Source organism: Dipodomys merriami, unplaced genomic scaffold (assembly GCF_024711535.1).
Source record: "Dipodomys merriami isolate MVZ:Mamm:240054 unplaced genomic scaffold, mDipMer1.0.p SCAF_2, whole genome shotgun sequence".
Taxonomy (NCBI): Eukaryota; Metazoa; Chordata; class Mammalia; order Rodentia; family Heteromyidae; genus Dipodomys; species Dipodomys merriami.
The window spans coordinates 32,513,814-32,582,558 of record NW_027203381.1 but is presented as its reverse complement, the minus strand read 5'-3'; the positions used below and the strand labels follow the sequence as shown (position 1 = coordinate 32,582,558).

At 42.4% G+C, this 68,745-nt stretch overlaps 2 protein-coding genes and 1 long non-coding RNA gene across 3 annotated transcripts; all 3 read left to right on the top strand.

The window, feature by feature from the left end:
* The first annotated feature begins 15,254 nt into the window (after window positions 1–15,254).
* Window positions 15,255–17,360, top strand: LOC138831818 (nuclear envelope pore membrane protein POM 121-like). Its single transcript, XM_070028846.1, has one exon. The coding sequence runs from the start codon at window positions 15,255–15,257 to the stop codon at window positions 17,358–17,360; it is 2,106 nt and encodes a 701-aa protein (XP_069884947.1).
* A 760-nt stretch (window positions 17,361–18,120) lies between these two features.
* LOC138831587 (uncharacterized) lies at window positions 18,121–20,217 on the top strand. Its single transcript, XR_011373392.1, has 3 exons — window positions 18,121–18,340; window positions 19,220–19,374; window positions 19,712–20,217. It is a non-coding gene; the product is annotated as an uncharacterized lncRNA (long non-coding RNA).
* Window positions 20,218–36,538: 16,321 nt separating this feature from the next.
* LOC138831817 (nuclear envelope pore membrane protein POM 121-like) lies at window positions 36,539–38,719 on the top strand. The gene has a single exon (XM_070028845.1). It carries the CDS (start codon window positions 36,539–36,541, stop codon window positions 38,717–38,719), a length of 2,181 nt encoding a protein of 726 aa, XP_069884946.1.
* The last annotated feature ends 30,026 nt before the right edge of the window (window positions 38,720–68,745 follow it).

Genomic DNA, 68,745 nt, shown 5'->3' with positions numbered 1-68,745 from the left:
TCTATATGCTTGTGACCGTAAATTTTGGCATTGGCTATACTTTATAATTTGAATACTGTTCTATAATAACAAGCAAATCCAATGGTTTTGCTATTACAGTAACCCTCAATAATGTCAATGTCACAAAACACTTTGGAATGGTAACCACATATACAGTAGGTATTACTAGTAGAATGGCATGGAGCCTCCCTGGGAATAGAATGCCATCTATATCACGATATAGTTTACTCGGGCTCCATAACGCTACTGTTTCTGGGCCTTCTGTAAACTTGCCACTGATTTTAATTTTAAAATCATAAAATAGGAAATACACAGGGATTTCTGTGTTCATTAAATTGTCTTTTCCCTTCTTTAGGACAAACGTTATCCTCTCTAGGTGGATGTTATGAAATTTCCCTAGTTTAGGAGAAATCTTTTCTTTTCACTTTTTTCTTTTTATTTCTTTGATATTTTGTGACTGAGGAGGATGGAGATCCTGGGACTGAAACTCAGAGCTTGGGTGGTATCCCTGAGTTTTATTGTTCTAATATATCACTTTACTTTTGTGATACTAATACCACTTCCAGCTTTCGAAGGGCTATTTTGAAATTAGGACTTTCCTGCCTGGGCTGGCTTTTTCCTGACTTCTCAGCCTGAGTAGCTATGATAACATGCATGAGCCAGTACTGATGGGCTTTTCCTCTTTGGATGCTAGTACATTTAGGTATAGAAGTCTAGCTTGCCATCTGTAGGGGAAGCCAGGCACTAGTGGTTCATATCTGTAATTTTAGTTATTCAAGAGACTGAGATCTGAGGATGGCAGTTTAAAGCCAGACACAGCAGAAAAGGCTTTGACACATCTCCAATTAACACTTCAAAGCCAAGGGTAGAGGTATGAGCATTGAGGTAGAAAGCTAACAGACAGTGTCCAAGTCTTGAGTTCATACCCCAATGCAAGCACAAAAAGAAAGAAATTTAGAAAGCAAACAGATACAAAATCTCTACAGAGGGAAAGGGAATAAGAAGTGTGTGAAGGAAAAGGAAGAGAATGGGAGAGGATAATTCAGCTGCCCCATGGAATCCAAATAGATTCTTTCTTATGATTGCTTTGCCCCTTGTTTGACTTATTTAATGAGGCAGCAGGGATAATCATCAACACTTTGTGGCTTACAATAATGTCCATTTTACAAATCACACAAGACCGGAACGAGCAAGGCCCCTCCACCAAACACACAAGCATAGCAGGTTGACAAGGAGGATGGTGAATTACATATAACCTTCAAAAAAGGATGGAGCCGAAGACATCTGGGAGAAAGGAGAAGGGGCAAGCTCTGGAATATGGGGGAAAGAAGTTCCCTGGAAACATGGGTTGTTTTATGACATTTCAATTGAGGATTTATATGGTAAAACATTTAAATTCTGGTTTTTCTTGCTTTGTATAATTTTCATTTCCTGGGCAAAATGCAGATGACAGTAAATATCCTAAACATATAGTAATGTAGTCCCATCAGACACAATTTGGTTTCAGAAATCTACATATTCTCTGATATCACACAATGCTATGCATTTCCCTTATAAGGATAATTTTATGTACTTTTTCTAGTTAACTAATCTCATTCAAAACTAATTAACACTAATTTTTGTTTTACGATTTGTACATTGAAACATTTATATAACCAAAAAGTTCCCTTTTGTTTATACAATGGATGCTTATGCCTCCTAAACTCTGCTGTTGAATGCCTCTAGTAAGTGTTATTTTTCAGTTCCTATCTCTACATATACAATGTTTCATTCTACTTCATCATGTTTCTCTTCATACTGAAATCCTCACTGGCTGAAATGTCTGCTTCTTAATTTCTTGGTCTACATTTGGGGGTTCCTGGTATTTGTCATGTTACTGAGCATATTTGAAATAGGTGATTGGCTGTCTTTGATTAATAAACACAATGTGTGGGCTTTCTGAGGATCACTTTCAGCAAGACTCTGATGTCTGTGAAGAAGCCTTTCTCTTTTTCCATCTTCATAATTGTTGAGAACTGAATCTTGAGTATTACAATGTGGTCAGTCTGTAAACCAGACTGTTCTTCCTTCGGAATTCATTGATTCCCTGCTTGAAGGCTCTCTTTGCATGGAGATATATGCAAAACCTTTTTGTCACACCTACCTGGATTCCTCATTGAGTGTACTCACCAAAATTTCTGTTCCATTGTCCCTTGTCAGTACCAAACAACAAACAATGCCTTCAATCTGTAATCTTAGAAGCAGTGTCTCTCCCAAGGAAGCACTCTCCTGGTGCCCAAGTCTGGTCTTCTAGAGGCTAGAAGGTGTAATAGCTAGAGCAGTTGGATGATGGCTCTTTGCCTGGAAAGACAAGACCTACTTTGACATTTGAATTGCAATTTATCTTTCAATGATATCTTCAACTTCTGATCCCCGGAATTTGGGAGCTATGTTAGGGCAGTGTCCTGACATAGGTGAAACTGAAATGAACACTTGCTCTGTGCTGCCATGGACAGACGCTCTCTTCATCAGGGTTTAGAAGTGGCAGCATTTCCTACTTCTACCAAAGTCCACCATCACCTTGTAAAGTTCCTATTTCACATCAAGTGGGAGAGTCTTATAAACACCAAAATGAAAGAATAAACCCACAATGACCACACAACAGTAGAATCAGAATTTTAATATCATATCAATATTCAAGAAGGATAGTTTTCCCTTCCAACTCTCTTCTTTCCAATCACTACATATTTTACTTTCTGCTATTCATTCATATAAACAGATCAAGAATACACACTTCCACAAATCTAAATCCTGGGCAGCATGGTCTCCAATGCCCAGGATGATGTCTCTGCATGAAGACACAAGGGAATGCCATGCTGTCCAACCTACCATGATGTTTTCGTGCAGGCTTTATGTCCTGTGTCCTTCAGCAGGCTCACCCCAATGACACAGGAGTCTCTTGCCTGCTTGCTATTCAGAGGCACAGAGGAGCAATCAATGCTCATCCTGAAGCACAGCTCTGGCTGCTGCCTGTGGGGTGATCTCAAGTACTAGGGGAAGGTTTGACTGGTGGAGTCTAAGGTGTTCCTAGAAGCGCCTGGAGATGGCTGGGAGGCTGCTCTCCTCACCTTTGGAATGGACACAACACTAAAGGGTGCCCCTGCCTGGGAGCCAGCTTTAGGGGCTTCCAGAAACTTTATGTAAGAGCTAGGCTTTTCTGGGCCAATTGTATGAACCACAGGTAGAAAGAGGATCTTGGTCAGTCACCCTTTCCCTATTCCCTTGCCAGGTCTGAGTGAGGAATCACAAGACACATGAAAGGTAACACAAAATGCTGAGGTCTCCCAGCCCAGGAATGGAGCTGCTCAGCACAAAGATCACAGCATTAGACCCCCATATCCTGAATGGGAGCCTAGTAACTTCCCTGGCTCCTGCCCACCCAGACTAAGTTAGTTCAACACATTCACAACCCACATCTACGCTGAGCCTCTCCAGGCTCCTGAACCAGGCAATACAATTCTCTTCTACTATTATATTGTCTTAACTCACCTTAACTTAGCTCACCTGTAGCTGCTTCAACCACTCAATGCTATCATATTCCTGGCACAAGGTAGTCACAGCTCTGGGCTGTGATGGCCTGGGAGGGACCAGCTTCCCAGGCTTTGTTCTGGATCCATCCACTCAGTACAGCCAGGCTGCTCTGTGTTCACACAGCTGTGTGCACACAATGGTTCAAAGGAAGCTCTCCTGATCCCACTTCATACCTAAACCTGCCTTCTGGAAAGACCTTCTCATTATACCTAAAGTCTACATAAATAAAGGGGAGCAGGCAGGACAGAATGGATGGCCTGTAAGTCCCGGCCCATCCTGTCCAGGCAGCTGCCACTCACCTTTATCCACTTCATGTAATGTGCTCCTTCCTGGAAGGAATATAACAATATAGTCAGAAAGAGGCCCGTACTCCCTTCTGACCTCCAGGCCAGGGTGTACTCTACCCCAGAGGACCATATATGCCTACAGAGGACTGGGACCTTCTTTTAGATGAGCACCCAGGCTGAGGTTCAAAGATGCCTTGTTTAGCACTTCTGAGGATACAAGATTGAGGCTTCAGGGAAAAGCCAATGCTTGGACACTGTGTTGCTTGTCTCATGAAAGCCTGGCTGAAAATTTCCCCCTCTGTCCACCCTTGAGAGATTTGCAGTCCAGGCTAGGCAATCTGTCTACAGCTTAGTGGCCAGGCATCCCTGGGTGTCACCTGGTAAGATGGGTGAAGTGAATAGCTCAGAGGATGGTCTTAAGATTTCTCAGGAGTGTTAGAGCACAGGGCCTACACGGGTCTTTCCCCTCTAGCCTCCGACCTGTGCATGGGCTCTGGCTCCTCACATCCAGGGGGTCTTGATAGGCTGGTGTCAAACCAAACATCATAAAGATCCCTTCTTAGAAGAGGACAAATACTCATATACCTGTAGCTCACACCTATAATCCTACCTACTCAGGAGGCTGAGATGTAGATGATCATTGTTCCAGGACAACCAAGACAGAATGGTCTTTGGGACTCAATCTCTAATTCAACAGCAGAAAGCAGGTCTGAGGTATGGCTTAAGTGGTAGAGTGCCAACTGAACAAGCATGCAAGCCAAGGAAGATCAAGGCCCTGAGTTCAAAACTCACTACCAGATATTCCCCCGTAAATAATTGGGCAGAATAAACTGTTTTCCACACTTACAAAGAAGAAAAGAAAACTTTCAAGCAGTCATCAAAAAAAAAAAAAAAAAACAAGTGAATACTTTTGTTCTAATTCATATCAATGTATGGGATGTATTTCATGTTACCCTGAAGAGCCAAGCAAAAATGGTCCAATCACAGACATTTAAATAAAGAGCAATAATAGAATAAATCCTCAATAAAATTTAAGTAATCCCTAAGTAATAGGATGTAGGTCAGGAAAGGAAAATATTTGTACGTAAATGCTCATGGCCACATTAATTTTATTTAAAAATTGTGAATGACCCAAATGCATAGTATTAGAATAGTTAAGTAAGTGCACCTAAAGAACAGAATACTGCACATATGTTTATGAAAACAAAAAAGAATAATTAGAACATGAGATATGTACAAGCACAGTGTACAAATAATCATTTGATGGAAGGCAGCCATTTCATTTTAATTTAGAAACGAATACATTCCCACTTAATGGAGACTACAATCAACTTAAGAGCTCCCTAAGCTTGTGCCTTGTACTTACAGATGGGGAATCAGTGTCTTCCCCACCCCTGTGTCTCAAGGTCTCTGATTCAAGGCTTTTTATACTCCATAATCACTGGGACATTGACCACCAGATTTTTGTTTGGGCAGTTTTATTTTGACTGTCACCATTTATTGAATTATGTGGAAAATATTATTGTACTCTGTCTTCATTTAAATAACGGAACTTGGATGATGAGACTACTAGCCCAAAAACTGTGAAAAGCCAGAATTTTATGTATTTATCTATCTATCTATCTATCTATCTATCTATTTTTATAGTTTACTTTTCTTTTTTTAAATTGTGAAAATACAGTACAGAGGGTTACAATTACATGGGCAAGGTAATGATTACATTTCTTATCTAGCATTGTTGCCTCCTCCTTTGTTTCCACTTACCATCCCTTCCCATCTCCCGCCCTCCCCACCTTCCGCCAAAGTTTTAAAGTTCATTGTTCTACATAGTGTCTCATACATCTTGTTGCAATGGGTCCACCTGTATCCCTATTTAAACAATTTGTTTTTTCCCTTCACCTCCACAAATTATACCAACATCAAATACAGTGAAAACAGGGGTAAGTGAAGTAAGCCAGGCCCAAAGAAACATAAGTCCCCTGGTTTCCCTTATTTGCAATAATTAGTATATGTCTGAGACAGCAGAAATGGTCAGATAAGTTAATGACAGGCAAAATGAACCCCAAGATAAGGACTCAAATGTTTTTTTCTTTCTTGGGATAGTTTCTAACATATTTAAAAGATGATTTCTTTGATGCATTGTATGTCCCTTCCCCACAGAATAGCCAGAAATTTTTCTTGTTAAAAATCTTGGCTCTTTAAAAAAAAATAAGTGGCTAGAACTGATTTCTTCTTTTGGTGAGAACTTATCTCCTTCCCAATCTTCCTACCATACCTTTGTGCCACATCTTCTGTTGGAATGCCATTGTAGAGAGGTTGCCAAAGGCTTCACCCTGATCCTGGAATTGCAGCAGTTAAGTTAATAACACATTGCTTGAATTTTATTTTTGTTTGATCTTGTTTATGGAAGTTTTGAATAAGAAATCTAAAACATGGATTTTGTTTCCTAACTTGCCTCAGGGGAAATAGCTCATCCCTCCTTAAGCTCAGATCCTCCCCTACTGTACAGACCCTCCATTCTTCAGTTCTCTTTTTTTATAGTGAAAATACTGTACAGAAGGATCAAAATTACATGGGCAAGATATCGAGTACATTTCTTATCAAGCATTGTTGCCTCCTCCTTTGTTCTGTGTTTAACTGTGTTCATTCACAGGTGATGCCAGCCTACTGGCCATGGATCACAGGGAGAACACAGCAGTAAGAAATGGGGTCAGAGGCACACTCACCAAGTAGACCATCATGAAAGGAAGCAGCTCTGCTTCTTTTACCAAAGGGCAGCATGAGTTGCTGATTTGGATGGATGATGGGAAGAACACTGAAGCCTCCTGACTGCTGCAGCAACCCAAGTCACTGTGAGTACAGAAGCCTTAATGGGCCATGAAACTCTGAGGTCCTCAGGAGCCACAGGGCCTCCAGGGACAGGGCTGGAGCTCAGGCAACTGCTGGTGCAGTAAATGAGGAAATCTTAAGGAATCAATTCACTGATATAAGAATAGCTGTTTATACATTGGGGTATGGGGATATATTTTCCTTGCCCACTCGAATCCTGGCCTAGTAAAACTTGGTTATACAGATATTGCTAACTTTTGATTGGAAAATAATTCAAACTTCTCAGAAAAGTGCATATCAAATTTCATTACCACCCAGAAAGAATTTGTCAGAAAACATGCAAGGATAGAAATTTTGAACTCCTGAATAATCTACCCAGTATCACCTGATTTTTAGTATTTCTCTACATCTGCCATTTAGTCTTCCATTCTCTTACACATACCACATACACACATGTGTGTATGTGTAAAAAAACACACATAATAAGTATATCGCATGCACACTATATACATTCATGCAGATGCATATGTGCTTACATGTCATATGCATGCACACATTCACATCTGTACATGCATTCACACAATAATCTATAGTACCATACAGTACCATCAAAAATTGAGAAATTTAAATGAATACAATCTATATTTGAAATTTGCCTTTATAGAATTGCATTTCTATCCAGGATCTTGTCAAGATGCTTCTTTAGATTTACTTGTCATGATCATTTATTTTCCTTCAATATAAAAGCCCCTTCTTCCTTTGTGTGTTTTTATTAGCTTCTATTCAGTATAGAAATAATAGATTTCATTGTGACACATGTATGTATACAGGTACTTTGATTATACACCCACTTTTGTGGGGGATTTTCAGGTGCACTTGCCAGGCAAGTGTTCTGCTACTTCAGCCATGCCTCCAGCTCTTTTTCACTATTTACATTTGCTTTGAGTTGCTTGGACCAAGAACCACCTGCCAATTACACATAGCCCAGATGACTTGTTGTGAAGGGATCTTACTGACCTTTTGCCCAGGCCAGCCTCAAATTTTGATTCTCCTGATTTCCATCTCCCAAGTAGCTGGGCTTATAGTCATAAACCATCCCACTTGCCCCATGATATTAACATATATATATATATATATATATATATATATATATATAGTTTTTAAATATACATTTGCTAAAATGTAGGCTGTCTCTCAGTTGATCTTTTCCTTATGCTTCCTTGTAATTATTATTCCTCGGTATCACATTTATATTAGGAAATTTTTATTTATATATGTATTTTTGTCAGTCATGGGGGTTGAACTCAGGGCCTGGGTATTGTCACTGAGCTCTTTAGTGCTATACCATTTTGAGCCTGGCTGGCTTTCAACTGCAATCCTCAGATCTCAGCCTTCTGAGTAGTTAGGATTATAGGCATGAGCCACCAGCACCCAGCTTAAATAGGCTTATTTTATTTATTTTTGGATTTTGTTTCTTTTTTCTTTTTCTTTTTAATAAGTTTTTATTGTGAATATACTGTACAGAGGTGGTACAGTTACATGAGCAAGGTAATGAGTACCTTTCATAGCAAACATTGTTGCCTCCTCCTATGTTTTTCCCCTACCATCCATTTCTTCCCACCTCCACAACTTAACTCAATCTCCAGCCTCTCCAGCCCACCTCAGGCCTAAATTGTAAAGTTTATTTTCCACATAGTGACTTGTACATCTCATTGTTACAATGCGTGAACCTGTATCCCTATTATAAATATTTTGTTTTTTCCCTTCTGCTCCCCAAATTATAGCACCATCAAATACAGTGAAAACAGGGTTTTTACCATGGGGGAGGAACATATAAAGCAACAAAAAACTCACATGGTACCTTATAAATATGTTAGAAACAATAGCAAGAGAGATAAAAACCATTTTTGCCAATATCTTCGGTTCATTTCGCTGATATAACCAGATAAGATGAAGTTAAGCAGAATAATTTTTAAAATCCTGATTTTAAGGGTTTGTTGTTACTGTATATGTATGTTTTTTCTGACCATTGTAACAACTAGATGTGCAAGCAAGACACTATGTTGAACACAAACTTTACACCTTCTGAGGGAGGGGAGGGAAGGAGGAATTGGGGCAGTGGGGTGGGAAGGGACGTTAGGGGAAAAACAAAGGAGGAGGTAAAAGTGCTCCATAGGAAATGTACTCATTACCTTACTCATGTAACTGTAACCCCTCTCTACACTATTTTTACATAAAAAATTATTTAAATTGTTTATTTTTTGTCTTTTCTTTTTTGAGACTGGAAAATGAACACAAGGCATTGTATGTGCTTGGGAAGTATTTTGGCACTGAGCTACATCCCTGTCCAACTGTCTTATTTTTAAGAGAATTTGTATCATTAATTATTTGTCTCTCTTTGTATTTTCATTTTAGAAAGCAGCCTCCTACACTGACAATGATGAAAGTCACATGGCCAAAGATTGCCTACTGGTTGATTCGCAGGAAGACACGGATTCTCTACGGGCCTCCATTGGCTGTAGAAGTTTTATTGAGGGAGACCTAGAGAACCACTTCATATATGGCTTGAGACTTAAATTCAAAACACTGCTTGAAGTGGAAATGGAGCAAAGGTAGAACCTCATTAAAGAAACAAACAGGAGCACAGAATCGCTGGCACAGCATGAGCAAACCGTGGTAAATTCAGGCAATACCTACTTCTCTAAAAGGAGCTTTCAAGTCCCAAAACCCATGCATGGAGCACACACAGAAAAAGTAACTCAGGAGACAGTCACTGAAACATCTGTATCTTCCAGGCAGAGTCTAAAGATAGCGCTACCTCTTCCTGACCCAGGGCTTCTGGGAATATCATAATGGCAGGATCTTCCTATGCCACAAGCTCTACTCTGCCACCAGGCACCGTGATCCTGGGTCCAGAACAACTTCAGAGCCTTATTGTGACAGAGAGGCCCAGCCTCCACCATGGTAGATCACCATTATACTAATTGAGGGAATGTTGTAGTTACAGAAAGAGTGATCCAACCCAATGCAGGTGTCCAGAACCAGGATTAAGATGCCACCAGCATCTTAAAGATGCACACTGTTATGATAAGGGAGAGAGAGAGAGCATCCCTGCTCCCGCTTCAGGAGTAGACCCACTGTAACCACACCAAACAGGTGGAATGTGATGGTGTGATGGTGACAGGAAGAGTGATAACCTCTGCTGCCATGCTGCACTCCAGTTATCAGATGCCCATGGAAACCTTGATAAAAGTTAGAAACACTGTGGTTTCTAGAACTGGAGTCCCCAGTACTTCTGCTTTTGCAGAATCTGGTCATTATAACTCTACCATGACCACAGCTAATGCCAGAGTCACCAAGCACAGCACTGTGCAACACTCTTACTCCTAAATAGCATTCAGTCACAGACTCACCAAGAATGGAACTAGCAGTGACTGGCTGAATGTTGTGCATGTTCCTGGACTTTCAGGAGACCTGCAGATCTGCAGACAAGAGATAATTGAACTTGAACCTCTTCTCAGTCACTGATCTGCACAGAGCCACACTGTCTCTGCTCCCATTGGTATGTTTTAGAAAGGCTTCTTGATACCCTGAAGACAGAGAGATGATGTTATTTATTAAGGGCCTGTTTTTAGCAACTTGTGCAGACAATAAACACAAAACACAGGGACATCTGGCTTCTGGGAATATGGTAAATTGACATGTACTATCCAGTTCCTTTGTGAACCCAGATAACTGAATTTTCCCTCATACCCTGTTAACATTTAACGTAGAGTCTCAACATTCCTGCCACAAGCAAATACATAACTCATTTATCCAAAGTCACTTCTACCCTCTGGTCTCCCACTGTCTTTGTATGTTTCCTTTAAGAGATATGTTAAATTTTGAAGCATTAAAATAGTAAGAATAAACACTGTATGTGTATGCATGAGATATTTGAGCATATGTTGGCCATAAAGTGAGTCATGTCTTACTTATTATAGTAATAATCACTCATTGCTTGAAAATCTCAGGATATTCTCTACCTTCCTCCTTGAATACTAGGGCTTGCACTCAAGGCCTTGTGACCTTGCTTAGTTGATTTACTCAAAGCTGGCACTTTACAACTTGAACTACAACTCAACTTCCAGCTCTAAGATGGTTAATTGGAGATAAGAAATCCATGGACTTTACTCCTCTGGCCAGTTTCAAATCTCAATCCTTAGACCTCAGGCCTGCTGAGTTGCTAAGGCAAGATATACTATTTTCTGAACAGCCACAATTTGGTGGAGGCAAATTTACTAATTCCATTCCCTACTATTTTAGGGATGGTGTCTTATCAATATTCTAACACTGCCATAGGATGCACACCACCTAACATGATGCCAAATAATTATTGATAGAAGCAAAGTCAATTTTCAAACAATTCTTTTTCAGGTAAATTGCCAAAAAAAATCATAGGGTGTTATGTGTCTTCCGTTACAAAGTTTGAAATTATGCTTTTATTCTGGTATCTCCGATGTATTCACTGGCTTTTCATGACTTAGTATATGGGTAATAGATGCTATATTGTAAAATCCTCAAATAGTGACCTGACTATGCACAACATCCTTGCCTTGTTTTTTTTGTAACAAAGTTACCAGAGTTATGTGAATCCAAAGTAGATTGCTTTTCTCTCAGAAAGCGCTATACTTCAAAATATACGTGCAGATCAGGAAGAGTAGACATAAATACTCCCTGCCACAAAATTTTGTAATTTTTACAGACTACCTAAATTTTTGACTTCTATATTGTTAAGGAAATGAAACATGAAGATGATACTTTTGTGGGCTAAGGAGATTGTTTAGTTGAATTGTGCTGAGAAAAGATTTATACACGACTCCAATATCTGTGTAAGGACAGAGATTGAAACATTATAAGTTGTGGCTGAGATGAAAGTCTCTCTTGCATGATCTGGAATTGTTTACACTCTACTTAGTAGGTTTTGTTATTTGTGTTGTTTTGGTTTTCCTTTTTCACTACGATGTATTTTATTTTGTCAATAGGAATATCATTGCTGTGAGAAAATGTTCATATGATTCATGTACCAGAAAAACAAAACTTGATCTTCCACTCCCTCCTTGGGCAGCCTTGAAAACCTAACCTGGCCCTGTGTTCTCAAGTGTTCTCACATGTTCTCAGTGCTCTCTGTATTCTAGAAGGCAATATTTATTCCTTTTTAGATATTTGTATGTATATCATAATAAATATTTAATAAAAAGACAATGTTCACAATGCCCCATTCTCTACTGCTTCTGAGTGACTTCTCATATGGTACCAGGAAGATTGCTGAGTTACAAGAGTCCTCTTTGGTCTGTCTTCATTCCTGAGCTCTGCTTGAATGAGAAGAGCCGATGTTTTTAGAAGAGTATTGTTTGTCTTTCCAGGAAAGAAAGGAAAAAGGAAAACCCAGTTAAACTTGAATTTCAGATCAACAATGAAGAAATTCTACTTCAAAAAAATAAGTAGAGAGGTTGTTCTACTTGTAATGTAGTTACAGCCCAATAAACTGGTTATCAATGAAAACCTAGATCAAATGAGCACTTAGCACTCCTAGCCAACTGAACAAAGTGGTCTAATTTAAAATTAAGGTAGATCACATTGGTGCCAAGGAACATTTAAAGCATGATAAGTCAGAAACTATCGATGTCTGTTATTTATTCACATTTTACTGGTGAAACAATTATATTTCTGGTTGCCAAATGTGGCAATCATCTTCCTAAGGAAAAGCAGGACACTTCTCCACAAAGTAGCTCACTAAGAACCTATGGATTTGTCAAGGAGAGGCCTTATACAATTGACACTGAAAAAAATCCTTCTCTGTTTGAGGGGTATTCTTAGTTGCTCATAGTAATTCACAAGGGAAAAGATCAGAGTCACAGCACTAGAGGAAGAATGAAAGTCTCCTGTCTTGCTGGGTTCTCAGTTGGAATCCAGGTTAGTGGGAAGAAAATATATATGAGTCTGTTCACATCCCTAGTTCATGGGAGAAACTCAGGTGAGAGCAACTCAAACAGATGTTCAATTGAGTTCATATTGCTCAGAGCAAAGTTACTAATAATTGAGCAAGGCACAGTTCACACAATTGGACAGACCTCCAACCAGAAGAGGTTCAGAGAACTCAGACATGCAGCAATGGAAAACAGGGTTTAGAAAGAAGGAAATGGAAGTGGGGCCTAAGCGTAGTTTGATAGGTTACAGCTCGGTATTTGGCATATTTGCACAAAGTCAAATAAGAAGTCGTGTGAGACCAGAGGAAATTTGGCATCTGTGATTGGTTGAGACTTACCTTCTTGTTATAGAAGGAAAATCTCAAGTGTAATCCTCTCTTCATTTAACTCCTGGGCTAAGTGGCAGTCATTATGGAGGGACTCAAGTTAGGAGGCAGCCTAAGCACGGGTTAACTTTAACCATAAATCAACTTGCACTAAAATAAAGAGGGTTTGGGCTCTGGGGCAAGGAAGGCAAACTCTGGGAGAGTTTCTTGGAAAAGGATGACAAGCAGGGCTAAGGGTTGATAGAAGTCAATACCTCTGCCATTTACAGGAATCCCTTATGAGCTTTGAGTCATCCTACTTTTCTTGGTACAGAGACACCATTATAACTGGACATTTCCTTCACAGATAGGAAGTTCCCTCACAAAAAAGCTAAACTTACATTCTGTCTTCAGAACTGTGTTTTTAGTTTCTCAAAATAATCAGGCTAAAGTAATTGCTATGGTAAAGTAGTATAGAGAGGAGAAGCACATTGTGCTCTCCTCCACTCATAATACTACTGAAAATAAACTGATGATGATCACTTCAAAGCACCAGTGCATCAAGACTGCTCTATTTCTGGGTCCGGGAAGTCTACCCCAAGTGTCACATTAGAGCAGCATTTGGCTGATCTCTGCAGAGTGTTTGCTAAACACCACTCCATCAGGTGTACACATACCTGGAAATGACATGATTCACAAAGCAAAGGTCAAGGGAATGAAATGGAGACTTCTGGAAAGGAAAAAGGAGGACCATGAAGGAGGGAGGAGGAGGGATAAAATAATAGAGGGGTAAATGTAATCCAAGTGCCGTATATGTGTGTGTGTGTGTGTGTGTGTGTGTGTGTGTGTGTGTGTGTGTGTTTGAGAAAATGCAAGGAAAAAATCCTTCCAGTGTATGACAAAATACATGAATAAAAATAAATAAGATGACATGCTGCAAGCAATAGTCTTCAAAACACTAAATGTTATGTCTTTAACACATCAAAAATCTTATTTTTTCTATTTTACTGCCATTCAAATCTTCTAGTATTACTGAATTTTGAATGTATTTCTTAATCTATTAGATGCTGAAAATGAACTATTTCATTTTCCTACTCAGGATTTTTCTTATATGTTTAATTTTTTCTAGTTTAGCTTCTGAATAATGAAACTTCACATACGTGCTGTTGTGTGTACCTTCAAAATGAACTTTTAAGCTATATGAAATGTCTCAATCTCTAGGAATCATGTAATATGCTTTATCTGAAAATAAAATAAATAATGTTTTCTTTTTTCCTTTTCTGTTTATATTTTTAGCCACTTCTTCTACTTCTATTTTTATCATTTTTTATGATTTTTCCTCAGCTAGCATCTCACACTTTTCCCAATCTGGTCTTGAACCATCTTCCTCCTACCTCTACCTCCTACCTACCTAGTACTAAGCATGCACTGTAAAGCCCAGACTTAGCATTCTTAGGTTTAGTATTTCTACAGTTTATCTTTGTTTTTCTGTTTTCTACTTGTTTGTGTCTCTGTCATACATTGCTGGTGAATAGGACATAGGTAGGTCTTACATCCTTGTCCATTTGAGGAGTGCTGAACTTTTATGTGTAGACGCTGAAACCTTCAGCTTGGTGTCCACTGATGCTATTCCATCTGCCTTTCCACTCTTTCCTCCTTTAAGGCCTTCTGTGGTGGGAAGTGTGTTTAGACTACCACCACGTGTTTATGTCCTTGTGTGTAATTAAACACAAGCTCTGTCAGACTAGAAAACATTTCCATGAGGCTACAAGAAAAAGCAAATACTTCAATAAATAAATAAAAACCAAGCCATGTTGTTAAATGTATCCCTGATGACAAATAAAGAAATGGCAAAGACAGGAAAAGTCTCCTATTTACTTACAGGTATCAACAGAATAAAGGATGAATGTAAGTAAACCTTGAATAAGTCTAGTCCTCCGCTTGTACTTGCCTGTATGCTTGACACTGCTCAACCTGTTATTCATCATTATTTCTGCTAAATCTAGTGCTGTTCATGGTGCTGTACCTACTGCTCACTTCTAGCACCAACTTACTGGGTGTACTACGGGTTGGCGGAGGCTGGAAGCCGCTGGGTCTGCTGGGAGAGGCCCGAGCCCCAAGGGCCGCGCCCTGTCCACGCTCCAGCGCTCACACACGTGGACGTCATTGGTGGCTCGCGGCATTGGTGAACGTTGCTCATTCGATTCGCCTCCGACTCACCGAGTTGGCGGGAAAAAGAAATCCCAGAGCCAAGGACTCTGATCACAGAGCTCCAACGCCTCTGAACGGGCGCCATGGGCGCCTATCTGGACAAGACTGGCCTGTCCCTGCCCGCGGACAGCCCTGCCCAGGACGGCACTGAGCGTCACGCACCTGCTGGGCCTCAGGAGCCCTCGGCCTCCAAGAGCATCCCCCTGCTGTCCTCCTGGGCGCCCATGTCTCTTCTGAGAGCCGGCAAGAGGCCATCCCGCGGGCATCCTGCCGCTGGGCCCAGGCGTGTGCTCAGCTCGCCTCGGAGACGCTATCTGCTGCAGCAGGCCCGCCGTGCCCTGCTGGGGCCGCTGGCTGCTGTGTGCTGGAACCAGCCTCCCCTGCAGACGCTCAGCAGGAGACTGTGCAGCGCGCTGACCCCGAGGATGCCCGCTCAGCACAGCGCACCTGCGCCTCCCCCAGCGCAGGCGCACACCACCGACTCCTGCGAACAGTCTGCGCCCTCCAGCAGCCACCCGCACTCGGGGGACCCCCACACACTCACCGAGGTGCTCCAAGACAGGAAGACCAAGACCATGGCTGCAGACCACCAGGACTCCGACTCTGATCCACAGCGCAAGAGACCGCGCCAGGACGGCGCCGGGGATGGAGAAATATCGCCCAAGCCCCCGAAGCTGTCTCAGGTACTGAGCTCTGAGTCCTTCCAGGGGGGCCTCGCTGCCCAGGGCTCCCGTCAGCCCTCACAAGAGCAATGGCACCCCTCTTCTGGGAGGCCCATGGCAAGCGGGCGGGCTGCTGGCAAGCCTGGCTCTGGCCAGAAAGGCCGCTCCTGTCGCTTTGCTTCCACGCGGGCCGGGGCCCAGCTTGGCAAGAGGTCAGGTCTTGCCTCCCTCTTCCTGCCTGGAGGGAGGCTGGCCAAGAAAGCCTGGGAGGAGCGGCTGCCTCCTCATTCCAGGACTCCAGCCGCTGCCATGGCCCCCGTAGCCCAGTCCCCCCCAGTCCAGGCCCCTGACGCCCACTTTCCCACTGTGTCCAACCTGCAGGTCTCTAACAAAATCCAAGCAAGCAAGGCCACCTTCCCTGGCACTAAACGAAGAGTCAGGTTTAAGATAAAGCACAGCCAGTCTGCCTGCGCTGCCCCTGCTGAGACTGCCAACTCTGCCAGGCCAGGCCCCGCTTCTCCAGCTCTACCCAAAGGGCATCGCCACAGCTCATTGGCATCTAGCGCCTCACACAGCAGCACCACCCCCTCCATCTCCACCCAGGCTACAGCCACCAAGCCTGTGGAAGGCAGCGTGGGGGCCCCACCCTCAGGGCCGCTCTGCACAGAGCCAGCTGCTGCTGACACCAACACGCACCAGGTCAGTGGCCCTGACACTGCCACCCCCACTGTGGCCTCGGGCAAGTCAGATTCACACTCAGACTCAGAGCCAGCTCAGGGCCAGGCCTGTGCCACTACTTTGAATATTCCTCGGGGCATTATTTGGGCTCTGCTGTACTCTACTCCCAGATCCCCTGTGTCTCTGCCCTCCCATGGCCATTTCTCCAAGCGTCAGGGCTCTCCCAGCTCGGTAGCACCCACCTGCTCTAACTCCACGGGCTGCCCCAGCCCGCGCAGCCCCTCGTCTGACTCTACCACCAGCGAGGGCAGCTTGAGCTTCAACCGCACAGCCAGGCCTGCCTTCCAATTTCCCTCTACCTCCCGCGTCATGCCGACTCTCCGCATCCACACCAAAGGCCGCACCAAGCTCCCCTGCGGGGACAACAAGCCAGTCCCTGGCTGCTCATGGATGCCAAGAGTGGATGAGGCCGCAGACACAACTGCGCAGCCAGGGCCGGCCACAGCACAGGCCCACGTGGCTTTGGGCTCCTCAGTCCTGTCTGCTTTGGGCTGTCAGAAAGGCCCAGCCTCCACCTTCTGGGCCCCTGCCAGCATGCAGCCCTCCCAGACCCCTCTCACCACCATTGGCTGTCGGGTCACTTCTCAGCCCACCACCACCCCCACCATTAGCAGCAGGATTGCCAGCTGCTCTCAGGCCGCCTTTCCATCTGGCAGCTTGGCTGCCTCAGCTGGCCATCGGGTGTCTGGACTCACTGGGACCACCCCAGGCCCTAGCTCCCCTTCTGGAGCATTCTTCTTCCCAGCCTCCATCTGTGTAAGCCATGGACAGCAGCAGCCTCTGTGTTGAAGCCACCCCAAACCCACCCATGGCTTCAGGTACTTGGGCCTTGGGGTTCAGCAGTCCCATGCCTTGCCATAGGTATGGCTTCAACGCCATGGCATTATACTATCAAAAAATAATCCCTGTCCCCCTCCCATTCCCTTCCCCCAAACAACCACCCTTGTCTGAATCTGGACCCCAAAACCTGCTAGGGAGAGGCTCTCACCCTCAGCAGTTGCACAAAGCAAACTCAGCCTGGATCTTTGGCTTCAAATGGCCCACTTGGAAGTTAGCAGCCTGTGCCTGGTCACTTCTGGAGGAAGTGGGCAACTCCAGAATGGGCAGGAGGTCACAGGATAGAAGCAAGAAGCCAGATACCTGACTTCATCAGTCACCCAGGTGAGGCTGGGGAACTGAAGTAATGTGAATATTCTGTTCAGTGGATCTTCTGAGTCTCTGTGTAGTGCAGAACATGCTCAGTGGCTCTTCCATCTTCCTGTGATCTAGAACGTGGGGAAGCTTTGCTGCAGGTTGGGTTTCTTATGTGATATCATATGGTGGGACAGATGGAGCATTCCTAATTTTATCTGCTCATATTGTCTTCCTCTGTCTCTTGTGGGGATCAAATTTCCCCTATCTTCTTGCTGTTTTACCCTAATCCATCCCCAATTGTGTCTTCCTCTTTTAATGACCCTATAATCATGCTTTGTCCCAATAGGTGCACATCCATTTTCTCCTTCACAGCAGTCTGAGTGATCAATCTTAGCCCTCTCTACCCATGCAGAACTGGTGGCCCAAGACATCCTGGCCAAGCAATGGAGAGACCCTCTCTGAAGGTCAGAAGCTTGTGGAGCAGGCACAATCCCACGAACTTCCTCTGTCTTACTCAGCCACCTGCTACCACCAAGACAGCAACATGTGCCTCTCTTGGTTTGGATGGTCCAAGCCTGGTCCTGTGGCACTGTGGGATGCTCCAGTGTGCTGCTCTTGTGGAGAAGAACTGAATGGTATGTGTAGTCTTGTTGGCAGAGCTAGATCTGTCTCCTGAATCCTAGGCATGGTTCATTAACGTGCAAAGTGGTGCCAAGAGAACACCACAATGCTGGCTCCTACATAATGGGATGATATTTTAAGGAGTTTGGCCTGGTAGCCCAGATATGATGTTTCAGGGGAAGCATAGTCCTCCCTTTCACTTTCTTGCTTCACAAACCCAGGTATAGACAAGCACTTCCGGTGTGTATCAGGAGACCTGAACTGACCACCTTTGGATGTCAGACCTCAGTTTTCTTGTCCCCTTGACTCTCATATACACAGAAGATGTTAGTGACAATATTCTTTGCATTTAGAGTATTTTTAAAGTTTCCCTGTCATGCTATCATTATAAGTAACTCTATTGTGTTGGAAACTAGACCATACTAGTTTTCATAGACTCTTGTTATCAATCTAGATATTTGTTAAACATTATCTGCATTTGGCAATATTTTAACATTTACTTCCTATTCTGTAGTTATTCTCAGGTAATATTTTGTTTTGTATTCATGCCGTCTTTTTCTTCTCAATTCTATACATTTCTGATGATATCCTTTTGCCCTGGCATTTTTAAAAATCTCTACATATAGGTCTCTGGCTTATAAGTAAATCATTTGTGTTAAAAATTGTTCTTTAGATTCCATATTTCCGTCCTTCTCAACTGTACCCTTTTGTTACAATATTCTTCTGAATTGAGAGTAGATTAAATGGTTGCTTACTCTGATTTAGAAGTCTCTTGTCTAGGAAGTTATACTTTATACTTCACATCACCTTCTTTCTCAACTCTACATATTTATGACAGTATTTTTTACAATGACAATATTTTAAAGATTTACTTACTCTTCTTCAAATTATAGAGTCATCCTTTGTGTTTGGAAGTCAGATAGATTTCACACATAGCACTCATTCTCAACGCCTAATACCTGACTATTCTGGAGGGAGCTGGCAGTTCTAAAAGATGGAGGTCACATGACAGAACAATCCATGTACCTTTACTTCAACTGTCACTCAGGTGGGTCTGGAGAGCTAACACAAGAGCTCTGCAAAGTGGCCACTTGCTCTTCTGATTTTCTGTGTAGTGCAGAACTTAGTTAGGTGGGTCTCTCCATTTTTCTAAAGCTATAAGTTGGGGGAGCTTTGCTGGGCAGTAAATCTGATGAGCATTTTATAGGGTGGGACAAATGAAGTATACCTAAAGTTTGCCTGCTTGGGCTGACCTTAAACAAGTGGTTCTCTTCCTCTCCCTTTTTCAGTGATACCATATCCCCATATCTGGCTGCTTTGTGTTCATCTGTTTCCTGTTGCCTTCATCCCTTGCAATGACCATTAACTTTGCTTTTTTCCACTAGGTACAGCCTATTTTCTCCTGCACAGCAGTCAGTGTGTTCACCACCAACCTTCTCTACCAGTTCACAACCTAAAGGTCACTGGGTGACTCAAGACATCCTGACAGATCCAGAGAGATACTTCCTCAAGGACAGAAGATGTTGGAGCATGTAGGTTGCCATGAGCTACTTCTACTTTCTCCTCTTTACACAGTCACCTCTGTATAGATAACATCTGCACATCTGCCTCTCTGGGTTTTGATTGTCCAAGTTTGTCCTGTGGCACTGTGTGATACACGAGCTACTCCTTGGCAGATGAACTGAAGGGTTATCTGTGGAGGCCTGTTGGAAGTGTCAGGTTGGCCTGTCTCTAGAGACCTAGGCATGGCTATTCAAATGTGGAAAATGGTGACATATGAAGGCCACAATGTTGGCTGGTAAATTTTGGAGTGCTGCTTTGATGTATATGGTCTGGTAAACAGGATATGATGTTCTTGAGAAAACAATGCTTCTATCTCCCACCCCCAACACACAGGACCTGTTCACCCAATGCAGGTATTGTGAGCCCTCATCAGGACTCCTGGATTCACCACATTGGAAACCAGTCCTCAGTAGATAAATATTAACAATATTGTTTTGTGTTTACAGTATTGAAAATTTCTAGAGCATGCTCTACTTACAAGTAACAATTTTGTGTTGGAAATCTAACCTTACTAGATTTCTCATGCCCTCATTCTCAACCTGGATATTTGTTTAAATATTTTTTGCATTGGCAATATTTTATCATTTATGTTCTGTTCAATACTAAATAAACATTTTGTGTTGGAAAATAAAGTTCTGACCACATTGTCTTCAATATTACCTCTAGAAATCTGTTGGAATAGTCTCATACATTGACAGTATTTTAGATGTTTATACATTGACAGTACTTTAGATGTTTGCATGCTACGTATATACTGAAGTCCTTTGTGTTGGATGTCAGGCTTTAGACTTCACATATTTTTGTTCTCAACTCTATATGCTTGTGACCGTAAATTTTGGCATTGGCTGTACTTTATAATTTGAATACTGTTCTATAATAACAAGCAAATCCAATGGTTTTGCTATTACAGTAACCCTCAATAATGTCAATGTCACAAAACACTTTGGAATGGTAACCACATATACAGTAGGTATTACTAGTAGAATGGCATGGAGACTCCCTGGGAATAGAATGCCATCTATATCAAGATATAGTTTACTCAGGCTCCATAACGCTACTGTTTCTGGGCCTTCTGTAAACTTGCCACTGATTTTAATTTTTAAATAATAAAATAGGAAATACACGGGGATTTCTGTGTTGATTAAATTGTCTTTTCCCTTCTTTAGGACAAAAGTTATCCTCTCTAGGTGGATGTTATGAAATTTCCATAGTTTAGGAGAAGTCTTTTCTTTTCACTTTTTTCTTTTTATTTCTTTGATATTTTGTGACGGAGGAGGATGGAGATCCTGGGACTGAAACTCAGAGCTTGGGTGGTATCCCTGAGTTTTGTTGCTCTAATAAATCACTTTACCTTTGTGATAGAAGTATCACTTCCAGCTTTGGAAGGGCCATGTTGAAATTAGGACTTTCCTGCCTGGGCTGGCTTTTTCCTGACATTTCAGCCTGAGTAGCTATGATTACATGCATGAGCCAGTACTGATGGGCTTTTCCTCTTTGGATGCTAGTACATTTAGGTATAGAAGTCTAGCTTGCCATCCGTAGGGAACCCAGGCACTAGTGGCTCATATCTGTAATTTTAGTTATTCAAGAGACTGAGATCTGAGGATGCCAGTTTAAAGCCAGACACAGCAGAAAACACTTTGACACATTAACACCTCCAACTAACATCTCAAAGCCGAGGGTAGAGGGATGAGCCTGGAGGGAGAAAGCTAAGAGACAGTGCCCAAGTCCTCAGTTCTTACCCCAATGCAAGCACAAAAAGAAAGAAATTTAGAAAGCAAAAAGATAGAAAATCTCTACAGAGGGAAAGGGAATAAGAAGTGTGTGAAGGAAAAGGAAGAGAATGGTAGAGGATAATTCAGCTGCCCCATGGAATCCAAATAGATTCTTTCTTATGATTGCTTTGCCCCTTGTTTGACTTATTTAATGAGGCAGCAGGGATAATCATCAAACTTTGTGGCTTACAATAATGTCCATTTTACAAATCACACAAGACCGGAACCAGCAAGCCTCCTCCACCAAACACACAAGCATAGCAGGTTGACAAGGAGGATGCTGAATCACATATAACCTTCAAAAAAGGAAGGAGCCGAAGACATCTGGGAGAAAGGAGAAGGGGCAAGCTCTGGAATATGGGGGAAAGAAGTTCCCTGGAAACATGGGTTGTTTTATGACATTTCAATTGAGGATTTATATGGTAAAACATTTAAATTCTGATTTTTCTTGCTTTGTATAATTTTCATTTCCTGGGCAAAATGGAGATGACAGTAAATATCCTAAACATATAGTAATGTAGTCGAAACAGAAACAATTTGGTTTCAGAAATCTACATATTCTCTGATATCACACAATGCCATGCATTTCCCTTATAAGGATAATTTTATGTACTTTTTCTAATTAATCTAATTCAAAACTAATTAAAACTAATATGTGTTTTCTGATTTGTACATTGAAACATTTATATGACCAAAAAGTTCCCTTTTCTTTATACAATGGATGCTTCTGCCTCCTAGCCTCTGCTGTTGAATGTCTCTAGTAAGTGTTATTTTTCAGTTCCTATCTCTACATATACAATGTTTCATTCTACTTCATCATGTTTCTCTCCATACTGAAATCCTCACTGGCTGAAATGTCTGCTTATTAATTTCTTGGTCTACATTTGGGGGTTCCTGGTATTTGTCATGTTACTGAGCATATTTGAAATAGGTGATTGGCTGTCTTTGATTAATAAACACAATGTGTGGGCTTTCTGAGGATCACTTTCAGCAAGACTCTGATGTCTGTGAAGCCTTTCTCTTATTCCATGCTTCATAATTGTTCAGAACTGAATCTTGAGTATTACAATGTGGTCAGTCTGTAAACCAGACTGGTCTTCCTTCAGAATTCATTGATTCCCTGTTTGAAGGCTCTCTTTGCATGGGGATATATGCAAAACCTGGATTCCTACCTGGATTCCTCATTGAGTGTACTCACCAAAATTTCTGTTCCATTGTCCCTTGTCAGTACCAAACAACAAAAAATGCCTTCAATCTGTAATCTTAGAAGCAGTGTCTCTCCCCAGGAAGCACTTCCCTAGTGCCCAAGTCTGGTCTTCTAGAGGCCACAAGATGTAATAGCTAGAGCACTTGGATGATGGCTCTTTGCCTGGAAAGACAAGACCTATTCTTACATTTGAATTACAATTTATCTTTCAATGATATCTTCAACTTCTGATCCCCGGAATTTGGGAGCTATGTTAGGGCAGTATCCTGACATAGGTGAAACTGAAATGAACACTTGCTCTGTGCTGCCAAGGACAGACCCTCTCTTCATCAGGGTTGAGAAGTGGCAGCATTTCTTACTTCTACCAAAGTCCACCATCACCCTGCAAACTTCCTATTTCACATCAAGTGGGAGAGTCTTATAAACACCAAAATGAAAGAATAAACCCACAATGACCACACAACAGTAGAACCAGAAATTTAATACCATATCAATATTCAAGAAGGATAGTTTTCCCTTCCAACCCTCTTCTTCCCAATCACTAAATATTTTACTTTCTGCTATTCATTCATATAAACTATGAATAGATCAAGAATCCACACTTCCACAAATCCAAATCTCCCATGGTCTCTAATGCCCAGGATGCTGTCTCTGCATGAAGACACAAGGGAATGTCATGCTGTCCACCCTACCATGATGTTTTTGTGCAGGCTTTATGTCCTGTGTCCTTCAGCAGGATCACCCCAATGACACGGTAGTCTCCTGCCTGCTTGCTATTCAGAGGCACAGAGGAGCAATCAATGCTCATCCTGAAGCACAGCTCTGGCTGCTGCCTGTGGGGGGATCTCAAGTATTAGGGGAAGGATTGACTGGTGGAGTCTAAGGTGTTCCTAGAAGCGCCTGGAGATGCCTGGGAGGCTGCTCTCCTCACCTTTGGAATGGACACAACACTAAAGGGTGCCCCTGCCTGGGAGCCAGGTCTAGGGGCTTCCAGAAACTGTATGTAACAGCTAGGCTTTTCTGGGCCAATTGTATGAACCACAAGTAGAAAAAGGATCTTGGTCAGTCACCCTTTCCCTATTCCCTTGCCGGGTCTGAGTGAGGAATCACAAGACACATGAAAGTTAACACAAAATGCTGAGGTCTCCCAGCCCAGGAATGGATCTGCTCAGCACAAAGATCACACCATTAGACCCCCATATCCTGAATGGGAGCCTAGTAACTTCCCTGGCTCCTGCCCACCCAGACTAAGTTAGTTCAACACATTCACAACCCACATCTACGCTGAGCCTCTCCAGGCTCCTGAACCAGGCAAAACAATTCTCTTCTACTATTATATTGTCTTAACTCACCTTAACTTAGCTCATCTGTAGCTGCTTCAACCACTCAATGCTATCATCTTCCTGGCACAAGGTAGTGACAGCTCTGGGCTGTGATGGCCTGGGAGGGACCAGCTTCCCAGGCTTTGTTCTGGAACTGTCCACTCAGTCCAGCCAGGCTGCTCTGTGTTCACACAACTGTGTACAAACAATGGTTCAAAGGAAGCTCTCCTGATCCCACTTCATACCTAAACCTGCCTTCTGGAAAGACCTTCTCTTTATACCTAAAGTCTACATTAATAAAGGGGAGCAGGAAGGACAGAATGGATGGCCTGTGAGTCCCGGCCCATCCTGTCCAGACAGCTGCCACTCACCTTTATCCACTTCATGTAATGTGCTCCTTCCTGGAAGGAATACAACAATATAGTCAGAAAGAGGCCCGTACTCCCTTCTGACCTCCAGGCCAGGGTGTACTCTACCACAGAGGACCATATATGCCTACAGAGGACTGGGACCATCTTTCAGATGAGCACCCAGGCTGAGGTTCAAGGATGCCTTGTTTAGCACTTCTGAGGATACAACATTGAGGCTTCAGGGAAAAGCCAATGCTTGGACACTGTGTTGCTTGTCTCATGAAAGCCTGGCTGAAAATTTCCCCCTCTGTCCACCCTTGAGAGATTTGCAGTCCAGGCTAGGCAATCTGTCTACAGCTTAGTGGCCAGGCATCCCTGGGTTTCACCTGGTAAGATGGGTGCAGTGAATAGCTCAGAGGATGGTCTTAAGATTTCTCAGGAGTGTTAGAGCACAGGGCCCACATGGGTCTTTCCCCTCTAGCCTCCGACCTGTGCATGGGCTCTGGCTCCTCACATCCAGGGGTTCCTGATAGGCTGGTGTCAAACCAAACATCATAAGGATCCCTTCTTAGAAGAGGACAAATACTCATATACCTGTAGCTCACACCTATAATCCTACCTACTCAGGAGGCTGAGATGTAGATGATCATTGTTCCAGGACAACCAAGACAGAATTGTCTTTGGGACTCAATCTCTATTTGACCAGCAGAAAGCAGGACTGAGGTATGGCTTAAGTGGTAGAGTGCCAACTGAACACCCAGGCAAGCCAAGGAAGATCAAGGCCCTGAGTTCAAAACTCACTACCAGATATTCCCCCGTAAATAATTGGGCAGAATAAACTGTTTTCCACACTTACAAAGAAGAAAAGAAAACTTTCAAGCAGTCAACAACAATAACAAAAAAAAAGTGAATACTTTTGTTCTAATTCATATCAATGTATGGGATGTATTTCATGTTACCCTGAAGAGCCAAGCAAAAATGGTCCAGTCAGAGACATTTAAATAAAGAGCAATAATAGAATAAATCCTCAATAAAATTTAAGTAATCCCTAAGTAATAGGATGTAGGTCAGGAAAGGAAAATATTTGTACGTAAATGCTCATGGCCACATTAATTTTATTTAAAAATTGTGAATGACCCAAATGCATAGTATTAGAATAGTTAAGTAAGTGTACCTAAAGAACAGAATACTGCAAATATGTTTATGAAAACAAAAAAGAATAATCAGAACATGAGATATTACAAGCACAGTGTACAAATAATCATTTGATGGAAGGCAGCCATTTCATTTTAATTTAGAAACGAATACATTCCAACTTAATGGAGACTACAATCAACTTAACAGCTCCCTAAGCTTGTGCCTTGTACTTACAGATGGGGAATCAGTGTCTTCCCCACCCCTGTGTCTCAAGGTCTCTGATTCAAGGCTTTTTACACTCCATAATCACTGGGACATTGACCACCAGATTTTTGTTTGGGCAGTTTTATTTTGACTGTCACCATTTATTGAATTATGTGGAAAATATTATTGTACTCTGTCTTCATTTAAATAACGGAACTTGGATTATGAGAGTACTAGCCCAAAAACTGTGAAAAGCCAGAATTTTATGTATTTATCTATCTATCTATCTATATCTATCTATCTATCTATCTATCTATCTATCTATCTATCTATCTATCTATCTATCTATTTTTTAGTTTACTTTTCTTTTTTTAAATTGTGAAAATACAGTACAGAGGGTTACAATTACATGAGCAAGGTAATGATTACATTTCTTATCTAGCATTGTTGCCTCGTCCTTTGTTTCCACTTAACATCCCTTCCCATCTCCCGCCCTCCCCACCTTCCGCCAAAGTTTTAAAGTTCATTGTTCTACATAGTGTCTCATACATCTTGTTGCAATGGGTCCACCTGTATCCCTATTTAAACAATTTGTTTTTTCCCTTCACCTCCACAAATTATACCAACATCAAATACAGTGAAAACAGGGGTATGTGAAGTAAGCCAGGCCCAAAGAAACATAGGTCCCATGGTTTCCCTTATTTGCAATAATTAGTATATGTCTGAGACAGCAGAAACGGTCAGATAAGTTAATGACAGGCAAAATGAACCCCAAGATAAGGACTCAAATGTTTTTTTCTTTCTTGGGATAGTTTCTAACATATTTAAAAGATGATTTCTTTGATGCATTGTATGTCCCTTCCCCACAGAATAGCCAGAAATTTTTCTTGTTAAAAATCTTGGCTCTTTAAAAAAAATAATACGTGGCTAGAACGGATTTCTTCTTTTGATGAGAACTTATCTCCTTCCCAATCTTCCTACCATACCTTTGTGCCACATCTTCTGTTGGTATGCCATTGTAGAGAGATTGCCAAAGACTTCACCCTGATCCGGGAATTGCAGCTGTTAAGTTAATAACACATTGTTTGAATTTTATTTTTGTTTTATCTTGTTTATGGAAGTTTTGAATAAGAAGTCTAAAACATGGATTTTGTTTCCTAACTTGCCTCAGGGGAAATAGCTCATCCCTCCTTAAGCTCAGATCCTCCCCTAGTGTACAGACCCTCCATTCTTCGGTTCTCTTTTTTTATAGTGAAAATACTGTACAGAAGGATCAAAATTACATGGGCAAGATATCGAGTACATTTCTTATCAAGCATTGTTGCCTCCTCCTTTGTTCTGTGTTTAACTGTGTTCATTCACAGGTGATGCCAGCCTACTGGCCATGGATCACAGGGAGAACACAGCAGTAAGAAATGGGGTCAGAGGCACACTCACCAAAGAGACCATCATGAAAGGAAGCAGCTCTACTTCTTTTACCAAAGGGCAGCATGAGTTGCTGATGTGGATGGATGATGGGAAGAACACTGAAGCCTCCTGACTGCTGCAGCAACCAAGTCACTGGGAGTACAGAAGCCTTCCTGGGCCATGAAACTCTGAGCTCCTCAGGAGCCACAGGGCCTCCAGAGACAGTGCTGGAGCTCAGGCAGCTGCTGGTGCAGTGAATGAGGAATTTAAGGAATTAATTCACTGACCTAAGAATAGCTGTTTATATATTGGGTAATGGGGATATATTTTCCTTGCCCTCTCTAATCCTGGCCCAGTAAAACTTGGTTATACAGATATTGCTAGCTTTTGATTGGAAAATAATTCAACCTTCTCAGAAAAGTGCATATCAAATTTTATTACCACCCAGAAAGTATTTGTCAGAAAACATTCAAGTATCGAAATTTTGAACTCCTGAATAATCTACCCAGTATCACCTGATTTTTACTATTTCTCTATATCTGCCATTTAGTCTTCCATTCTCTTACACATACCACATGCACACATGTGTGTATGTGGAAAATGCACACATAATAAGTATATGGCATGCACACAATATATATTCATGCAGATGCATATGTGCTTACATGACATATGTATGCTCACATTCACATCTGTGCATGCATTCACACAATAATCTATACTGCTATTTAGCACCATCAAAAATCCAGCAATTTAAATTGATAGAATCTATATTTGAACTTTGCCTTTATAGAATTGCATTTCTATCCAGGATCTTGTCAAGATGTTTCATTAGATTTACTTCTCATGGTCATTTATTTTCCTTGAATATAAAAGCCCCTTCTTCCCTTCATTGTTTTTATTAGCTTCTATTCTGTATAGAAATAACAGCTTTCGCTTGGAAAAAATTATATTAAGTGAAGTAAGCCAGGCCCAAAGAAACATAGGTCCCATGGTTTCCCTTATTTGCAATATCTAGTATAGGTATGAGTCAAGTGGAAAAGGTCAGATAATGTGATGTTAGGAAAACGAACCCTTAAATATGTATTTTAATGTTTTTGTTTCTTTCATGCATGTGTTTCTAACGCATTTATAAGATTATTTCTTTGATGCTTTGTATGTCCCTCCCCCACAGTGTAACCCCTGCTTTCACTTTATTTGATGTCAGTATAACATGTGGAGGAGATGGGGACAAACAAGTCGTTTAAGGATTCAGGTGGACCTGTTGCAACAAGGAGAATTACAAAATGTCATGTCAAAGCAAGCTTTACAATGTCGGTGTGGGGGGGGAGGGGAGTATGATTGGGTGGGGGGGAGGGGGGAGGCTGGGAAGGGAGGTGAAGGGTAAACAAAGGAGGAGGCTGCAATGCTTGGTAAGAAATGTATGCATTATCCTGCCAATGTAATTGTAACCCCTATGTACAGTATGTTCTCAAATAAAATAAAATTAAATTAAAAAAAAGAAATAACAGCTTTCATGGTGACACATGTGTGTATACAGGTACTTTGATTATACACCCACTTTTGTGGGGGATTTTCAGGTGCACTTGCCAGGCAAGTGTTCTGCTACTTCAGCCATGCCTCCAGCTCTTTTTCACTATTTACATTTGCTTTGAGTTGCTTGGACCAAGAACCACCTGCCAATTACACATAGCCCAGATGACTTGTTTGGAAGGGATCTTACTGACCTTTTGCCCAGGCTAGCCTCAAATTTTCATTCTCTTGATATCCATCTCCCAAGTAGCTGGGATTATAGTCATAAACCATCCCACCTGCCTCATGATATTAATATATATATATAGTTTTTAAATATACATTAGCTAAAATGTAGGCTGTCTCTCAGTTGATGTTTTTCTTATGCTTCTTTCTAATTATTATACCTTGGGTATAACATTTATATTAGGAAATTTTTATTTATATATGCATTTGGTCCGTCATGGGGGTTGAACTCAGTGCCTGGGTATTGTCACTGAGCTCTTTAGTGCTCTACCATTTTGAGCCTGGGCTGGCTTTCAACTGCAATCCTCAGATCTCAGCCTTCTGAGTAGTTAGGATTATGAGCCACCAGCACCCAGCTTAAATAGGCATTTTTATTTATTTTATTTATTTTTGGATTTTATTTCTTTTTTCTTTTTATTTTTAAGAAGTTTGTATTGTGAATATACTGTAGAGAGGTAGTACAGATACATGAGCAAGGTAATGAGTACCTTTCGTATCAAACATTGTTGCCTCCTCCTATCTTTTTCCCCTACCATCCATTCCTTCCTACTTCCACAACTTAACTCCCTCACCAGTGTCTCCGCCCCGCCTCAGGCCTAAATTGTAAAGTTTGTTTTCCACCTCATGTCTTGTATATCTAATTATAACAATGGGTAAACCTGTATCCCTATTATAAGCATTTGTTTTTTCCCTTCTGCTCCCCAAATTATAGCAACATCAAATACAAAGAAAACAGGGTTTATACCATGGGGGAGGAACATACAAAGCAACAAAAAAAAAATCACATGGTACCTTATAAATATGTTAGAAACAATAGCAACAGAGATAAAACCATTTTTGTCCATATCTTGGGGTTCATTTTGCTTATATGACCAGATAAGATGAAGTTAAGCAGAATAATTTTTAAAATCCTGATTTTAAAGGTTTATTTGTTCTTATTGTATATGTTTTTTGACCCATTGTAACAACTAGATGTACAAGCAAGACACTATGTTGAGCACAAACTTTACAACTTGTGGTGGAGGAGGGAAGAAGGAATTGGGGTGGGAAGGGATGTTAGGGGAAAAACAAAGGAGGAGGAAAAATGCTCCATAGGAAATGTCCTCATTACATTACTCGTGTAACTGTGACCACTCTGTACATTAATTTTACATAAAACATTATTTAAATTTTTATTTTTTGTCTTTACTTTTTTGGGACTGGAAAATGAACACAAGACATTGTATGTGTTTGATAAGTACTTTGGCACTGTGTTACATCCCTGCCCAACTGACTTGTTTTTAAGAGAATTTGTATCAGTAAATTTTTGTCTTTATTTGTATTTTCATTTTAGAAAGCAGCCTCCTACACTGACAATGATGACAGCCACATGAACAAAGATTGCCTGCTGGTCGATTTGCAGGAGGACAAGGATTCTCTATGGGCCTCCATTGGCTGTAGAAGTTTTATTGAGGGAGAGCTAGAGGACCACGTCATACATGACTTGGGACTTAAATTCAAGACACTGGTTGAAGTTTGCTTAGACCAAAAACTAGATCTGGATATGGAAATGGAGCAGAGGCAGGACCCCATTAAAGAAACAAACAGGAGCACACCTTCCCTGGTAGAATGAGCAAACCTTGGTAAATTCAGGCAATAGCTACTCCTCTAAAAGGAGCTTTCAAGTCCCAAAACCAATGCATGGAGCACAGACAGACAAAGTAACTCAGGAGACAGTCACTGAAACATCTGTGTCTTCCAGGCAGAGTCAAAAGATAGTGCTACCGCTTCCTGACCCAGGGCTTCTGGGAATATCATAATGGCAGGATCTTCCTAGGCCACAAGCTCTACTCTGCCACCAGGCACCATGATCCTGGGTCCAGAACAAACTTAGAGCCCTATTGTGACAAAGAGGCCCAGCCTCCACTATAGTACATCACCATTATACTAATGAAGGGAATGTTGTGGTTACAGAAAAAGTGATCCAGCCCAATGCAGGTGTCTAGAATCAGCAATAAGATGCCACCAGCATCTTAAAGATGTGCATTAAGTTGTGGTAAGGGAGAGAGAGAGCATCCTTGCTCCCGCTTCAGGAGTACACCCCATTGTAACCACACCAAACAGGTGGAATGTGATGGTGTGATGGTGACAAGTGATAACCTCTGCTGCCATGCTGTACTCCAGTTACCAGAAGCCCATGGAAGCCTTGATAAAAGTTAGTAACACTGTGTTTTCTGGAACTGGAGTCCCCAGCACTTCTGCTTTTGCAGAATCTGGTCATTCTAACTCTACCATGACCAACCATAGCACTGTGCAACACTCTTACTCCTCAATAACATTCAGGCACAAACTCACACAGAATGGAACTAGCAGTGACTGGCTGAATGTTGTCCATGTTCTGGGCCTTCCAGCAATCTTGCAAATCTGCAGACAAGAGATAATTGAACTTGAACCTCTTCTCAGTCACTGATCTGCACAGAGTCACGCTGTCTTTGCTCCCATTGGTGTGTTTAAGAAACGCTTCTTGATAGCCTGAAGACAGAGAGATGATGTTATTTATTAAGGACCTGTTTTTAGCAAGTTGTGCAGATAATAATCACAAAACACAGGACATCTGGCTTCTGGGAATATGGTAAATTGACATGTACTATCCAGTTCCTTTGTGAACCCAGATAACTGAATTTTCCCTCATAGACTGTTAACATTTAACATAGAGTCTCCACATTCCTGCCCCAAGCAGATACATAACTCATTTATCAAAAGTCACTTCTACCCTCTGGTCTCCCACTGTCTTTGTATGTTTCCTTTAACAGAAATGTTAAATTTTGAAGCATTAAAATGGTAAGAAAAAACAGTGTGTGTGTATGGATGAGATATTTGTGTATATGCTGGCCATATACACAAAGTCATGTTTTACTTATTATAGTAATAACAGTTCATTGCTTAAAAAGCTCAAGATATTCTCCACCTTCCTCCCTGAATACTAGGGCTTGCACTCAAGGCCTTGTGATCTTGCTTAGTTGATTTGCTCAAAGCTGGCACTCTACAACTTGAATGACGATTCTACTTCTAGCTTTTAGATGGTTAATTGGAGATAAGAAATCCATGGACTTTACTCCTCTGGCCAGTTTCAAATCTCAATCCTTAGACCTCAGGCCTACTGAGTTGCTATGGCAAGATATACTATTTTCTGAACAGCCACAATTTGGCAGAGGCAAATTTACCAACTCTATTCCCTACTGTTGTAGGGAGGGTGTCTTATCAATCATTCTAACACTGACATAGTATGCACAAGGTCTAATATGGTGCCAAATAATTATTGATAGGGGTAACCTGAATTTTCAAGCAGTTCTTTTTCAGCTAAATTGCCAAAAAAAAATCATAGGATCTTATGTGTCTTGCGTTATGCACTTGGAAATTATGCTTTTATTCTGGTATCTCCGATGTATTCATTGGCTTGTCATAACTTAGTATATGGGTAATAGATGTTATATTGTAAAATCCTCAAATAGTGACCTAACTATGCACAACATCCTTGCCTTATTTTTGTAACAAAGTTACCAGAGTTTTGTGTCTCCAAGGTAGATTGCATTTATGTCTCTCAGAGAGTGCTATACTTCAAAACATACGTGCCGATCAGGAAGAGTTGACATAAATACTCCCTGCCACAATATTTTGTAATTTTTACAGACTACCTAAATTCTTGATTTCTAGTTTGTTAAGGAAATGAAACATGAAGATGATACTTTTGTGGGCTAAGGAGATTGTTTAGTTGAATTGTGCTGAGAAAAGATTTATACACTACTGCAATATCTGTGTAAGGACAGAGATTTAAACATTATAAGTTGTGTCTGAGATGAAAGTCTCTCTTGCATGATTTGGAATTGTTTACACTCTACTTAGTAGGTTTTGTTATTTGTATTGTTTTGGTTTTCCTTTTTCACTATGATGTATTTTATTTTGTCAATAGGAATATCATTGCTGTGTGAAAATGTTCATATGATTCATGTACCAGAAAAACAAAACTTGATCTTCCACTCCCTCATTGGGCAGCCTTGAAACCCTAACCTGGCCCTGTGTTCTCAAGTGTTCCCACATGTTCTCAGTGCTCTCTGTTCTTGTAAAGGTGATGTTCATTCATTTTTACAAATTTGTATGTATATCATAATAAATATTTAAATAAAAAGACAATGTTCACAATACCCTATTCTCTACTGCTTCTGAGTGACTTCTCATATGTTACCAGAAAGATTGCTGAGTTACAAGAGTCCCCTTTGGTCTGTTCATTCCTGAGATCTGATTGAATGAGAATAGCTGATGTTTTTACAAGAGCATTGTTTGGCTTTCCCAGACGGAAAGAAAAAAGGAAAACCCAGTCAAACTTGAATTTCAGGTCAACAATGAACAAATTCTACTTTTAACAAAATATGTAGAGAGGCTGTTCAACTTGTACTGTAGTTACAACCCAATAAACTCATTATCAATGAAAACCTAGATCAAATGAGCACATAGCACTCCTAGCCAACTGAACAAAATGGTCTAATTTAAAATTAAGGTATATCACATTGGTGCCAATGAACACTTAAAGCATGGTAAGTCAGGAACTGTCTATATTTGTTATTTATTCACATTTGACTGGTAAAACAATTATATTTCTGCTTGCCAAATGGGGCAACCATCTTCCTAACAAAAGCAGGACACTTCTCAACAAAGTAGCCCATTAAGGACCTATGGATTTGTCAAGGAGAGGCCTTTTACTATTGACACAGAGAAAAATCCTTCTCTGTTTGAGGGTTATTCTGAGTTGCTCATAGTAATTCACAAGGGAAAAGAACAGAGTCACAGATCTAGAGGAAGAATGAAAGTTTCCTATCTTGCTGGGTTCTCAGTTGGAATCCAGGTTAGTGAGAAGAAAATATATACAAGTCTGTTCACATCCATCGTTCATGGGAGAAACTCAGGTGATAGCAACTCAAACAGATGTTCAATTGAGTTCATATTGCTCAGAGCAAAGTTACTAATAATTGAGCAAGGCACAGGTCACAGAATTGGACAGACCTCCAACCAGAAGAGGTTCAGAGAACTCAGACATTCAGCAATGGAAAGCAGGGTTTAGACAGAAGGAAATGGAAGTAAGGGCTAAACATATTTGATAGGTTACAGCTCCGTATTTGTCATATTTGCACAAAGTCAAATAAGAAGTCCTGTGTGTCCAGAGGAAATTTGGCATCTGTGATTGGTTGAGACTTACCTTCTTGTTATAGAAGGAAAGTCTCAAGTGTAATCCTCTCTTCATTTAACTCCTGGGCTAGGTGGCAGTCATTATGGAGGGACTCAAGGTAGGAGGTACCCTAAGCAAAAATTAACTTTAACCATAAACCAACTTTGACTAAAATAAAGATGGTTTGGGCTTTGGGGCAAGGAAGACAAGTTCTGGGAGAGTCTCTTGGAAATGGATGACAAACATGGTTAAGGGTTGATAGAAGTCAATACCTCTGCCTTTTACAGAAATCCCTTATGAGTTTTGACTCATCCTACTCTTCTTGGTACAGAGACACCATTATGACTGTCCTTCATATATGGGAAGTTCCCTCACAAAAAAAGATAAACTTACATTCTGTCTTCAGAACTGTGTTTCTAGGTTCTCAAAAAAATCAGGCTAAAGTAATTGCTATGGTAAAGTAGTATAGAGAGGAGAAGCATATTGTGCTCTCCTCCACTCACAAAACTACTGATAATAAACTGATGATAATCACTTCAAAGCACCAGTGCATCAAGACTGCTCTATTTCTGGGTCCGGGAAGTCTACCCCAAGTGTCACATTAGAGCAGCATTTGGCTGATCTCTGCAGAGTGTTTGCTAAACACCACTCCATCAGGTGTACACATACCTGGAAATGACATGATTCACAAAGCAAAGGTCATGGGAATAAAATGGACACTTCTGGGAAGGAAAAAGGAGGACCATGAAGGAGGGAGGAGGAGGGATAAAATAATAGAGGGGTAAATGTAATCCAAGTGCCATATATATGTGTGTGTGTGTGTGTGTGTGTGTGTGTGTGTGTGTGTGTGTGTGTGTGTGTGTGTGTGAAAATGCAAGGAAAAAATCCTTCCAGTGTATGACAACATACATGAACAAAAATAAATAAGATGACATGCTGTAAGCAATAGTCTTCAAAACACTAAATGTTATGTCTTTAACACATCAAAAATCTCTTATTTTTTCTATTTTACTGCCATTCAAATCTTCTAGTATTACTGAATTTTGAATGTACTATGCAATCTCTTAGATGCTGAAAAATGAACTATTTAAGGTTCCTACTCATTATGATTTTTCTTATACCTTTTATTTTTTCTAGTTTAGCTTCTGAATTATAAAACTTCACATATATGCTATTGTGTGTACCTTCAAAATGAAATTTTAAGCTATATGAAATGTTTGTACTATGCTTTATCTGAAATTAAAATAAATAACGTTTTCTTTTTTCCTTTTCTGTTTATATTTTTAGCCACTTCTTCTAGTTCTATTTTTATCATTTTTTATGATTTTCCCCCAGCTAGCATCTCACACTTTTCCCAATCTGGTCTTGAAGCATCATCCTCCTCCTACCACTACCTCCTACCTACCTAGTACTAAGCATGCACTGTAAAGTCCAGACCCAACATTCTTAGGTTTACTATTTCTACAGTTTTTCTTTGTTTTTCTGTTTTCCACTTGTCTGTGTCTCTGTCATACATTGCTGGTGAACAGGACATAGGTAGGTCTTACATCCTTGTCCATTTGAGGAGTGCTGAACTTTTATGTGTAGTCGCTGAAGCCTTCAGCTTGGTGTCCACTGCTGCTATTCCATCTGCCTTTTCACTCTTTCCTCCTTTTAGGCCTTCTGTGGTTGGAAGTGTGTTTAGACTACTATCACGGGTTTATGTCCTTGTGTGTAATTAAACACAAGCTCTGTCAGCCTAGAAAACCTTTCCATGAGGCTACAAGAGAAAGCAAATACTTCAATAAATAAATAAAAACCAAGCCATGTTGTGATATGTATCCCTGATGACAAATAAAGAAAATGCAAAGACTCAAAAAGTCTCCTATTTCCTTACAGGTATCAACAGAATAAAGGATGATTGTAAGTTCACCTTGAATAAGCCTAGTCCTCGTCCTGTACTTGGCTGTCTGCCTGACACTGCTCAGCCTGTTATTCATCATTATTTCTGCTAAATCTAGTGCTGTTCATGGTGCTGTACCTAGTGCTCACTTCTAACACCTACTTACTGGGTGTCCTGCGGGTCGGCTGAGGCTGGAGGCCGCTGGGTCTGCTGGGAGAGGCCCGAGCCCCAAGGGCGTGCGCCCTGTCCACGCTCCAGCGCTCACACACGTGGACGTCATTGGTGGCTCGCGGCATTGGTGAACGTTGCTCATTCGATTTGCCTGCGACTCACCGAGTTGGCGGGAAAACGAAATCCCAGAGCCAAGGACTCTGATCACAGAGCTCCGACGCCTCTGAACGGGCGCCATGGGCGCCTATCTGGACAAGACTGGCCTGTCCCTGCCCGCGGACAGCCCGGCCCAGGACGGCACTGAGCGTCACGCACCTGCTGGGCCTCAGGAGCCCTCGGCCTCCAAGAGCATCCCCCTGCTGTCCTCCTGGGCGCCCATCTCTCTTCTGAGAGCCCGCAAGAGGCCATCCCGCGGGCATCCTGCCGCTGGGCCCAGGCGTGTGCTCAGCTCGCCTCGGAGACGCTATCTGCTGCAGCAGGCCCGCCGTGCCCTGCTGGGGCCGCTGGCTGCTGTGTGCTGGAACCAGCCTCCCCTGCAGACGCTCAGCAGGAGACTGTGCAGCGCGCTGACCCCGAGGATGCCCGCTCAGCACAGCGCACCTGCGCCTCCCCCAGCGCAGGCGCACACCACCGACTCCTGCGCACAGTCTGCGCCCTCCAGCAGCCACCCGCCCGCGGGGGACCACCACACACTCGCCGAGGTGCTCCAAGACAGGAAGACCAAGACCATGGCTGCAGACCACCAGGACTCCGACTCTGATCCACAGCGCAAGAGACCGCGCCAGGACGGCGCCAGGGATGGAGAAACATCGCCCAAGCCCCCGAAGCCGTCTCAGGTACTGAGCTCTGAGTCCTTCCAGGGGGGCCTCGCTGCCCAGGGCTCCCGTCAGCCCTCACAAGAGCAATGGCACCCCTCTTCTGGGAGGCCCATGGCAAGCGGGCGGGCTGCTGGCAAGCCTGGCTCTGGCCAGAAAGGCCGCTCCTGTTGCTTTGCTTCCACGCGGGCCGGGGCCCAGCTGGGCAAGAGGTCAGGTCTTGCCTCCCTCTTCCTGCCTGGAGGGAGGCTGGCCAAGAAAGCCAGGGAGGAGCGGCTGCCTCCTCATTCCAGGGCTCCAGCCGCTGCCATGGCCCCTGTTGCCCAGTCCCCCCCAGGCAAGGCCCCTGACGCCCACTTTCCCACTGTGCACCACCTGCAGGTCTCTAACAAAGTCCAAGCAACCAAGGCCACCTTCCCTAGCACTAAACGAAGAGTCCGGTTTAAGATAAAGCACCGCCAGCCTGCCTGCGCTGCTCCTGCTGAGACTGCCAACTCTGCCAGGCCAGGCCCCGCTTCTCCAGCTCTACCCAAAGGGCATCGCCTCAGCTCATTGGCATCTAGCGCCTCACACAGCAGCACCACCCCCTCCATCTCCACCCAGGCTACAGCCACCAAGCCTGTGGAGGGCAGCGTGGGGGCCCCACCCTCAGGGCCGCTCTGCACAGAGCCAGTTGCTGCTTACACCAACACGCACCAGGTCAGTGGCCTTGACACTGCCACCCCCACTGTGGCCTCGGGCAAGTCAGATTCACACTCAGGCTCAGAGCCAGCTCAGGGCCAGGCCTGTGCCACTACTTTGAATATTCCTCGGGGCATTATTTGGGCTCTGCTGTACTCTACTCCCAGATCCCCTGTGTCTCTGCCCTCCCATGGCCATTTCTCCAAGCGTCAGGGCTCTCCCAGCTCGGTAGCAGCCACCTGCTCTAGCTCCACGGGCTGCCCCAGCCCGCGCAGCCCCTCGTCTGACTCTACCACCAGCGAGGGCAGCTTGAGCTTCAACCGCACAGCCAGGCCTGTCTTCCAATTTCCCTCTACCTCCCGCGTCATGCCGACTCTCCGCATCCACACCACAGGCCGCACCAAGCTCCCCTGCGGGGACAACAAGCCAGTCCCTGGCTGCTCATGGATGCCAAGACAGGATGAGGCCGCACACACACCTGCTCAGCCAGGGCCGGCCACAGCACAGGCCCAGGTGGCTTTGGGCTCCTCAGTCCTGTCTGCTTTGGGCTGTCAGAAAGGCCCAGCCTCCACCTTCTGGGCCCCTGCCAGCATGCAGCCCTCCCAGACCCCTCTCACCACCATTGGCTGTCGGGTCACCTCTCAGCCCACCACCACCCCCACCATTAGCAGCAGGATTGCCAGCTGCTCTCAGGCCGCCTTTCCATCTGCCTTCTTGGCTGCCTCAGCTGGCCCTCGGGGCTTTGGACTGACTGGGACCACCCCAGGCCCTAGCTCCTCTTCTGGAGCATTCTTCTTCCCAGCCTCCATCTGTGTAAGCCATGGACAGCAGCAGCCTCTGTGTTGGAGCCACCCCAAACCCATGGCTTCAGGGGAGTTGGGCATTGGGGCTCAGCAGTCCCATGCCTTGCCACCGGTGTGACTTCAACCCCATGGCAGTTCACTAGAAAAGAATAATCCCTGTCCTCCTTCCATCCCCTTCCCCCAAACAACCAGCCCTTTTCTGAATCTGGACCCCAAAACCTGCTTGGGAGAGGCTCTGACACTCGGCATTTACACAAAGCAAACTCAGCCTGGATCTCTGGCTACAAATGGCCGACCTGAAAGTTAGCAGCCTGTGCCTGGTCACTTCTGGAGAAAGTGGGCAACTCCAGAATGGGCAGGAGGTCACAGGATAGAAGCAAGAAGCCAGATACCTGACTTCATCAGTCACCCAGGTGAGGCTGGAGAACTGAAGGAATGTGAATTAGTGTTCACTGCTATTCTGAGTCTCTGTGTAGTGCAGAACATGCTCAGTGGCTCTTCCACATTTCGGTAATCTAGAACATGGGGAAGCTTTGCCGAAGGTTGGGTTTCTCATGTGATGTCATATGATGGGACAGATGGAGCATTCCTAATTTTATCTGCTCATATTATCTTCCTCTGTCTCTTCTGGGGATCAAATTTCCCCTCTCTTCTTGCTGTTTTACCCTAATCCATTCCCAATTGTGTCTTCCTCTTATAATGACCCTGTAATCTTGCTTTGTCCCAATAGGTGCACATCCATTTTCTCCTTCACAGCAGTCTGAGTGTTCATCCTCAGCCCTCTCTACCTATGCAGAACTGGTGATGCAAGATATTCTGGCCTAGCAAGGGAGAGCCCCTGTCTCAAGGTCAGAAGCTTGTGGAGCAGGCACAATCCCATAAACTTCTTCGGCCTTACTCAGACACCTGCTACTACCAAGACAACAACATGTGCCTCTCTTGGTTTGGATGGTCCAAGCCTGGTCCTGTGGCACTGTGGGACGCTCCAGTGTGCTGCTCTTGTGGAGAAGAACTGAATGGTATGTGTAGTCTTGTTCGCAGGGCTAGATCTAACTGTCTCTGAATCCTAGGCATGGTTCCTTAATGTGCAAAGTGGTACCACATGAACACCACAATGCTGGCTCCTGCATATTGGGATGATATGTTAATGGGTTTGGCCTGGTAGACCAGATATGATGTTTCAGGGGAAGCATAGTCCTCCCTTTCACTTTCTTGCTTCACAAACCCATGTATAGACAAGCACCATCGGTGTGTATCAGGAGACCTGAACTGACCACCTTGGGATGTCAGACCTCAGTTTTCTTGTCCCCTTGACTCTCATATACACAGAAGATGTTAGTGACAATATTCTTGACATTTAGATTATTTTTAAAGTTTCCCTGTCATGCTATAATTATAAGTAACACTATTGTGTTGGAAATTAGACCATACTAGTTTTCATAGACTCTTATTATCAATCTAGATATTTGTTAAACATTATCTGCATTTGGCAATATTTTACCATTTACATCGTATTTTGTAGTTATTCTCAGGTAATATTTGGTTTTGTAGTCATGTCGTCTTTTTCTTCTCAACTCTATATATTTGTGATGATATGCCTTTGCCCTGGCAGTATTTTAAATCTTTACATATAGGTCTCTGGTTTATAAGTAAATCATTTGTGTTAAAAATTGTTCTTTAGATTCCATATTTCCGTCCTTCTCAACTGTACCCAGTTATTACAATATTCTTCTGAATTGAGAGTAGATTAAATGGTTGCTTACTCTTATTGAGAAGTCTATTGTCTTGGAAGTTATTCTTTATACTTCACATAACCTTCTTTCTCAACTCTACATCTTTATGACAGTATTTTTTTACAATGACAATATTTTAAAGATTTACTTACTCTTCCTTAAATTATAGAGTCATCCTTTGTGTGTTGGAAGTCAGATGGATTTCACACATAGCACTCATTCTCAACTCCTAATACCTGACCATTCTGGAGGAAGCTGGCAGTTCTAAAAGATGGAGGTCACATGACAGAACAAGCCACGTATCTTTACTTCAACTGTCACTCAGGTGGGTCTGGAGAGCTAACACAAGAGCTCTGCAAAGTGGCCACTTGCTCTTCTGATTTTCTGTGTAGTGCAGAAGTAGGTTAGGTGGGTCTCTCCATTTTTTCTAAAGCTATAAGTTGGGGGAGCTTTGCTGGGCAGTAAGTCTGATGAGCATTTTATAGGGTGGGACAAATGAAGCATACCTAAAGTTTGCCTGCTTGGGCTGACCTTAAACAAGTGGTTCTCTTCCTCTCCCATTTTCAGTGATACCATATCCCCATATCTGGCTGCTTTGTGTTCATCTGTTTCCTGTTGCCTTCATCCCTTGCAATGACCATGAACTTTGCTTTTTCCCACTAGGTGCAGCCTATTTTCTCCTGCACAGCAGTCAGTGTGTTCACCACCAACCTTCTCTACAAGTTCAGAACCTAAAGGTTACTGGGTGACTCAAGACATCCAGACAGATCCAGAGAGATACTTCCTCAAGGACAGAAGGTGTTGGAGCATGTAGGATGCCATGAGCTACTTCCACTTTCTCCTCTTTACACAGTCACCTCTGTATAGACAACACCTGGACATCTGCCTCTCTGGGTTTTGATTGTCCAAGCCTTGTCCTGTGGCCCTGTGTGATACACGAGCTACTCCTTGGCAGATGAACTGAAGGGTTATCTGTGGAGGACTGTTGGAAGTGTCAGGTTGACCTGTCTCTAGAGACCTAGGCATGGCTATTCAAATGTGGAAAATGGTGACATATGAAGGCCACAATGTTGACTGGTAAATTTTGGAGTGCTGCTTTGATGTATATGGTCTGGTAACGAGGATATGATGTTCCTGAGAAAACAATGCTTCTATCCCCCACCCCCAACACACAGTACCTGTTTACCCAATGCAGGTATTGTGAGCCCTCATCCTGGGCATCAGTACTCCTGGATTCACCACATTGGAAACCAGTCCTCAGTAGATAAATATTAACAATATTGTTTTGTGTTTACAGTATTGAAAATTTCTAGAGCATGCTCTACTTACAAGTAACAATTTTGTGTTGGAAATCTAACCTTACTTGACCTCTCATGCCCTCATTCTCAACCTAGATATTAGTTGAAATATTTTTTGCATTGGCAATATTTTATCATTTATGTTCTGTTCAATACTAAATAAACATTTTGTGTTGGAAAATAAAGTTCTGACCACATTGTCTTCAATATTACCTCTAGAAATCTGTTGGAATACTCTCATACATTGACAGTATTTTAGATGTTTATACATTGAGAGTACTTTAGATGTTTGCATGCTACGTATATACTGAAGTCCTTTGTGTTGGATGTCAGGCTTTAGACTTCACATATTTTTGTTCTCAACTCTATATCCTTTTGACCGTAAATTTTGGCATTGGCTATACTTTATAATTTGAATACTGTTCTATAATAACAAGCAAATCCAATGGTTTTGCTATTACAGTAACCCTCAATAATGTCAATGTCACAAAGCACTTTGGAATGGTAACCACATATGCAGTAGTAGGTATTACTAGTAGAATGGCATGGAGACTCCCTGGGAATAGAATGCCATCTATTTCACGATATAGTTTACTCAGGCTCCATAACGCTACTATTTCTGGGCCTTCTGTAAACTTGCCACTGATTTTAATTTTAAAATGATAAAATAGGAAATACACAGGGATTTCTGTGTTGATTAAATTGTCTTTTCCCTTCTTTAGGACAAACGTTATCCTCTCTAGGTGGATGTTATGAAATTTCCATAGTTTAGGAGAAGTCTTTTCTTTTCACTTTTTTCTTTTTATTTCTTTGATATTTTGTGACGGAGGAGGATGGAGATCCTGGGACTGAAACTCAGAGCTTGGGTGGTATCCCTGAGTTTTGTTGCTTTAATAGAAATCACTTTACCTTTGTGATACAAGTATCACTTCCAGCTTTGGAAGGGCCATGTTGAAATTAGGACTTTCCTGCCTGGGCTAGCTTTTTCCTGACATCTCAGCCTGAGTAGTTATGATAACATGCATGAACCAGTACTGATGGGCTTTTCCTCTTTGGATGCTAGTACATTTAGGTATAGAAGTCTAGCTTGCCAGCTGTAGGGGAAGCCAGGCACTAGTGGCTCATATCTGTAATTTTAGTTATTCAAGAGACTGAGATCTGGAAGTGGCGCTGTAGCTCAAGTGGTAGAGCGCTGGCTTTTAGCTGAAGAGCTGAGGGACAGCTCCCAGGCCCAGAGTTCAAGCCCCACGACCGACAAAAAAAAAAAAAAAAGAGACTGAGATCTGAAGATGCCAGTTTAAAGCCAGACACAGCAGAAAAGGCTTTGACATATCTCCAATTAACACTTCAAAGCCAAGGGTAGAGGGATGAGCATTGAGGGAGAAAGCTAAGGGGCAGTGTCCAAGTCTTGAGTTCATTCCCCAATGCAAGCACAAAAAGAAAGAAATTTAGAAAACAAACAGATACAAAATCTCTACAGAGGGAAAGGGAATAAGAAGTGGGTGAAGGAAAAGGAAGAGAATGGGAGAGGAAAATTCAGCTGCCCCATGGAATCCAAATAGATTCTTTCTTATGATTGCTTTGCCCCTTGTTTGACTTATTTAATGAGGCAGCAGGGATAATCATCAACACTTCCTGGCTTACAATAATGTCCATTTTACAAATTACACAAGACCGGAACCAGCAAGCCCCCTCCACCAAACACACAAGCATAGCAGGTTGACAAGGAGGATGCTGAATCACATATAACCTTCAAAAAAGGAAGGAGCCAAAGACATCTGGGAGAAAAGAGAAGGGGAAAGAAGTTCCCTGGAAACATGGGTTGTTTTATGACATTTCAATTGAGGATTTATATGGTAAAACATTTAAATTCTGGGTTTTCTTGCTTTGTATAATTTTCATTTCCTGGACAAAATGGCGATGACAGTAAATATCCTAAACATATAGTAATGTAGTCCCAACCGAAACAATTTGGTTTCAGAAATCTACATATTCTCTGATATCACACAATGCCATTCATTTCCCTTATAATGATAATTTTATGTACTTTTTCTAATTAATCTAATTCAAAACTAATATGTGTTTTCTGGTTTGTATATTGAAACATTTATATGACCGAAAAGTTTCCTTTTCTTTATACAGTGGATGCTTCTGCCTCCTAACCTCTGCTGTTGAATGTCTCTAGTAAGTGTTATTTTTCAGTTCCTATCTCTACATATACAATGTTTCATTCTACTTCATCATGTTTCTCTCCATACTGAAATCCTCACTGGCTGAAATGTCTGCTTCTTAATTTCTTGGTCTACATTTGTGGGTTCCTGGTATTTGTCATGTTACTGAGCATATTTGAAATAGGTGATTGGCTGTCTTTGATTAATAAACACAATGTGTGGGCTTTCTGAGGATCACTTTCAGCAAGACTCTGATGTCTGTGAAGAAGCCTTTCTCTTTTTCCATCTTCATAATTGTTGAGAACTGAATCTTGAGTATTACAATGTGGTCAGTCTGTAAACCAGACTGTTCTTCCTTCGGAATTCATTGATTCCCTGTTTGAAGGCTCTCTTTGCATGGGGATATATGCAAAACCTTTTTGTCACACCTACCTGGATTCCTCATTGAGTGTACTCACCAAAATTTCTGTTCCACTGTCCCTTGTCAGTACCAAACAACAAACAATGCCTTCAATCTGTAATCTTAGAAGCAGTGTCTCTCCCCAAGAAGCACTCCCCTGGTGCCCAAGTCTGGTCTTCTAGAGGCCACAAGATGTAATAGCTAGAGCACTTGGATGATGGCTCTTTGCCCGGAAAGACAAGACCTACTTTGACATTTGAATTGCAATTTATCTTTCAATGATATCTTCAACTTCTGATCCGCGGAATTTGGGAGCTATGTTAGGGCAGTGTCCTGACATAGGTGAAACTGAAATGAACACTTGCTCTGTGCTGCCAAGGACAGACCCTCTCTTCATCAGGGTTGAGAAGTGGCAGCATTTCCTACTTCTACCAAAGTCCACCATCACCCTGCAAACTTCCTATTTCACATCAAGTGGGAGAGTCTTATAAACACCAAAATGAAAGAATAAACCCAAAATGACCACACAACAGTAGAACCAGAATTTTAATATCATATCAATATTCAAGAAGGATAGTTTTCCCTTCCAACCCTCTTCTTCCAAATCAATAAATATTTTACTTTCTGCTATTCATTCATATAAACTATAAACAGATGAAGAATACACACATCCACAAATCTAAATTCTGGGCAGCATGGTCACCAATGCCCAGGATGCTGTCTCTGCATGAAGTCACAAGGGAATGCCATGCTGTCCAACCTACCATGATGTTTTTGTGCAGGCTTTATGTCCTGTGTCCTTCTGCAGGATCACCCCAATGACACAGGAGTCTCCTGCCTGCTTGCTATTCAGAGGCACAGAGGAGCAATCAATGCTCATCCTGAAGCACAGCTCTGGCTGCTGCCTGTGGGAGAGTCTCAAGTATTAGGGGAAGGTTTCGCTGGTGGAATCTAACGTGTTCCTAGAAGCGCCTGGAGATGGCTGGGAGGCTGCTCTCCTCACCTTTGGAATGGACACAACACTAAAGGGTGCCCCTGCCTGGGAGCCAGGTCTAGGGGCTTCCAGAAACTGTTTGTAAGAGCTAGGCTTTTCTGGGCCAATTGTATGAACCACAAGTAGAAAAAGGATCTTGGTCAGTCACCCTTTCCCTATTCCCTTGCCGGGTCTGAGTGAGGAATCACAAGACACATGAAAGTTAACACAAAATGCTGAGGTCTCCCAGCCCAGGAATGGATCTGCTCAGCACAAAGATCACAGCATTAGACCCCCATATCCTGAATGGGAGCCTAGTAACTTCCCTGGCTCCTGCCCACCCAGACTAAGTTAGTTCAACACATTCACAACCCACATCTACGCTGAGCCTCTCCAGGCTCCTGAACCAGGCAATACAATTCTCTTCTACTATTATATTGTCTTAACTTCAGCTAACCTGTAGCTGATTAAACTGCTCAATGCTATCTTATTCCTGGCCAGGGAGAGCACAAGGTATTGACAGGGCTGGGCTTTTATAGCCTGGGAGGGACCAGCTTCCCAGGCTTTGTTCTGGAACTGTCCACTCAGTCCAGCCAGGCTGCTCTGTGCTCACACAGCTGTGTGCACACAGTGGTTAAAAGGAAGCTCTCCTGATCCAACTTCATACCTAAACCTGCCTTCTGGAAAGACCTTCTCTTTATACCTAAAGTCTACATTAATAAAGGGGAGCAGGCAGGACCGAATGGATGGCCTGTGAGTCCCGGCCCATCCTGTCAAGGCAGCTGCCACTCACCTTTATCAATTTCATGTAATGTGCTCCTTCCTAGAAGGAATACAACAATATAGTCAGAAAGAGGCCCATACTCCCTTCTGACCTCCAGGCCAGGGTGTAATCTATCCCAGAGGATAATATATGCATACAGAGGACTGGGACCATCTTTTAGATGAGCACCCAGGCTGAGGTTCAAGGATGCCTTGTTTAGCACTTATGAAGATACAAATTGAGGCTTCAGGGAATAGCCAATCCTTGGACATTGTGTTGCTTGTCTCATGAAAGCCTGGCTTAAAATTTCCCCCTCTGTCCACCCTTGAGAGATTTGCAGTCCAGGCTAGGCAATCTGTCTACAGCTAGTGGCCAGGCATCCCTGGGTGTCACCTAGTAAGATGGGTGAAGTGAATAGCTCAGAGGATGGTCTTAAGATTTCTCAGGAGTGTTAGAGCACAGGGCCCACAGGGGTCTTTCCCCTCTAGCCTCCGACCTGTGCATGGGCTCTGGCTCCTCACATCCAGAGGGTCCTGATTGGCTGGTGTCAAACCAAATATCATAAGGATCCCTTCTTAGAAGAGGACAAATACTCATATACCTGTAGCTCACACCTATAATCCTACCTACTCAGGAGGCTGAGATATAGATGATCATTGTTCCAGAACAACCAAGACAGAATGGTCTGTGGGACTCAATCTCTAATTCACTAGCAGAAAGCAGGCCTGAGGTATGGCTTAAGTGGTAGAGTGCCAACTGAACACCCATGCAAGCCAACGAAGATCAAGCCCTGAATTCAAAACTCACTATCAGATACTCCCCCCCAAATAATTGGGCAGAATAAATTGTTTTCCACACTTACAAAGAAGAAAAGAAAACTTTCAAGCAGTCATCAAAAAAAATAAAAACAAGTGAATACTTTTGTTCTAATTCATATCAATGTATGGGATGTATTTCATGTTACCCTGAAGACCCAAGCAAAAATGGTCCAATCAGAGACATTTAAATAAAGAGCAATAATAGAATAACTCCTCAATAAAATTTAAGTAATCCCTAAGTTATAGATTGTAGGTCAGGAATGGAAAATATTTGTACGTTAATGCTCATGGCCACATTAATTTTATTTAAAAATTGTGAATGGCCCAAATGCATAGTATTAGAATAGTTAAGTAAGTGCACCTAAAGAACAGAATACTGCAAATATGTTTATGAAAACAAAAAAGAAAAATCAGAACATAAGATATGTACAAGCACAGTGTACAAATAATCATTTGATGGAAGGCAGCCATTTCATTTTAATTTAGAAACGAATACATTACAACTCAATGGAGACTACAATCAACTTAACAGCTCCCTAAGCTTGTGCCTTGTACTTACAGATGGGGAATCAGTGTCTTCCCCACCCCTGTGTTCTGAAGGTCTCTGATTCAATGCTTCTTACACTCAATAATCACTGGGACATTGACACCAGATTTTTGTTTGGGCAGTTTTATTTTGACCATCACCATTTATTGAATTATGTGGAAAATATTATTGTACTCTGTCTTCATTTAAATAACGGGACATGGATGATGAGGGTACTAGCCCAAAAACTAGGAAAAGCCAGAATTTTATCTATCTATCTATCTATCTATCTATCTATCCATCTATCTATCTATCTATCTATCTATTTTTTTAGTTTACTTTTCTTTTTTTAAATTGTGAAAATACTGTAGAGAGGGTCACAATTACATGGGGAAGGTAATGAGGACATTTCTTATCAAGCATTGTTGCCTCCTCCTTTGTTTCCTCTTCCCATCCCTTCCCATCTCCCCCCCTCCCCACCTTCCGCCAAAGTTTTAAAGTTCGTTTTTCTACATAGTGTCTTGTACATCTTGTTGCAATGGGTCCACCTTTATCCCTATTTAAACAATTTGTTTTTTCCCTTCACCTCCACAAATTATACCAACATCAAATACAGTGAAAACAGGGCTAAGTGAAGTAAGCCAGGCCCAAAGAAACATAGGTCCCATGGTTTCCCTTATTTGCAATAACTAGTATATGTCTGAGACAGCAGAAACTGTCAGATAAGTTGATGTCAGGCAAAATGAACCCCAAGAGAAGGACTCAAATGATTTTTCTTTCTTGGGATTGTTTCTAACATATTTAAAATATGATTTCATTGATGCATTCATTGTATGTCCCCCCCCCCCCACGGAATAGCCAGAATGTTTTCTTGTTAAAAATCTTGGCTCTTAAAAAAAAATAAGTGGTTAGAACTGATTTCTTCTTTTGGTGAGAACTAAACCCGGAATCACCATCTCCTTCCCAAGCTTCCTATCATCTCGTTTTCTACATCTTCTGCTGGTATGCCATTGTAGAGAGGTTGCCAAAGGCTTCACCCTGATCCTGGAATTGCAGCTGTTAAGTTAATAATACATTGCTTGAATTTTATTTTTGATTTATCTTGTTTATGGAGGTTCTGAATAAGGAATCTAATTCACAGTAAAACAAACATGCATTTTGTTTCCTAACTTGCCTCAGGGGAAATAGCTCATCCCTCCTTAAGCTCAGATCCTCCCCTAGTGTACAGACCCTCCATTCTTCAGTTCTCTTTTTTTATAGTGAAAATACTGTACAGAAGGATCAAAATTACATGGGCAAGATATCGAGTACATTTCTTATCAAGCATTGTTGCCTCCTCCTTTGTTCTGTGTTTAACTGTGTTCACTCACAGGAGATGCCAGCCTTCTGGCCATGGATCACAGGGAGAACACAGCAGTAAGAAATGGGGTCAGAGGCACACTCACCAAGTAGACCATCATGAAAGGAAGCAGCTCTGCTTCTTTTACCAAAGGGCAGCATGAGTTGCTGATGTGGATGAATGATGGGAAGAATACTGAAGCCTCCTGACTGCTGCAGCAACCCAAGTCACTGGTAGTACGGAAGCATTCAGGGGCCATGAAATTCTGAGGTCCTCAGGAGCCACAGGGCCTCCAGGGACATGGCTGGAGCTCAGGCAGCTTCTGGTGCAATGAATGAGGTATTCTTAAGGAATCAATTCACTGACATAAGAATAGCTGTTTATACATTGGGGTAAGGGGATATATTTTCCTTGCCCAATCGAATCCTGGCCCAGTAAAACTTGGTATTGCTATTGGTATTGATATTGCTAGCTTTTCATTGGGAAATAATTCTAACTTATCAGAAAAGTGCATATCAAATTTTACTACCACCCAGAAAACATTTGTCAGAAAACATGCAAGGATAGAAATTTTGAACTCCTGAATAATCTACCCAGTATCACCTGATTTTTACTATTTCTCTATATCGGCCATTTAGTCTCCCATTCACTTACACATACCACATGCACACATGTGTGTATGTGGAAAAGGCACACATAATAAGTATATGGCATGCACACAATATACATTCATGCAGACGCATATGTGCTTACATGTTCATATGCATGCACACATTCACATCTGTGCATGCATTCACAAAATAATCTATAGTACCATATAGTACCATCAAAAATAGAGAAATTTAAATTGATACAATCTATATTTGAATGTTGCCTTTATAGAATTGCATTTCTATCCAGGATCTTGTCAAGATCTTTCATTAGATTTACTTGTCGTGATCATTTATTTTCCTTAAATATAAAAGCCCCTTCTTCCCTTCTGTGTTTTTATTTGCTTCTAATCTGTACAGAAATAATAGACTTCATGGTGACACATGTATGTATACAGGTACTTTGATTATACACCCACTTTTGTGGGGGATTTTCAGGTGCACTTGCCAGGCAAGTGTTCTGCTACTTCAGCCATGCCTCTAGCTCTTTTTCACTGTTTACATTTGCTTTGAGTTGCTTGGACCAAGAACCATGTGCAAATTACACATAGCCCAGATGACTTGTTGTGAAGGGATCTGACTGACCTTTTGCCCAGGCTAGCCTCAAATTTTGATTCTTCTCCCAAGTAGCTGGGATTATAGTCATAAACCATCCCACTTGCCTCATGATATTAATATATATGTATAGTTTTTAAATATACATTAGCAAAATATAGGCTGTCACTCAGTTGATGTTTTTCTTATGCTTTTTTGTAATTACTATACCATGCGTATAACATATATTTTAGGAAATTTTTATTTATATATGTATTTTGGTCCGTCATGGGGTTAAACTCAGTGCCTGGGTATTGTCACTGAGCTCTTTAGTGCTCTACCATTTTGAGCCTGGGCTGGCTTTCAACTGCAATCCTCAGATCTCAGCCTTCTGAGTAGTTAGGATTATAGGCATGAGCCACAAGCACCCAAATTAAATAGGCATTTTTATTTACTTATTTTATTTATTTTTGGATTTTGTTTCTATTTTATTTTATTTGTAAGAAGTTTGTATTGTGAATATACTGTACAGAGGTGGTACAGTTACATGAGCAAGGTAATCAAACATTGTTGCTTCCTCCTATGTTTTTCCCCTACCATCCATTCTTTCCCACCTCCACAACTTAATTCCCTCTCCAGTCTCTCCACCCCCCCTCAGGTCTAAATTGTAAGGTTTGTTTTCCACATGCTGTCTTGTACATCTCATTATTACAATCGGTGAACCTGTATCCTGATTATAAGCTTTTTTTTTTCCTTCTGCTCCCCAAATTATAGCAACATCAAATACAGTGAAAACAGAGTTTATACCATGGGGGAGGAACATACAAAGCAACAAAAAAAATCACATGGTACCTTATAAATATGTTAGAAATAATAGCAAGAAAGAAAAAACCATTTTTGTCCATATCTTGGGGTACATTTGCTTATATGACGAGATAAAAAGAAGTTAAGCAGAAAAATTTTTGAAATCCTGATTTTAAGGGTTTATTTGTTCTTATTGTACATGTTTTTCTGACCCATGGGACAAAGGGGATGGAAGGGATGTTAGGGGAAAAACAAAGGAGGAGGAAAAATGCTCCATAGGAAATGTCATCATTACCTTACTCGTGTTACTGTGACCCCTCTGTACATTAATTTTACATAAAACATTATTTAAATTTTTATTTTTTGTCTTTACTTTTTTGGGACTGGAAAATGAACACAAGACATTGTATGTGTTTGATAAGTACTTTGGCACTGTGTTACATCCCTGCCCAACTGACTTGTTTTTAAGAGAATTTGTATCAGTAAATTTTTGTCTTTATTTGTATTTTCACTTTAGAAAGCAGCCTCCTACACTGACAATGATGACAGCCACATGAACAAAGATTGCCTGCTGGTTGATTTGCAGGAGGACAAGGATTCTCTATGGGCCTCCATTGGCTGTAGAAGTTTTATTGAGGGAGAGCTAGAGGACCACGTCATACATGACTTGGGACTTAAATTCAAGACACTGGTTGAAGTTTGCTTAGACCAAAAACTAGATCTGGATATGGAAATGGAGCGGAGGCAAAACCCCATTAAAGAAGCAAACAGGAGCACAGCTTCCCTGGTAGAATGAGCAAACCTTGGAAAATTCAGGCAATAGCTACTCCTCTAAAAGGAGCTTTCAAGTCCCAAAACCAATGCATGGAGCACAGACAGAGAAAGTAACTCAGGAGACAGTCACTGAAACATCTGTGTCTTCCAGGCAGAGTCAAAAGATAGCGCTACCTCTTCCTGACCCAGGGCTTCTGGGAATATCATAATGGCAGGATCTTCCTAGGCCACAAGCTCTACTCTGCCACCAGGCACCATGATCCTGGGTCCAGAACAAACTTAGAGCCCTATTGTGACAAAGAGGCCCAGCCTCCACTATAGTACATCACCATTATACTAATGAAGGGAATGTTGTGGTTACAGAAAAAGTGATCCAGCCCAATGCAGGTGTCTAGAACCAGCAATAAGATGCCACCAGCATCTTAAAGATGTGCATTATGTTGTGGTAAGGGAGAGAGAGAGCATCCTTGCTCCTGCTTCAGGAGTACACCCCACTGTAACCACACCAAACAGATGGAATGTGATGGTGTGATGGTGACAAGTGATAACCTCTGCTGCCATGCTGTACTCCAGTTACCAGAAGCCCATGGAAGCCTTGATAAAAGTTAGTAACACTGTGTTTTCTGGAACTGGAGTCCCCAGCACTTCTGCTTTTGCAGAATCTGGTCATTCTAACTCTACCATGACCAACCATAGCACTGTGCAACATTCTTACTCCTCAATAACATGCAGGCACAAACTCACACAGAATGGAACTAGCAGTGCCTGGCTGAATGTTGTCCATGTTCTGGGCCTTCCAGGAATCCTGCAAATCTGCAGACAAGAGATAATTGAACTTGAATCTCTTCTCAGTCACTGATCTGCACAGAGTCACGCTGTCTTTGCTCCCATTGGTGTGTTTAAGAAAGGCTTCTTGATACCCTGAAGACAGAGAGATGATGTTATTTATTAAGGACCTGTTTTTAGCAAGTTGTGCAGATAATAATCACAAAACACAGGACATCTGGCTTCTGGGAATATGGTAAATTGACATGTACTATCCAGTTCCTTTGTGAACCCAGATAACTGAATTTTCCCTCATACCCTGTTAACATTTAATATAGAGTCTCCACATTCCTGCCCCAAGCAGATACACAACTCATTTATCCAAAGTCACTTCTACCCTCTGGTCTCCCACTGTCTTTGTATGTTTCCTTTAACAGAAATGTTAAATTTTGAAGCATTAAAATGGTAAGAACAAACACTGTGTGTGTATGGATGAGATATTTGTGTATATGCTGGCCATATACACAAAGTCATGTTTTACTTATTATAGTAATAACAGTTCATTGCTTCAAAAGCTCAAGATATTCTCCACCTTCCTCCCTGAATACTAGGGCTTGCACTCAAGGCCTTGTGATCTTGCTTAGTTGATTTGCTCAAAGCTGGCACTCTACAACTTGAATGACGATTCTACTTCTAGCTTTTAGATGGTTAATTGGAGATAAGAAATCCATGGATTTTACTCCTCTGGCCAGTTTCAAATCTCAATCCTTAGACCTCAGGCCTACTGAGTTGCTATGGCAAGATATACTATTTTCTGAACAGCCACAATTTGGCAGAGGCAAATTTACCAACTCTATTCCCTACTGTTGTAGGGAGGGTGTCTTATCAATCATTCTAACACTGACATAGTATGCACAACGTCTAATATGGTGCCAAATAATTATTGATAGGGGTAACCTGAATTTTCAAGCAGTTCTTTTTCAGCTAAATTGCCAAAAATAATCATAGGATCTTATGTGTATTTCCTTATGCACTTGTAAATTATGCTTTTATTCTGGTATCTCCGATGTATTCATTGGCTTGTCATAACTTAGTATATGGGTAATAGATGTTATATTGTAAAATCCTTGCACAATATCCTTGCCTTATTTTTTGTAACAAAGTTACCAGAGTTATGTGTCTCCAAGGTAGATTGCATTTATGTCTCTCAGACAGTGCTATACTACAAAACATACGTGCCGATCAGGAAGATTTGATATAAATACTCCCTGCCACAATACTTTGTAATTTTTACAGACTACCTAAGTTCTTGACTTCTAGTTTGTTAAGGAAATGAAACATGAAGATGATAATTTTGGGGGCTAAGGAGATTGTTTAGTTGAATTGTGCTGAGAAAAGATTTATACACTACTCCAATATCTGTGTAAGGACAGAGATTTAAACATAAGTTGTGTTTGAGATGAAAGTCTCTCTTGCATAATCTGGAATTGTTTACACTCTACTTAGTAGGTTTTGTTAGTTGTGTAGTTTTGGTTTTCCTTTTTCACTACGATGTGTTTTATTTTGTCAATAGGAATATCCTTGTTGTGTGAAAATGTTCATATGATTCATGTACCAGAAAAACAAAACTTGATCTTCCACTCCCTCCTTGGGCAGCCTTGAAAACCTAACCTGGCCCTGTGTTCTCAAGTGTTCTCACATGTTCTCAGTGCTCTCTGTTCTTGTAAAGGTGATGTTCATTCATTTTTACAAATTTGTATGTATATCATAATAAATATTTAAATAAAAAGACAATGTTCACAATACCCTATTCTCGACTGCTTCTGAGTGACTTCTCATATGTTACCAGAAAGATTGCTGAGTTACAAGAGTCCCATTTGGTCTGTTCATTCCTGAGATCTGATTGAATGAGAATAGCTGATGTTTTTACAAGAGCATTGTTTGGCTTTCCCAGACGGAAAGAAAAAAGGAAAACCCAGTCAAACTTGAATTTCCGGTCAACAATGAACAAATTCTACTTTTAACAAAATATGTAGAGAGGCTGTTCAACTTGTACTGTAGTTACAACCCAATAAACTCATTATCAATGAAAACCTAGATCAAATGATCACATAGCACTCCTAGCCAACTGAACAAAATGGTCTAATTTAAAATTAAGGTATATCACATTGGTGCCAATGAACACTTAAAGCATGGTAAGTCAGGAACTGTCTATATTTGTTATTTATTCACATTTGACTGGTAAAACAATTATATTTCTGCTTGCCAAATGGGGCAACCATCTTCCTAACAAAAGCAGGACACTTCTCAACAAAGTAGCCCATTAAGAACCTATGGATTTGTCAAGGAGAGGCCTTTTACTATTGACACAGAGAAAAATCCTTCTCGGTTTCAGGGGTATTCTTAGTTGCTCATAGTAATTCACAAGGGAAAAGAACAGAGTCACAGATCTAGAGGAAGAATGAAAGTTTCCTATCTTGCTAGGTTCTCAGTTGGAATCCAGGTTAGTGAGAAGAAAATATATACAAGTCTGTTCACTTCCATAGTTCATGGGAGAAACTCAGGTGAGAGCAACTCAAACAGATGTTCAATTGAGTTCATATTGCTCAGAGCAAAGTTACTAATAATTGAGCAACGCACAGTTCACACAATTGGACAGACCTCCAACCAGAAGAGGTTCAGAGAACTCAGACATGCAGCAATGGAAAACAGGGTTTAGACAGAAGGAAATGAAAGTAAGGGCTAAACATATTTGATAGGTTACAGCTCCGTATTTGTCATATTTGCACAAAGTCAAATAAGAAGTCCTGTGTGACCAGAGGGAATTTGGCATCTGTGATTGGTTGAGACTTACCTTCTTGTTATAGAAGGAAAGTCTCAAGTGTAATCCTCTCTTCATTTAACTCCTGGGCTAGGTGGCAGTCATTATGGAGGGACTCAAGGTAGGAGGTACCCTAAGCACAAATTAACTTTAACCATAAACCAACTTTGACTAAAATAAAGATGGTTTGGGCTTTGGGGCAAGGAAGACAAGTTCTGGGAGAGTCTCTTGGAAATGGATGACAAGCAGGGCTAAGGGTTGATAGAAGTCAATACCTCTGCCATTTACAGGAATCCCTTATGAGTTTTGACTCATCCTACTCTTCTTGGTACAGAGACACCATTATGACTGTCCTTCATAGATGGGAAGTTCCCTCACAAAAAAGATAAACTTACATTCTGTCTTCAGAACTGTGTTTCTAGTTTCTCAAAATAATCAGGCTAAAGTAATTGCTATGGTAAAGTAGTATAGAGAGGAGAAGCACATTGTGCTCTCCTCCACTCACAATACTACTGATAATAAACTGATGATGATCACTTCAAAGCACCAGTGCATCAAGACTGCTCTATTTCTGGGTCCGGGAAGTCTACCCCAAGTGTCACATTAGAGCAGCATTTGGCTGATCTCTGCAGAGTGTTTGCTAAACACCACTCCATCAGGTGTACACATACCTGGAAATGACATGATTCACAAAGCAAAGGTCATGGGAATGAAATGGAGACTTCTGGGAAGGAAAAAGGAGGACCATGAAGGAGGGAGGAGGAGGGATAAAATAATAGAGGGGTAAATGTAATCCAAGTGCCGTATATGTGTGTGTGTGTGTGTGTGTGTGTGTGTGTGTGTGTGTGAAAATGCAAGGAAAAAATCCTTCCAGTGTATGACAACATACAAGAATAAAAATAAATAAGATGACATGCTGTAAGCAATAGTCTTCAAAATACTAAATGTTATGTCTTTAACACATCAAAAAACTCTTATTTTTTCTATTTTACTGCCATCCAAATCTTCTACTATTACTGAATTTTGAATGTACTTTGCAATCTCTTAGATGCTGAAAAATGAACTTTTTCATGTTCCTACTCATTATCATTTCTCTTATACATTTAATTTTTTCTAGTTTAGCTTCTGAATTATAAAACTTCACATACATGCTATTGTGTATACCTTCAAAATGAACTTTTAAGCTATAATGAAATGTTTGTACTATGCTTTATCTGAAATTAAAATAAATAATGTTTTCTTTTTTCCTTTTCTGTTTATATTTTTAGCCACTTCTTCTAGTTCTATTTTTATCATTTTTTATGATTTTCCCCCAGCTAGCATCTCACACTTTACCCAATCTGGTCTTGAAGCATCATCCTCCTCTTACTACTACCTCCTACCTACCTAGTACTAAGCATGCACTGTAAAGCCCAGACCCAACATTCTTAGGTTTAGTATTTCTACAGTTTTTCTTTGTTTTTCTGTTTCCACTTGTCTGTGTCTCTGTCATACATTTCTGGTGAACAGGACATAGGTAGGTCTTACATCCTTGTCCATTTGAGGAGTGCTGAACTTTTATGTGTAGTTGCTGAAGCCTTCAGCTTAGTGTCCACTGCTGCTATTCCATCTGCCTTTTCACTCTTTCCTCCCTTTTGGCCTTCTGTGGTGGGAAGTGTGTTTAGACTACCATCACGGGTTTATATCCTCGTGTGTAATTAAACACAAGCTCTGTCAGCCTAGAAAACCTTTCCATGAGGCTACAAGAAAAAGCAAATACTTCAATAAATAAATAAAAACCAAGCCGTGTTGTGATATGTATGCTTGATGACAAATAAAGAAAATGCAAAGACAGGAAAAGTCTCCTATTTTCTTACAGGTATCAACAGAATAAAGGATGAATGTAAGTTAACCCTGAATAAGCCTAGTCCTCGTCCTGTACTTGGCTGTCTGCCTGACACTGCTCAGCCTGTTATTCATCATTATTTCTGTTAAATCTAGTGCTGTCCATGGTGCTGTACCTAGTGTTCACTTCTAGCACCAACTTACTGGGTGTCCTGCGGGGCAGCTGAGGCTGGAAGCCGCTGGGTCTGCTGGGAGAGGCCCGAGCCCCAGGGCGCGTGCCCTGTCCACGCTCCAGCGCTCACACACGTGGACGTCATTGGTGGCTCGCGGCATTGGTGAACGTTGCTCATTCGATTTGCCTGCGACTCACCGAGTTGGCGGGAAAACGAAATCTCAGAGCCAAGGAATCTGATCACAGAGCTCCGACTCCTCTGAACGGGCGCCATGGGCGCCTATCTGGACAAGACTGGCCTGTCCCTGCCCGCGGACAGCCCGGCCCAGGACGGCACTGAGCGTCACGAACCTGCTGGGCCTCAGAAGCGCTCGGCCTCCAAGAGCATCCCCCTGCTGTCCTCCTGGGCGCCCATCTCTCTTCTGAGAGCCCGCAAGAGGCCATCCCGCGGGCATCCTGCCGCTGGGCCCAGGCGTGTGCTCAGCTCTCCACGGAGACGCTATCTGCTGCAGCAGGCCCGCCGTGCCCTGCTGGGGCCGCTGGCTGCTGTGTGCTGGAACCAGCCTCCCCTGCAGACGCTCAGCAGGAGACTGTGCAACGCGCTGACCCCAAGGATGCCCGCTCAGCACAGCGCACCTGCGCCTCCCCCAGCGCAGGCGCACACCACCGACTCCTGCGCACAGTCTGCGCCCTCCAGCAGCCACCCGCACTCGGGGGACCACCACACACTCACCGAGGTGCTCCAAGACAGGAAGACCAACACCATGGCTGCAGACCACCAGGACTCCGACTCTGATCCACAGAGCAAGAGACCACGCCAGGATGGCGCCGGGGATGGAGAAACATCGCCCAAGCCCCCGAAGCCGTCTCAGGTACTGAGCTCTGAGTCCTTCCAGGGGGGCCTCGCTGCCCAGGGCTCCCGTCAGCCCTCACAAGAGCAATGGCACCCCTCTTCTGGGAGGCCCATGGCAAGCGGGCGGGCTGCTGGCAAGCCTGGCTCTGGCCAGAACGGCCTCTCCTGTCGCTTTGCTTCCACGCGGGCCGGGGCCCAGCTGGGCAAGAGGTCAGGTCTTGCCTCCCTATTCCTGCCTGGAGGGAGGCTGGCCAAGAAAGCCAGGGAGGAGCAGGTGCCTCCTCATTCCAGACCTCCAGCCGCTGCCATGGCCCCTGTTGCCCAGTCCCCCCCCCCCCCCCGTCCAGGCCCCTGACGCCCACTTTCCCACTGTCCCCCACCTGCAGGTCTCTAACAAAATCCAAGCAACCAAGGCCACCTTCCCTGGCACTAAACGAAGAGTCCGGGTTAAGATAAAGCACAGCCAGTCTGCCTGCGCTGCCCCTGCTGAGACTGCCAACTCTGCCAGGCCAGGCCCCGCTTCTCCAGCTCTACCCAAAGGGCATCGCCTCAGCTCATTGGCATCTAGCGCCTCACACAGCAGCAACACCCCCTCCATCTCCACCCAGGCTACAGCCACCAAGCCTGTGGAGGGCAGCGTGGGGGCCCCACCCTCAGGGCCGCTCTGCACAGAGCCAGCTGCTGCTGACACCAACACGCACCAGGTCAGTGGCCCTGACACTGCCACCCCCACTGTGGCCTCGGGCAAGTCAGATTCACACTCAGGCTCAGAGCCAGCTCAGGGCCAGGCCTGTGCCACTACTTTGAATATTCCTCGGGGCATTATTTGGGCTCTGCTGTACTCTACTCCCAGATCCCCTGTGTCTCTGCCCTCCCATGGCCATTTCTCCAAGCGTCAGGGCTCTCCCAGCTCGGTAGCAGCCACCTGCTCTAGCTCCACGGGCTGCCCCAGCCCGCGCAGCCCCTCGTCTGACTCTACCACCAGCGAGGGCAGCTTGAGCTTCAACCGCACAGCCAGGCCTGTCTTCCAATTTCCCTCGACCTCCCGCGTCATGCCGACTCTCCGCATCCACACCACAGGCCGCACCAAGCTCCCCTGCGGGGACAACAAGCCAGTCCCTGGCTGCTCATGGATGCCAAGACAGGATGAGGCCGCACACACACCTGCTCAGCCAGGGCCGGCCACAGCACAGGCCCAGGTGGCTTTGGGCTCCTCAGTCCTGTCTGCTTTGGGCTGTCAGAAAGGCCCAGCCTCCACCTTCTGGGCCCCTGCCAGCATGCAGCCCTCCCAGACCCCTCTCACCACCATTGGCTGTCGGGTCACCTCTCAGCCCACCACCACCCCCACCATTAGCAGCAGGATTGCCAGCTGCTCTCAGGCCGCCTTTCCATCTGGCAGCTTGGCTGCCTCAGCTGGCCCTCGGGGCTCTGGACTCACTGGAACCACCCCAGGCCCTAGCTCCTCTTATGGAGCATTCTTCTTCCCAGCCTCCATCTGTGAAAGCCGTGCACAGCAGCAGCCTCTGTGTTGGAGCCACCCCAAACACACCCATGCCTTCAGGGGAGTTGGGCCTTGGGGCTCAGCAGTCCCATGCCTTGCCACAGGTGTGGCTTCAACCCCATGGCATTACACTAACAAAAAATAATCCCTGTTCCCCTCCCAACCTTTCCCCCAAACAACCACCCCTTGTCTGAATCTGGCCCCAAAACCTGCTAGGGAGATGCTTTGACCCTCTGCAGTTGCACAAAGCAAACTCAACCTGGATCTCTGGCTTCGAATGGCCCACTTGGAAGTTAGCAGCCTGTGCCTGGTCACTTCTGGAGGAAGTGTGCAACTCCAGCATGTGCAGGAGGTCACAGGATAGAAGCAAGAAGCCAGATACCTGACTTCATCAGTCACCCAGGTGAGGCTGGAGAACTGAAGGAATGTGAATATGCTGTTCACTGGCTATTCTGAGGCTCTGTGTAGTGCAGAACATGCTCAGTGGCTCTTCCATCTTCCTGTGATCTAGAACATGGGAAAGCTTTGCCGGAGGTTGGGTTTCTCATTTGACATTCCGGTGGTGGGACTGAAGGAGCATTCCTAATTTTATCTGCTCATATTGTCTTCCTCTGTCTCTTGTGTTGATCAAATTTCCCCTGTCTTCTTGCTGTTTTATCCAAATCATCCCCAATTGTGTCTTCCTCTTATAATGACCCTGTAATCTTGCTTTGTCCCAATAGGTGCACATCCATTTTCTCCTTCACAGCAGTCTGAGTGTTCATCTCCAGCCCTCTCTACCCATTCAGAACTGGTGGCTAAAGACATCATGGCCGAGCAAGGTAGAGACCCTCTCTGAAGGTCAGAAGCTTGTGGAGCAGGCATAATCCCATGAACTTCCTCCCCTTTACTCAGCCACCTGCTACTACCAAGACAACAACATGTGCCTCTCTTGGTTTGGATGGTCCAAGCCTGGTCCTGTGGCACTGTGTGATGCTCCAGTGTGCTGCTCTTGTGTAGAAGAACTGAATGGTATGTGTAGTCTTGTTGGCAGGGCTAGATCTAACTGTCTCCTGAATCCTAGGCATGGTTCATTAATGAGCAAAGTGGTGCCACGTGAACACCACAATGCTGGCTCCTGCATATTGGGATGATATGTTAATGGGTTTGGCCTGGTAGCCCAGATATGATGTTTCAGGGGAAGCATAGTCCTCCCTTTCACTTTCTTGCTTTACAAACCCAGGTATAGACAAGCACCTCCGGTGTGTATCAGGAGACCTTAATTGAGGACCTTTGGAAGTCAGACCTCAGTTTTCTTGTCCAATTGACTCTCATATACACAGAAGATGATAGTGACAATATTCTTTGCATTTAGAGTATTTTTTAAAGTTTTCCTGTCATGCTATAATAATAAGTAACACTATTGTGTTGGAAATTAGACCATACTAGTTTTCATAGACTCTTATTATCAATCTAGATATTTGTTAAACATTATCTGCATTTGGCAATATTTTACCATTTACATCCTATTCTGTAGTTATTCTCAGGTAATATTTTGTTTCGTAGTCAGGTCGTCTTTTTCTTCTCAACTCTATATATTTGTGATGATATGCTTTTGCCCTGGCAGTATTTTAAATCTTTACATATAGGTCTCTGGTTTATAAGTAAATCATTTGTGTTAAAAATTGTTCTTTAAATTCCATATTTCTGTCCTTCTCAACTGTACCTATTTATTACAATATTCTTCTGAATTGAGAGTAGATTAAATGGTTGCTTACTGTTATTGAGAAGTCTCTTGTCTTGGAAGTTATTTTGTATACTTCACATCACCTTCTTTCTCAACTCTACATCTTTATGACAGTATTTTTTTACAATGACAATATTTTAAAGATTTACTTACTCTTCCTTAAATTATAGAGTCATCCTTTGTGTGTTGGAAGTCAGATGGATTTCACACATAGCACTCATTCTCAACTCCAAATACCTGACCATTCTGGAGGAAGTTGGCAGTTCTAAAAGATGGGAGGTCAAATGACAGAACAAGCCACATACCTTTACTTCAACTGTCACTCAGGTGGGTCTGGAGAGCTAACACAAGAGCTCTGCAAAGTGGCCACTTGCTCTTCTGATTTTCTGTGTAGTGCAGAAGTAGGTTAGGTGGGTCTCTCCATTTTTTCTAAAGCTATAAGTTGGGGGAGCTTTGCTGGGCAGTTAGTCTGATGAGCATTTTATAGGGTGGGACAAATGAAGCATACCTAAAGTTTGCCTGCTTGGGCTGACCTTAAACAAGTGGTTCTCTTCCTCTCCCTTTTTCAGTGATACCATATCCCCATATCTGCTTTCTTTGTGTTCATCCGTTTCCTGTTGCCTTCATCCCTTGCAATGACCATGAACTTTGCTTTTTTCCACTAGGTGCAGCCTATTTTCTCCTGCACAGCAGTCAGTGTGTTCACCACCAACCTTCTCTACAAGTTCAGAACCTAAAGGTCACTGGGTGACTCAAGACATCCAGACAGATCCAGAGAGATACTTCCTCAAGGTCAGAAGGTGTTGGAGCATGTAGGATGCCATGAGCTACTTCTACTTTCTCCTCTTTACACAGTCACCTCTATATAGACAACATCTGCACATCTGCCTCTCTGGGTTTTCATTGTCCACGCTTTGTCCTGCGGCACTGTGTGATACACGAGCTACTCCTTGGCACATGAACTGAAGGGTTATCTGTGGAGGCCTGTTGGAAGTGTCAGGTTGACCTGTCTCTAGAGACCTAGGCATGGCTATTCAAATGTGGAAAATGGTGACATATGAAGGCCACAATGTTGGCTGGTAAATTTTGGAGTGCTGCTTTGATGTATATGGTCTGGTAACGAGGATATGATGTTCCTGAGAAAACAATGCTTCTATCCCCCACCCCCAACACACAGTGCCTGTTTACCCAATGCAGGTATTGTGAGCCCTCATCCTGGGCATCAGGACTCCTGGATTCACCACATTGGAAACCAGTCCTCAGTGGATAAATATTAACAATATTGCTTTGTGTTTACAGTATTTAAAACTTTGTAGAGCACGCTCTACTTACAAGTAACAATTTTGTGTTGGAAATCTAACCTTACTTGATTTCTCATGCCCTCATGCTCAACCTAGATATTAGTTGAAATATTTTTTGCATTGGCAATATTTTATCATTTATGTTCTGTTCAATACCAAATAAACATTTTGTGTTGGAAAATAAAGTTCTGACAACATTGTCTTCAATATTACCTCTAGAAATCTGTTGGAATATCTCATACACTGACAGTATTTTAGATGTTTATACATTGACAGTACTTTAGATGTTTGCATGCTACGTATATACTGAAATCCTTTGTGTTGGATGTCAGGCTTTAGACTTCACATATTTTTGTTCTCAACTCTATATGCTTGTGACCGTAAATTTTGGCATTGGCTATACTTTACAATTTGAATTCTGTTCTATAATAACAAGCAAATCCAATGGTTTTGCTATTACAGTAACCCTCAATAATGTCAATGTCACAAAACACTTTGGAATGGTAACCACATATACAGTAGGTATTACTCGTAGAATGGCATGGACACTCCCTGGGAATAGAATGCCATCTATATCAAGATATAGTTTACTCAGGCTCCATAACGCTACTGTTTCTGGGCCTTCTGTAAACTTGCCACGGATTTTAATTTTAAAATGATGAACTAGGAAATACACAGGGATTTCTGTGTTGATTAAATTGTATTTTCCCTTTTTTAGGACAAACGTTATCCTCTCTAGGTGGATGTTATGAAATTTACATAGTTTAGGAGAAATCTTTTCTTTTCACTTTTTTCTTTTTATTTCTTTGATATTTTGTGACTGAGCAGGATGGAGATCCTTGGACTGAAACTCAGAGCTTGGGTGGTATCACTGAGTTTTATTGTTCTAATATATCACTTTACTTTTGTGATACTAGTATCACTTCCAGCTTTCGAAGGGCTATTCTGAAATTAGGACTTTCCTGCCTGGGCTGGCTTTTTCCTGACATCTCAGCCTGAGTAGCTATGATAACATGCTTGAGCCAGTACTGATGGGCTTTTCCTCTTTGGATGCTAGTACATTTAGGTATAGAAGTCTAGCTTGCCATCTGTAGGGAAGCCAGGCACTAGTGGCTCATATCTGTAATTTTAGTTATTCAAGAGACTGAGATCTGAGGATGCCGGTTTAAAGCAAGACACAGCAGAAAAGACTTTGACACATCTCCAATTAACACCTCAAAGCCAAGGGTAGAGGGATGAGCCTGCAGGGAGAAAGCTAAGAGACAGTGCCCAAGTCCTCAGTTCATACCCCAATGCAAGCACAAAAAGAAAGAAATTCAGAAAGCAAACAGATACAAAATCTCTACAGAGGGAAAGGCAATAAGAAGTGGGTGAAGGAAAAGGAAGAGAATGGGAGAGGATAATTCAGCTGCCCCATGGAATCCAAATAGATTCTTTCTTATGATTGCTTTGCCCCTTGTTTGACTTATTTAATGAGGCAACAGGGATAATCATCAAATTTTGTGGCTTACAATAATGTCCATTTTACAAATCACACAAGACCGGAACCAGCAAGCCCCCTCCACCAAACACACAAGCATAGCAGGTTGACAAGGAGGATGGTGAATTACATATAACCTTCAAAAAAGGAAGGAGCCGAAGACATCTGGGAGAAAGGAGAAGGGGCAAGCTCTGGAATATGGGGGAAAGAAGTTCCCTGGAAACATGGGTTGTTTTATGACATTTCAATTGAGGATTTATATGGTAAAACATTTAAATTCTGATTTTTCTTGCTTTGTATAATTTTCATTTCCTGGGCAAAATGGAGATGACAGTAAATATCCTAAACATATAGTAATGTAGTCCCAACAGACACAATTTGGTTTCAGAAATCTACATATTTAATGATATCACACAATGCAATGCATTTCCCTTATAAGGATAATTTTATGTACTTTTTCTAGTTAACTAATCTCATTCAAAACTAATTAACACTAATATTTGTTTCGTGATTTGTACATTGAAACATTTATATGACCGAAAAGTTCCCATTTCTTTATACAATGGATGCTTCTGCCTCCTAACCTCTGCTGTTGAATGCCTCTAGTAAGTGTTATTTTTCAGTTCCTATCTCTACATATACAATGTTTCATTCTACTTCATCATGTTTCTCTCCATACTGAAATCCTCACTGGCTGAAATGTCTGCTTCTTAATTTCTTGGTCTACATTTGTGGGTTCCTGGTATTTGTCATGTTACTGAGCATATTTGAAATAGGTGATTGGCTGTCTTTGATTAATAAACACAATGTGTGGGCTTTCCTGAGGATCACTTTCAGCAAGACTCTGATGTCTGTGAAGAAGCCTTTCTCTTTTTCCATGCTTCAAAATTGTTGAGAACTGAATCTTGAGTATTACAATGTGGTCAGTCTGTAAACCAGACTGGTCTTCCTTCAGAATTCATTGATTCCCTGTTTGAAGGCTCTCTTTGCATGGGGATATATGCAAAACCTTTTTGTCACACATACCTGGATTCCTCATTGAGTGTACTCACCAAAATTTCTGTTCCATTGTCCCTTGTCAGTACCAAACAACAAACAATGCCTTCAATCTGTAATCTTAGAAGCAGTGTCTCTCCCCAGGAAGCACTTCCCTGGTGCCCAAGTCTGGTCTTCTAGAGCCCACAAGATGTAATAGCTAGAGCACTTGGATGATGGCTCTTTGACTGGAAAGACAAGACCTATTCTTACATTTGAATTGCAATTTATCTTTCAATGATATCTTCAACTTCTGATCCCCGGAATTTGGGAGCTATGTTAGGGCAGTGTCCTGACATAGGTGAAACTGAAATGAACATTTGCTCTGTGCTGCCATGGACAGACCCTCTCTTCATCAGGATTGAGAAGTGGCAGCATTTCCTACTTCTACCAAAGTCCACCATCACCTTGTAAAGTTCCTATTTCACATCAAGTGGGAGAGTCTTATAAACACCAAAATGAAAGAATAAACCCACAATGACCACACAACAATAGAACCAGAATTTTAATATCATATCAATATTCAAGAAGGATAGTTTTCCCTTCCAACCCTCTTCTTCCCAATCACTAAATATTTTACTTTCTGCTATTCATTCATATAAACTATAAACAGATCAAAAATACACACTACCACAAATCTAAATCCTGGGCAGCATGGTCTCCAATGCCCAGGATGCTGTCTCTGCATGAAGACACAAGGGAATGCCATGCTGTCCAACCTACCATGATGTTTTTGTGCAGGCTTTATGTCCTGTGTCCTTCAGCAGGATAACCCCAACGACACAGGAATCTCCTGCCTGCTTGCTATTCAGAGGCACAGAGGAGCAATCAATGCTCATCCTGAAGCACAGCTCTGGCTGCTGCCTGTGGGGGGATCTCAAGTATTAGGGGAAGGTTTCGCTGGTGGAGTCTAAGGTGTTCCTAGAAGCGCCTGGAGATGGCTGGGAGGCTGCTCTCCTCACCTTTGGAATGGCCACAACACTAAAGGGTGCCCCTGCCTGGGAGCCAGGTCTAGGGTCTTCCAGAAACTGTATGTAAGAGCTAGGCTTTTCCGGGCTAATTGTATGAACCACAAGTAGAAAAAGGATCTTGGTCAGTCACCCTTTCCCTATTCCCTTGCCTGGTCTGAGTGAGGAATCACAAGACACATGAAAGTTAACACAAAATGCTGAGGTCTCCCAGCCCAGGAATGGATCTGCTCAGCACAAAGATCACACCATTAGACCCCCATATCCTGAATGAGAGCCTAGTAACTTCCCTGGCTCCTGCCCACCCAGACTAAGTTAGTTTAACACATTCACAACCCACATCTACGCTGAGCCTCTCCAGGCTCCTGAACCAGGCAATAAAATTCTCTTCTACTATTATATTGTCTTAACTTCAGCTCACCTGTAGCTGCTTCAACCACTCAATGCTATCATCTTCCTGGCCCAAGGTAGTGACAGCTCTGGGCTGTGATGGCCTGGGAGGGACCAGCTTCCCAGGCTTTGTTCTGGAACCGTCCACTCAGTCCAGCCAGGCTGTTCTGTGTTCACACAGCTGTGTACAAACAATGGTTCAAAGGAAGCTCTCCTGATCCCACTTCATACCTAAACCTGCCTTCTCGAAAGACCTTCTTTTTATACCTAAAGTCTACATTAATAAAGGGGAGCAGGCAGGACAGAATGGATGGCCTGTGAGTCCCAGCCCATCCTGTCCAGACAGCTGCCACTCACCTTTATCCACTTCATGTAATGTGCTCCTTCCTGGAAGGAATACAACAATATAGTCAGAAAGAGGCCCGTACTCCCTTCTGACATCGAGGCCAGGGTGTACTCTACCCCAGAGGACCATATATGCATAAAGAGTACTGAGACCCTCTTTTAGATGAGCACCCAGGCTGAGGTTTAGCACTTCTGAGGATACAAGATTGAGGCTTCAGGGAAAAGCCAATGCTTGGACACTGTGTTGCTTGTCTCATGAAAGCCTGGCTGAAAATTTTCCCCTCTGTCCACCCTTGAGAGATTTGCAGTCCAGGCTTGGCAATCTGTCTACAGCTTAATGGCCAGGCATCCCTGGGTGTTACCTGGTAAGATTGGTGAAGTGAATTGCTCAGAGAATGGTCTTAAGATTTCTCAGGAGTGTTAGAGCACAGGGTCCACACGCGTCTTTCCCCTCTAGCCTCCGACCTGTGCATGGGCTCTGGCTCCTCACATCCAGGGGGTCCTGATAGGCTGGAGTCAAACCAAACATCATAAAGATCCCTTCTTAGAAGAGGACAAATACTCATATACCTGTAGCTCACACCTATAATCCTACCTACTCAGGAGGCTGAGATGTAGATGATCATTGTTCCAGGACAACCAAGACAGAATGGTCTTTGGGACTCAATCTCTAATTCACCAGCAGAACGCAGGCCTGAGGTATGGCTTAAGTGGTAGAGTGCCAACTGAACAAGCATGCAAGCCAACGAAGATCAAACCCTGAGTTCAAAACTCACTACCAGATATTCCCCCGTAAATAATTGGGCAGAATAAACTGTTTTCCACACTTACAAGGAAGGAAAAAAAACAAGTGAATTCTTTTGTTCTAATTCATATCAATGTATGGGATGTATTTCATGTTACCCTGAAGAGCCAAGCAAAAATGGTCCAGTCAGAGACATTTAAATAAACAGCAATAATAGAATAAATCCTCAATAAAATTCAGTAATCCCTAAGTAATAGAATGTAGGTCAGGAAAGGAAAATATTTGTACGTAAATGCTCATGGCCACATTAATTTTATTTAAAAATTGTGAATGACCCAAATGCATAGTAATAGAATAGTTAAGTAAGTGTACCTAAAGAACAGAATACTGCACATATGTTTATGAAAACAAAAAAGAATACTCATGTTCTGATTATTCTTTTTTGTTTTCATAAAAAAGAATAATCAGAACATGAGATATGTACAAGCACAGTGTACAAATAATCATTTGGTGGAAGGCAGCCATTTCATTTTAATTTAGAAACGAATACATTCCAACTTAATGGAGACTATAATCAACTTAACAGCTCCCTAAGATTGTGCCTTGTACTTACAGATGGGGAATCAGTGTCTTCCCCACCCCTGTGTCTCAAGGTCTCTGATTCAAGGCTTTTTATACTCCATAATCACTGGGACATTGACCACCAGATTTTTGTTTGGGCAGTTTTATTTTGACTGTCACCATTTATTGAATTATGTGGAAAATATTATTGTACTCTGTCTTCATTTAAATAACGGAACTTGGATGATGAGACTACTAGCCCAAAAACTGTGAAAAGCCAGAATTTTATGTATTTATCTATGTATCTATCTATCTATCTATTTTTTTAGTTTACTTTTCTTTTTTTAAATTGTGAAAATACAGTACAGAGGGTTACAATTACATGGGCAAGGTAATGATTACATTTCTTATCTAGCATTGTTGCCTCCTCCTTTGTTTCCACTTACCATCCCTTCCCGTCTCCCGCCCTCCCCACCTTCCGCCAAAGTTTTAAAGTTCATTTTTCTACATAGTGTCTCATACATCTTGTTGCAATGGGTCCACCTGTATCCCTATTTAAACAATTTGTTTTTTCCCTTCACCTCCACAAATTATACCAACATCAAATACAGTGAAAACAGGGGTAAGTGAAGTAAGCCAGGCCCAAAGAAACATAGGTCCCATGGTTTCCCTTATTTGCAATAATTAGTATATGTCTGAGACAGCAGAAACGGTCAGATAAGTTAATGACAGGCAAAATGTACCCCAAGATAAGGACTCAAATGTTTTTTTCTTTCTTAGGATAGTTTCTAACATATTTAAAAGATGATTTCTTTGATGCATTGTATGTTCCTTCCCCACGGAATAGCCAGAAATTTTTCTTGTTAAAAATCTT

Bases quoted from the DNA above. Each gene is read 5' to 3' on its own strand.
- LOC138831818 (XM_070028846.1), top strand. From the start codon at position 15,255: ATGGGCGCCTATCTGGACAAGACTGGCCTGTCCCTGCCCGCGGACAGC.
- LOC138831817 (XM_070028845.1), top strand. From the start codon at position 36,539: ATGGGCGCCTATCTGGACAAGACTGGCCTGTCCCTGCCCGCGGACAGC.